Here is a 72,089-nt window from a genome sequence, read left to right as displayed (position 1 = left end):
TGGGACCACTCAAGTCCTACCCACCCCCAGAATTGGGGGCCCCAGCTCGGTGCTGGTATCTGCGGCGGTGTATGCTTCCTCCACTAAACCACCCTCCTCCTACGCAACCTCTGTCTCGCAATCAAGATGTGTCAGCAGCAGCACGTCGCCACCAGTCGGTGTCGCGCGGGGTGGCAGCATATCGGTGGGCAAGCGCCAGCAGGCCATGCTGAAACTACTTAGCTTAGGAGAGAAGAGGCACACGGCCCACAAACTGCTGCAGGGTCTGACAGAGCAGACCCACCGCTGGCTTTCGCCGCTCAGCCTCCAACCGGGCATGGTCGTGTGTGACAACGGCCGTAACCTGGTGGCGGTTCTGCAGCTCGGCAGCCTCACGCACGTGCCATACCTGGCCCACATCTTTAATTTGGTGGTTCAGCGCTTTCTGAAAAGCTACCCACGCTTGTCAGACCTGCTCGGAAAGGTGCGCCGGCTCTGCGCACATTTCCGCAAGTCCAAGACGGATGCTACCACCCTGCGCACCCTGCAACATCGGTTTAATCTGCCAGTGCAACGACTGCTGTGCGACGTGCCCACACGGTGGAACTCTACGCTCCACATGTTGGCCAGGCTCTATGAGCAGCATAGAGCTATAGTGGAATACCAACTCCAACATGGGCGGCGTAGTGGGGAGTCAGCCTCCTCAATTCTTTACAGAAGAGTGGGCCTGGTTGGCAGACATCTGCCAGGTCCTTGGAAACTTTGAGGAGTCTACCCAGATGGTGAGCGGCGATGCTGCAATCATTAGCGTCACCATTCCTCTGCTATGCCTCTTGAGAAGTTCCCTGCAAAGCATAAAGGCAGACGCTTTGCGCTCGGAAATGGAGGCGGGGGAAGACAGTATGTCGCTGGATAGTCAGAGCACCCTCATGTCTATATCTCAGCGCGTTGAGGAGGAGGGGGAGGAGCATGAGGAGGAGAGGGAAGAGACAGCTTGGCCCACTGCTGAGGGTACCCATGCTGCTTGCCTGTCATCCTTTCAACGTGTATGGCCTGAGGAGGAGGAGGAGGAGGAGGAGGAGGAGGATCCTGAAAGTGATCTTCCTAGTGAGGACAGCCATGTGTTGTGTACAGGTACCCTGGCACACATGGCGCACTTCATGTTAGGATGCCTTTCTCGTGACACTCGCGTTACACGCATTCTGGCCACTACGGATTACTGGGTGTACACACTGCTCAACCCACGGTATAAGGAGAACCTTTCCACTCTCATACCCGAAGAGGAAAGGGGTTCGAGAGTGATGCTATACCACAGGACCCTGGCGGACAAACTGATGGTAAAATTCCCATCCGACAGCGCTAGTGGCAGAAGGCGCAGTTCCAAGGGCCAGGTAGCAGGGGAGGCGCGGAGATCAGGCAGCATGTACAGCACAGGCAGGGGAACACTCTCCAAGGCCTTTGACAGCTTTATGGCTCCCCAGCAAGACTGTGTCACCGCTCCCCAGTCAAGGCTGAGTCGGCGGGAGCACTGTAAAAGGATGGTGAGGGAGTACGTAGCCGATCGCACGACCGTCCTCCGTGACGCCTCTGCCCCCTACAACTACTGGGTGTCAAAGCTGAACACGTGGCCTGAACTCGCGCTGTATGCCCTGGAGGTGCTTGCTTGTCCTGCGGCTAGCGTCTTGTCAGAGAGGGTGTTTAGTGCGGCTGGGGGAATCATCACGGACAAGCGTACCCACCTGTCAACTGACAGTGCCGACAGGCGCACACTCATAAAGATGAACAAAGCCTGGATTTCCCCAGACTTCTCTTCTCCACCAGCGGACAGCAGCGGTACCTAAACAATACGTAGGCTGCACCCGCGGATGGAAGCATCGTTCTCTATCACCATCAAAAACGGGGACCTTTTAGCTTCATCAATCTGTGTATTATATTCATCCTCCTCCTCCTGCTCCTCCTCCTGAAACCTCACGTAATCACGCCGAACGGGCAATTTTTCTTAGGCCCACAAGGCTCAGTCATATTACTTTAGTAAACAATGTTTATACGTTTCAATTCTCATTAAAGCGTTGAAACTTGCACCTGAACCAATTTTTATTTTAACTGGGCTGCCTACAGGCCTAGTTACAAATTAAGCCACATTAACCAAAGCGATTAATGGGTTTCACCTGCCCTCTTGGTTGGGCATGGGCAATTTTTCTGAGCTACATTAGTACTGTTGGTACACCAATTTTTTGGGCCCTCGCCTACAGTGTAATCCTAGTAATTTTTATGGGCTTCGCCTGCACTCATGGTACAGCAAGGTGTGTGGGGTTGGCCTACACTTTTGCTACATAAACATAAATGTAACTGGGGTCTTGTCTATACTGCAACTACTGAAATGTGAAAGAGACTGTTATCTCCCTAAACTGCTGCAACGGGAATGTTACAGTGGCCTGTCTTGAATGCTACTACTACTGAAATGGAACTAATACTGTGCTCCCCCTATACTGCTGCTTCGGAATAGTTATTGGGGCCTGCATGGACTGCTACTACTACTGAAATGGAACTAATACTGTGCTCCCCCTATAATGCTGCTAATGATATGTTACTGGGGCCTGTCCCTAATGCTACCGCTGAAATGTTACTAATTCTGGACTCTACCTATACCGCTGCTAATGCTATGTCACTGGGGTGTGGAAACGGAGGCTTCCCAACAACATGATGGTGGCGAGGCCATTTCCCACCAACGCGGTTACTGTTAAGGTGCATATAACCACGGACACGTGGAGAGGACACGTAGTGCCTCAAAAACATCCCCCTCCTCCTCCAACAATGAAAACATTCTTGGAAAATACCTTTGCATTGGTCCGTCTGGTGGCAGTCCAAGAATTTCACCTTTACCGACACAACAAGAGAGCCCCCCCACCATCCCCCCGCCTCGGCCCACTTAATCCTGGCCACATTCCGAAAACCAACTAAATAAAACCGCGCTACTAGGTCCGCAGTCGCCACCACATTCCCACCAACGCGGTTACTGTTAAGGTACATATTACCAGTCTGACTGGGGCATGCACTGTGGGCCGAAGCACACCTATATTGTATGTGGCGTTAGCTCTGCTGAGCAGGGCACTGCAATGGGATACATTTATGTACCGCCGATGGGTTCCAGGGAGCCACCCATGCTGTGGGTCCACAGGGACTTCACATTAGGGAGTTGTACCTGCCAGTGTCTATGTATTAAAAACCCCGGTCAGACTGGGGCATGCAGTGTGGGCCGAAGACCACCTGCATTTAATCGGACGTTACCTCAGCTGTGATGGGCAATGCAATGGGATATATTTATGTACCGCCGGTGGCTTCCTGGGACCCACCCATGCTGTCGGTCCACACGGAGTTGTAACTGCATGTGTCCACTTCTAAAGAACCCCAGTCTGACTGGGGCATACAGTGTGGGCCGAAGCCCACCTGCATTAAACCTGACGTTACCTCAGCTGTGATGGGCAATGCAATGGGATATATTTGTGTACCGCTGGTGGGTTCCAGTGAGCCACCCATGCTGTGGGTGCACACGGAATTCCCATTGCGGAGTTGTACCTGCCTGTGACTATTTATAAAAAACCCCGGTCTGACTGGGGCATGCTGACACCTTGACAGAATGAATAGTGTGTGGCACATGGGTTCCCCATTGCTATGCCCACGTGTGCAGCTCCTGATGGCGGTGGCACAGGATTGGATTTCTCATTGCTTCTGTATAGCATTGTGGACTATCGCCCCGCCCCTTTTAAAGAGGGTCGCTGCCTGGCCGTGCCAACCCTCTGCAGTGTGTGCCTGCGGTTCCTCCTCATGGCAGACGCACTTATAAATAGACATGAGGGTGGTGTGGCTATGAGGCCAGCGTGTGGCATGAGTGCAGCTGAAGGCTGCGCAGGGACACTTTGGTGTGCGCTGTGGACACTGGGTCGTGCAGGGGGGTTGGGCAGCATGTAACCCAGGAGAAGTGGCAGCGGAGTGTCATGCAGGCAGTGATTGTGCTTTGCTGGAGGTAGTGTGGTGCTTAGCTAAGGTATGCATTGCTAATGAGGGCTTTTCAGATGTAAAAATTGTTGGGAGGGGGGGGGGCCCACTCTTGCCGCTATTGTGGCTTAATAGTGGGACCTGGGAACTTGAGATGCGGCCCAACATGTAGCCCCTCGCCTGCCCTATCAGTTTCTGTGTCGTTCCCTTCACTTTCTTGAATTGCCCAGATTATCACAAATGAAAACCTTAGCGAGCATCAGCGATATACAAAAATGCTCGGGTCGCCCATTGACTTCAATGGGGTTCATTACTCGAAACGAACCCTCGAGCATCGCAAAAAGTTCGTCTCGAGTAACAAGCACCCGAGCATTTTGGTGCTCGCTCATCTCTAGATATAATTTAATATTCAGGGGTGTCGAAAATGTTGACCACAACTGTCTATTTTTTTTCTTTCTTGTATTATATCCATGTAGTAAACTTGGTTCTCTTACCTAATCGATACAGTAAGCTTAGTTATTTTACCGTATCTATACTGTAGGCTCGGTTCTAGTATTACTTAATGTAAACTCACTTCTGTTATTGTTGAAATACAATTGTGGTTCAAACTATTGGCATCCTTGAATATTAACTAAACCCCTTAGTGCCGGCCAATATGCATTTTTATTGACCTCACTAATGGACTTTTAACCCACACATACATCTTTATAGGACAGTGACTTGGCTGACTATTGACAGCCAGGCTCCTGCTGTAGCTGCTAGCAGCAGAAAAACCTCAGATTCTTGTAGTTTAATCCCTTACATGCCCCAATTAATAGCAACTGTAGCATGTAAGCAGATGAAAAGGAGTGGGAGGGCCTTCTGTCATGCATTGGCATCCCACAGTGTGATCGCAAGTTACCAATGGGTTCCCATGACAGCCATGTTTACCATGTAACTCAGCCTAAGAGGCGCTGCCTCCAGCAGAATCTAATAGGCTGCTGTCATATACTTAGTTGAATGCACTACATAAGTAATGCAGTGCACTATCCTAACGACTGAACTATTGCTTATTCATTACTTATTAACAAAATAGTGTCAAAAAAAGTTCAATACGTTTTAATTTAAAAAAAGAAATCCAGTTTAAGAAAAACAACATTTCCCCATAAAAAAACTTTTTTTCGAAAAATCAAAACAAAATAGGAGTTATTACTGCATTTGTAACAATCCAGCAATGAAAATATATTGTTATTCATCATGCATGGCGAACAATGTAGAAATAATTTTAAAAACTAAAAGGTCCATTTAAGACTAGAGATGAGCGAACGTGCTCGGCCACGCCCCTTTTTCGCCCGAATACCGCGATTTCCGAGTACTTCCGTACTCGGGCGAAAAAATTTGGGGGGCGCCGTGGCGGCACGGGGGGTAGCAGTGGGGAGTGGGGGGGAGAGGGAGAGAGAGAGGGCTCCCCCCTGTTCCCCGCTGCTACCCCCCGCACCGCCACGCCTCTCCCCGCCCCCCGAATCTTTTCACCCGAGTACTGAAGTACTCGAAAATGGCGGTACTCGGGTGCGTAAGTACTCGAAACGAGTACGTTCGCTCATCTCTAATTAAGACGTGACGAATGTCGGGCAAACGATGCCCGACACTTGTATCTGTGTATCCTCGCTCCTGTGCTGTTGCGGGGAGCTAGTAGCACTGGCTCTCTCACAGAGCGGCCAGCAGGGGGGCGGGGAGGCTGGAGGAGATTTCTCTCCTCGCGCTCCCCCGGCCCTCTCCATTGACTTGACATAGCGGCCGTTCATTACTGAACGGCTGCTATTTACACTGAACAATGATCGTTCAGCACATTGTCCATCGCTTATCCAGCATAAACGATGTACAATGCACTAATCATTTAGTGTAAACTGCACGGGAGCAGGAAGCATGGGGACAAGTGACGGGCATCGTTTGCCCGACATTCCACCAGTCTAAATGGGCCCTAAAGCTAGAAATGCTATTTTTCCCCCCAAAAAACACAATAAAAAACAATTGAAAAGTTAGATGTACCTCAAAATGAAATAAAAACTACATCTCTTTCCACAAAAAACAAGCTCTCACAGTGCTCCATTGCCGAAAAATAAAAATGCTTTAAATCTTAGAATGAGGCGATGCAGATTCAATTTTTTTCTTGAAAAAAATGTGATTTTATTGTGCCAAAGTAGTCAAAAAGAAAAATAATAGCAAAAACATGATATATATATATATATTCATACAGTTATCAGGTCGCGCCCTCAGCCATCTTTTTTCTAAACTAAATAACGGCAATTTGGGTAACCTCTCTGGGTATTGTAGTGCACGCAATACATTTAGGACTTTTCTTCGCTCAAGCTCTAATAGGTCCTTTTTGAGTACCGGTGCCCAAAACTGTCCACAATATTCCATGTGTGACCTGACCAGTGATTTGTAAAGAGGAAGAACAGAAGAAAGAGGAATGTTCTCATTATATGCCCCATGACCTCTTCTGATGCACCCCATGATCCTTTTTTGCCTTGGCAGCAGCTGCCTGACACTGGTTGCTCCAGTTTAGCTTGCAGTTAACTAAAACCCCCAAGTCCTTTTCTATGTCAGTTTTACCCAGTGGTTTCCAATTTTGTGTGTAATGGTGACATGTATTTCCCTGCCCATGTGCAGAACTTTACATTTATCACTCTTAACCCCTTGAGTGGCGTGTTTCCTACCACCCTGTCGTGCCCACCAGGGCAGGTTTTTTAAAATGGTCTAATCATTGAATTTCAACTAGTTTTGCAGTTGCGTCTCAAGAGCCATAACTTTTTCATTTTTCCATTGACATGGCCATATAAGGGCTTGTTTTTTGCGGGACAAGTTGTGATTTTTTAAACAGGGGGGAGGAAAAAAAGAAATGGGGAAAAAAGAAAAAAGGGGCCACGTCATTAAGGGGTTAAATAATGTATTAACTTCCTTCTCTGGGTCATTACGACGCACATGGATACCACATGTGTGATTGTATTTTTGATTTTTTACAAAGTAAAGGGAGACAAGTGTTTTTTTTATTTTTTTAATAATTTTTTTACTTTTTTTTTTTTTAATTTTTTAAAATTTTTTTATTTTTTTTTGTCCCTTTAGGGGACTTCCACAGGGACCCATCAGGACCCCTGATCACATTCCAGGGGTCCGATGGTGACAGCCCTTTACATGCTGCAGTGACAGCCCTTTACATGCTGCAGTCACATAGACTGCAGCATGTAAAGGGTTAACACAGCAGAGATCGGAGGTTTTCTCTGATCTCTGCTGTAAGAGCTGGTACCTAGCTGTCCTCTGACAGCTAACAACCAGCTCTCCCTGCCACAGAGACCATCGGCTTGCTTCTGACAAGCCGATGGTCTCTATGGCAACCTGTAAACAAAGCAGGACATTGCCGACATGTCGGCAATATCTTCTGCTGGTTTTTCAAAGCCCTTGCTTTGTTCTCTGTGGATCTGTGCAGGCAGAGCACACTGTCACAGCTTGTGGCATTGTGCTCTGCAGCTCCCATAGTGATACATAGCCCGGAAATCTTCCGGGCTATGTCACTATGAGCAGTGGAGCTCGTCCCGGAAAATTTCCGGGCGTGCCACTCAAGGGGTTAAATCACATTTGCCATTACATACTGTCCTCTCTTGTGTTAATTAATTTAGAACCTAGCTTACTTTATTAATATGGTAAAAGAACAAAGTTTACTAAATAGAAATGGCACCCAAACGCACAATGACTATGTGCAGTAAGCATCATATCATAATTAAACCTTGTGGGGACTTACAATCTACATACAGCCCAAAGTCCATGGTACTCTTAATCCACCCCAGCGGATAAGTCATCAGTAAAAAAAAAGTCAGACAACCCCTTTAAGTCTGAGTGCAAGGGGGAAGGTTTTGGCTTTCAAGAGCACCTGTTGGACTTTTCATTGTAGTAAAAAACTGTACTCTGCTGGTGATGATTTGTACCTGGATGGAGGAGTCTGCTCTGCTTGGGGACAGAATCCTAGCAGGGGTAGTAGAGTATTCATACTAGGGTAGAGGGGGAACAACAAGGCAGAAAATAAAGGGATACAGTAGATCTAGATTAGAAAAGGGTCACAGCATATTGGAGGGTGGAGAAGTAGACTGTGCGGCAAGGATTAGGGCAGTGGATAAGTATATCCAACTGCTACAAACCAACACTTAAGACAAATGTGCCAACAAAATATCAGAAAATCACTTTCTTGAAACAGAATGTGAAAAATTGGCCAGTATGTGTTCACAAATGTCAGAAGTTTAGCAAGTAAAAGCTTTGGGGGCTGGTTCTGCAGAAACTAATTGATGTACATATTTTTTAACGGTGCAGAGCTTGTAGCAAATGTCAGTGTCCACAAAAGCCTTGGAAACAGTGACCACAATATAATTTCATTTTGCCTAAGGTCGCCTGCAGTCGGCCAGGTCGGATCCGGCTGCGAGAATTCTCGCAGCCAGACCCGACCCGAGCGTCTGCAGAGAGCAGCGGGTCACTCACCTGCTCCCACGGCCCCAGCTCTTTCATGTGTCGGCTGCCGGGCCGCCGGCACATGCGCAGAACGGAGCCGGCGGACGGTGAGTGACGTTTCTGTGCTGGGCTCTGCACAGAAATAGAGCATGCCGCGATTTGTTTGCCGTACAACATTTTGCGCGGCCAAATCGTGGCCGTCTGCATAGGATTGCGTTTGTTAACGCAATCCTATGGCAGCTTCCAGGAGTGGAAATTCCCGCTGCGGAATTTCCACCCGTCTGCAGGCGGCCTAAATTGTAAAAAGCAAATACAGGCTCGGAGATCAAATACATGTAAAGTGTACCTTGCGCTTTCAGATCACTTTTCAGAATAAGCTGTCGTGTGTGAACATCAGGAATAACGCTATTTCTGGCCATTATAGGACTTCTATCCTGCATTTATCTTCTATGTTCCCCTCTGTAGGCTCCATTTCCAACCTTCAGTTAGACTCTATTCACATTTTCTTTGGGGACTTCATTCAGAGCCTCTAGGGCAGTGATGGCGAACCTATGGCACGTGTGCCAGAGGCGGGACTCAGAGCCCTCCCTGCTGGCACGTGTCACCATCAGCCGCTCACCACTTTGCAGAATACCGGCATGGGCCGGGGCCACCCCGCGGGCACTCGGCTGTGCTGCTAGCTGCACTGATCCCGGCGCAGCGGTCCCTCCAACGAGTGAGTGCTACACATTTCCTAGGCGTCTGAGGCTATCTGAGTGCGCGGGGCTGCTGACTGTATTCACCGGAGGAGTTGAGTGATTGATCGGCAAGGGCGGCTGCTGTACATGGCGATAACCTCACAGCTGACGAGCTCCGCGGACTTGACATTTCCTGCAGGGCTGGCCAGGCAGGTGAGCAGGGCTGCTGTAGCACCAAGGGAGCGGAGACTACAATCAGGGGACTGACTGGCTACAGCACCAGCAGAGCCACGATGCGGCCGCTTACCGCTACTCCGGTCCCCTGCCTCCTCTCCCTTCAGCAGATGCCATGGCCTTCGCTGCTCACAGGCAGATGGGGAGCGGAGCACTCCTTCGCAGATGCTTTTCAGCAGTACAGCATGGGGGACGACCCAAGTATCTTGGAAGCCAATCCACAGCTAGAGGTGTGACAGGGCCAGTACCTCTGACGTCTCCTACTTGGTTCCACACGTCCGGCACAGTGCACCTGCGATTAGAGCCAGCAGCAGCGCAGAGGAGGGGGATAAGAATATGGGTCTCAAGGGGGGCGTTAATACTACTGGGGGCTGCCATGCAGCGTTACTCTTACCGCTGGGGGCCTCCACGCGGCATCATTCTTACCGCTGAGGGCCTCTGTGTGGCATCACTCTTACCGCTGGGGGCTGCCGCGTGGCGTCACTCTTACCGCTGGGGGGCGCTCCTAGTGGGGAGGGGTAGCACTCTTACCGCTGGGGCCGCTCATAGGGGGTAGCTCTCAACACTGGGGCCGCTGATAAGGGGGGAAGGGGGCACTATTACCGCTGGGGCTGCTCGGGGGGGGGGGGTCACTATCACTGCTGGGATATGATTACACTAGGTAAAAAACTTGCAGAATGTCCTCAGCGGAATTTTTTGCTGCAAATTCCACAGCATTTCCGCATCCAAAAGCAGGCACAATCTGTACCCTGTCTATTTTGAAGCGGCCCTGTCTTTTTAAGAACAACGGAGGTAAAAATCATACGTCGTGATAAGCTCTGCCCCCTGACGTGTTGGCACTTTGGGATAAATAAGCGGGTTTTGTTTTGCAGTTTGGGCACTCGGTTTCTAAAAGGTTCGCCATCACTTCTCTAGGGCAAAGATCTGGCATGAAATGCCAGATCAAAAAAGTTGTGCATGCAGGACTTTTTTCGCTTGTAACAATAAAAGGGACAGGTGCAGGAACCAAACAGATCCCACTATAGTCAAAGGGGTCTTTTCGGCACAGTATGGTTCCATTAGGAGACGAATATGTTCATCCAGAGGATTCAATTTTCCTGCACTCATAAAGGAGCAGTAAAACTAAATCACTAGCACAGATGTGAATTTAGCCTTAGCTGCTGCAGCATCTGTATGTGTGTCTCTCTCCTTCTTCTCTTCCAGTCACAAATCCATAGGCTTCTGTGGTCAGCATGAGACATCACCCTCCTCTACTTCCTGTGTTCTGTCTTATATCTATTACTAGAGATGGATTTCACTTGAGAACACGCAGTGGGCAGAATATTAGAAGGAAGGGAGACTCCTGGTGGTCAGCACTTTAGAGGGATTTTTAGAGACAAGAACAATATTTTAAGAAATAAAGTTGCACTTTCACTAGTTTTCAAATTGGCCATCTTATTAACACAAGTTTCAACTAATCTGCAGAAAATGTGCGACAGCAAATTTTTATCCCAGATTTTGGTGCAGAAATGCTTTAGATTTGCTGCCTCTTTTCACCTTTTTCATAGCAACATTTAAGAAGAATGTTTCTACTCCCGGATTTTCCAGAAGTAATGTTAGAATAATGTCAGCTGCTGTTTCTTTTGTGTCCACCGCAATAATTGTTCCACCTGATCAGTCTTACTTTTCTCCTCCACTGTATAGAAAATTGATTGAGGATGTGTGACCATCTTAGACCGTTTACTGGAGTAGACCAGACACAGAAAGGCTTTTTAATTAAAACAGCAGGTGGCGCTATTCTAACATTAGTCCTGGAATATCTGGGGATAGAAACATTCGTTTAGTAAGTGTAAATACAAAAATCTTTATGGACTCGATTAACAAAATATTTTTGTGGGAAAACCCCTTTTACTGATGAAGATGGTCAATCAGCTGCGTTTAAGGCCAGCAGGATACTGTTGTGTATTAAAAGAGATGTGTGGGACAGGGGTGTAATATTACCACTTTACAGAACATTAGTGCTGGTTTATGTGGATTATGCAGTTTAGTTCTGGGCACCGATTGCTAAAAAGAACAAACTGGAGTTGGAAAATGTACAGAGAAGAGCAACTAAAGTGATAGGGGTCATCAGGCATGTAGCTAAGACTCATGGGCTGTGGTGCAAAAGTTCAGCTTGCTTTTTCCCCTTGCACAATTTGACTTTACAGTTCATTTGTATCTTTCAGTTAAATAAGTGAGCCAGAGTCATTGCTAAGGTTGTAAAAGATCAGCGGCACAGGTCCCCAAGACATATGTCTTCCCTCCTCCACCCCCCAAAAAAATTACATTGACAACTATTAAAATAAAACAGGCTAAAAGCCCATTCAGACGGGATGAGTCTCGGACAAATACAGCATAAACGATAGACGATGAGCTCAACGATGAGCGTTCAGTGTAAATAGCAGCCATTCAGTATTGGACATGAGCCCTAATAGTGGTTGCTCTGTCTGTGTGCCCACAAAAAAGTTAAAGTGGTCCCTCTGCGCATTCGCTCAGACCACAGATAACTGAAGATTCTGGAACTCTTTTCTCTGCTGGTGAAAGGTGAACACCTTAGATGTTTAGTGTCTAACTTACAACAGACAAGGAGGAGAGCAGCAAAGATGTGCCAGGATGAGTGAGGGTACAGGAGGGGGGCTTAAACTCCATTATCTGCTCTTCTATATTCCCCTGGTGAAATAGTATGGTGGCTCAGTTGTTAGAACTGTTGCCTTGCAGTCCTGGGGTCCTAAGTTCAAATCTGATTAAGGAGAATATCTGCATGGAGTTTGTATGTTCTCTTTATGTTGCGTGGGTTTCCTCTGGCTACTCTGGTTTCCTCCCACACTTCAAAAATATTTTTAAAAAAATAAAAACTTGTGAGCCCCAATGTGGACGGAACATAATATTAAGAAATATAAAGCGCTGAATAATATGTATGTGCTTTAGAAACTAAGGTGATTATTATACGTGAATAAGACTATGGAGGTATGTGATTAGCTGCTGCAGTCTGTGATGTCCCACTCACAGACTGATTGCAGCGTGTGAACAGACCTGGCGAGGAGAACGGCGGATGCAGCGCTGGGTCAGTGTATCTTCTTTTATTTTTTTTTAACATGGCCAGTCGATTTTAAAAAAATAAAAATAAAAATAAATCTTGAAAAAGCCCTTTAATATACAGTAATAAAGTGGAAAATGCAAAATAGGGGCACTGTGTATACAAACTGTCTTAAAGACCAAGGGTGCAAGAAGCTTTCATTAATTGTCTGAATATGGCAAAGTGTTTCGATACTAGATTTGTATCTTCACCTGGCCAGGTATGTACACAGTAAACAGGTAGGTACAATAAATAGGTAAAAATGGTGCCAGCACAGTGCCCCCTGACTGCATTAACATATATGTGATCACAAGCAGTACAAACAGAAAAAATGAAGAACGTTTCAAAGTAGCATGTAATATTTAGACTAATGCTACTGAAGAGCTAATGAACAGAGAATGTAAAGAATTAAATAATAATACCTCTCCGGAGGGGCAACGCTACTGCAAAAGACTCCACTGGACAATATGGCTGTCAGATAGGATATACCGCAGAGCAATCTTGAAATGTGCATGTGAAGGCAAAAGCTAAGTACGAGTGATCAGCTAAGTTTAAGCCGCATTGTGTATTGTAGTAGATGCCTGGGAGATAAGATGCTACCAAAACTACAATAGCTGGTAAGGTTCAAAAAGGCCACTGAAGCAAATAAGTCACTGAATAATTGGTGGAAAGGAAAGGACTGTTGTCAAGGAAATAGAAAGCAGTTGTTACATCCACTGGGTGCACTAAAGCACCGCGCCTCGGCTTAGACGCAAGATAGTGTCCTGATAATCCTGAAACAACTCTCATAGTGTGGCAAAAACAAATTACACCACTCCAAGCAAAGATAGGAGGAACCCTGTCCCTTAGTAATCAGGGAAAGTGAGGCATCCCTGCCTAAAAGCGGGTAAGGCACCCTAATAAGGACGGCCCCACTGTCTTTATCTGGGATCTGGCTATACCTGATTAGAAAGCTGAAGAGATGCACAAAACACAGGTCACGACGCTGTTCACACACACAGAACATGACTGTTCATACACCACATGTCTGGTCACCAGCACAGACCCAATGAACATGTCCTGTTCACTCCAACACACCAGTAATGCATACCACACAGAGTAGGACTGAGCATACATCACGTCTGGCCAGCTGCACAGACATACAAAACATGTCACTGTTCACACCTACACACAAGGTAATGCATACAACATAGAACAGTAACCCCACTCAGAACTCACATGCAAACAGCCAGTAAATAAGTGTCCTCACACCAAGGGGAAAGAGTGTCAGCCACCGTGCTGACATAAAAGGAACAGTGTCAGGAATCACCTATCTGACTACACCTGACATCAGATGTCTGGAGGCCACACCTGTCAAAGGGGAAGGGAGAGGTGGTCCGCATAAGATGCAGATGGAGACTACAGGTGTCCAGACCATCCTCAGGGAAGGAGAGAGAAACACTTCAAACGCGCATGCCTAACATCAAGCTCTGAGTAAATACAACAGACTGGTTAAAATGACCAGCATCGTCTATTCAGAGGAGCTGGTATTTATATGCAGCAGACCAGGGGGATTGGTTGGCTGGAGAAACTCCACACCCAGCCAGCTCAATTATCCCACAACTATGAAGGTGTGGTCCTGAAAACCCATAGTACTACAGATCCCAGTAGCATAAACCTCAGAAAAAACAATGGCCAACTACATGTATGGAGATGGGACACTCTTAAGGGCCATTTACACGGGATGATTATCGCTCAAAATTAGTTCAAACAAACAAAACTGAGCAAAAATTGTCCCATGTAAATGCAAAAAAATCATTTCCCATTCGTTCACTTTTTGTTATTGTTGACTTTCAATCAATGTAAAAAAACATCACTGGATCACGGGATTCTCACTCAGTGTAAACACTCCCCGCTCAATACTTAGAAGGCGAAATGCTGAGAGAGAAGTCCGTGATCCAGCGGTGAAATCTGCATGTCTAAACGCCCTGTATAAGCGCTAACGACCTTGGCAGTGACATCAGCGCTCGTGAAGTCATTGAGACAATTGTCACCTTGTGTAAATGGGACATAAGTGAGAGTAATGGCAAAACAGATATACAGAAACTCTGAGGACAATTTGCACCCTAAAATATGCTTGCAAATTATGATGCCATTTATGCTAAAATAGTTTAGAACAGCTAAAATAATTACAATAATTAGGTGCAGCATGACAGATATATTCCGCAGAAACTTTCTTTGGGGAACAATAGTAGTATAATTATGTAAATAAATTAAGCTAGAAACTAAACAAAATGCACAAAATATAAAATGCCCATGTGCTGAAAATGCAAAAATGTATAAAATAGATAATAAACCCACCTTTAATTAATAGTGTAAAGATATGTAGAAAAAAACTTTTTTTTAAAAAAAGGTGAGCTTGATAAAGACGTCAGGAGACGTTGAAACGCGTTGCTTTTTATATCCATGTATTATATCTTAGGGGAATAAAAGTTTAGCTTGTTGTTTGCTGTGGCTCTGAGAAGCTTATTCCCCAGTTGGACTATAGGTCTGATGGTGTAGCGCAGCTTTTAAAAAAAGTTTTTTTCTACATATCTTTACTTTGTTTTCCCCATTTATTCTGTTGAATTTTGGGGTACTTTTTTGGCTGCTGCTCTTCAGTATAGCTTAGCGGAATCAAATAGATTCTCGATCACTAGCTGTTCTGGATTAAACTGCTGACCCTTCAGTAAAGAAACCTTTGAAAGGTAAACGTGGATCTCCGGTGCAGGCGGGACACAAAAGGTTTTTTGTTGCTCCGCCTGGCACCTGGTAAGTAGAATCCTGCACAGTGTTATATTTTTTCTCCTTGGGCAATGGCGCTCTCCCTAATTCTTGTTTTAATTAATAGTGTACTATACAATAAAACACCAAAGTGGTTGCAGTGCTACTCGCAAGTTGTTGCAACCACAACCTGTAGATCACAATAAGAATCAAATATCAGTGGATTTTTTGTGGCACGGGACATGGTTGAGGCAACTTGCGAGTCACACTGTGACCTTCCTGACTTCATTGAGATTGCGAGGACACAGGGCTATACAGTGATATTTTTTTGTGAGACCTGTGTTGTGGCAAATGTCACCGTGTATCCTTAGTCTTAAAAACACAGCCAATTTTGACCTTGTGAGCATAGTCAAATTGTTCTACTCTGACAAATGTGACTTTATGTGGTGATAATTTTGGAATGATTTTACTTATCCAAATTATTCTAAGATTGTGTTTTCATGACAAATTATACTTTGTTAGTGGCAAATTTTGGCAATACATTACATTTATGAAAAATACAGAATATTGCATGCAAGATAGATACAGCAGTTATACCACACAACATACTGTATATACTCAATTATAAGGGTGCGTTCACACAAGCGTGTTTTTGTGCGTACATATGCACGCACAAAAATACGCTTCTATTTGCAACAATGCATTCCCTATGGTGTGCACACATGTCCGTACTTTGCAGGTGCGTGCCTGCAAAGATAGGACATGCGTACACCATAGGGAATGCACGCATTGCTCTCAATGGAGCCGCGGCTGCTGCCGGTGGCTCCATTGAAAACAATGGTCTGCCGGCACCCCTGCATTATTTTTCAGGGAAGAGCTTTACATATAAGCTCTTCCCTGAAAAAGAAAAAGTTTAGTGTAAAAAAAAAAAAAAAAAATGCAGGCATTCTCTTCAATGGAGCTGCTGCTGCTGCTGGCAGCTCCATTGAAGGCAATGGTCTGCTAGCACACCTGAATTGTTTTTCAGGAAAGAGCTTTACATATAAGATGTGGCAGATGTAGCAGCTGGGAATTCTTTTAACTAGCGGGGTGAAGGAAACATCTGCCGCATGCAGCAGATGTGTTCTTCATGCCCGCGGGGGTCACGGCATCGGCGGAGAGGTAAGTTTTTGGGGTTTTTTTGCACTAAAATGTTTCTTTTTCAGGGAAGGGCTTATATGTAAAGCCCTTCCCTGAAAAGAATGCAGGGGGCCGGCAGAGCATTGTTTTCAAGAGAGCCGCCGGCAGCAGCCGCGGCTCCATTGACAACAAGCACGCAGCTGTGTTCACACATGTTTTTGGTCGTACCTAGGTGCAGACTTATATGTGCACACCTAAGTACGCACAAAAACACGCTCGTGTGAACGCACCCTCAGTCGAGTTTTTCAGCACATTTTTTATGTTGAAAAAGCCCCCCTCGGCTTATACTCGAGTGAGGGTCCCATGCACCATTGTTTTCAATGGGGCCACGGCTGCTGCCAGCAGCACCATTGAAAGCTATGGTCTGCTGACATCCCCTGCAGTGATTTTCGAGGAAGGGCTTTAAATATTAGTCCTTCCCTGAAAATCATCCCTAATTAAAAAATCTATACTTAACTCTCTGCCACTGCTGGGGCTCAGGTGTGTCTAGCCACTTGAGTTCTGTCACTGTAATGAAATTCCCGCCTGCTGAAAGGGCTGCGTCTGACTGGCTGAGCGCTCAGCCAATCACAGGCAGTGCTCAGCCATTCATTGAATGACAGGTGCCTCGGCTTATAATCGGGTCGGCTTATACTCGAGTATATACAGTAGTTAATAAGTAACATGCTCTATCTCTGCTTTATCTTATCATTTTTAAACATTCTATATTTTTTAAGATGCTGGAAGGCTCACAAGTTTAGCAGCATTTTTTTAAATTTCCCAAAGCATATTTTTTTTAGGGACCAACTTTAAAATCCACCCCTCAAATTATTCAAAATGGAATTAAAGAAGTTCGTTAACTGCTTAGGTGTTTCAAAAAATTATGTTTGACAGATGTTCAATTTCAAACCATTTTATTCTATAGCACAGATGTTGTTAAAAGGTAGAAACAGAAAAACACAACTCATCATTTATTACCCTGATTATACAGTTATAAGAAATATCCTATATGAGGTCCTACTGTAGTGTGCAACACGAGCTCCGGAAACGAAGGAGCACTTTGTGAATCTTGGGACCTGCATTATATTTGGGCTTTTTCAGCCACCTTTTCAAGTTTACAGAAGAGGCAATGAGGAATTAATTTAGGGGAGTTGTGGCCATTTTGACCCCACATTTAATTTTTTTACCATTGGGCCAGAGAAATGAAAAATACAGTTTTTGCCCCCAATTTTTAATTTTCACAAGAGGTAAAAGGAGAAAATGTTTATATCCAGTGTAAAAGACTAAAATGAGCAAAAACTATGTGAGACGGACCAAAGAGGACTCACATATTTACCCCTGCGGTGCTGTCTAGGTTCCATCCTGGTTTCATACCTGTTGAGTTTTCTGAATGGAGAAAGAAAGCCAAGACAGAACCAATGCTGGATTCACAAAATGTGATGTGAAAACAGCCTTGCTGTCATTTTTTACAGTGACAGCTTGTTAGATCCGGCCTCTGGCAAAGCCTATTAGGCCACAGTCCATGGCAGACCCCGACGCCATTGTTGAGCCTCCGACTGTCATATCAATCATCAGCGGTTCATGATCTCATTGATGGGTTAGTGATCGATGAGGTGAGAGAGGAAGGCGCTCTTTTCATCATGAAAACAGATTTATGCATAAATCTGTTGGTCTGTGGCGGCCATGGCCCCTTCTGGCAAGCCTGCCCACTTTTTATAAAAGAGTCAAGACTGGCACAGAAAAAAGAAAAGTAGCAGATTTTTCCACAAATACCTGATTGTGCAAATATTTGCCACTTTTTCATGCCAGAAACTGAAACCAAATGGTTTTTGAATGTTCCCCATTAAAAGTGAACATGCACATGTTCTATATTAATGAAGGCACAGTCCAATATTGGATGGATGTCAGAATCTGATGACTGGACTTAACGAAAAAGTTGTTGTTGCCAGAAGAAAATTGAAAGGAAACTGTGGCACCTGTCCGAACTACTGTATATATTGAGCCTGGTGACTCAGTGGTTAGCACTGTTGCCTTGCAGCGCTGGGGGTCCTGGGTATGAATCTACCAAGAGAAACATGTGCATGGAGTTTGCATATTCTCCTTCTGTTTGTGTAGGCTTTTTCTAGTTTCCTCCCTCACTCTAAAAATATATTGGTGGGTTAACTGATCTCTCATGAAACTGAGATTAGCGTTTTTTTGAAATGGGAAAATTAGACTGCGAGCCCCGTTGGAGATAGGACTCCTGAAAGTGTTGGCACTGTAGAGCAAAAAAATTACATTTTATTAAGAGATTTACAGATTTAATGAGAAAAAAGCCATTACTGATGTCATGTTGAAGAGAATTTCTTCCAGTGAAGAGACATTGTGTTATACAACATGATATCGTGGTATTACAGCCTAGCTGGGAGTGCAGAGTATTTGTCGTCTAGTTAGTAATTCAACTTTTTCATGCGACTGTACATTTTTAAACTGATGTAAGATGACGGCAGGCAATGGCCAATTTTTACTCCTCCACCCAAGTGGTTCACTGTAGATAAAAATGTGCTACTATGTAAGTATGATTGGGCACAGGGGATGATGGAGTTAATTCTCTCCCTATGATGATCAGCATGACGAAGACCCAACTGAGTACCTATAAAAGAACCCAAGTCAGCGATCGGATGTTGCTAGGAGACTTTCCAAAAATAGTTTAGGTAAATGGCTCAGGCTCCTGTTTGCTTTTCCAGCAGAGAGAACGACACATTAAAATTGCTTTATTCTAGTTCTCTGATGTACAGGTCATTTTTGGAAATATAAGGAGGAAGCCATTAGAAAACTTTACATTAGATGCAGGAAAAGTCTCAGGATCTCATACTGTGCCTAATGACAATTGTTGTAGCACAAGGGTATAGGACAGCCGTGGAAAGGAAGTTACCCAGTAAGCAGCTGAACAAGATACATTTGTAAAGTCATCATGATAAGACAACTTTACTAGCTCAAGGAAGAGGACACAGGTATATTTTATTAAGGTCTTCAACCTCTTAACGCCACAGGATGTACGTTTACGCCCTGGCTGTGTGGTACATAACTCAACAGGACGTAAACTTACATCATGTGGATAGCGCAGGATCAGACGCACAGCCCGATATTCTGTTGGGAACAGCTGGCCTCAGGCTACAACAACAAGGGTACATATGGACAGCGATCCCCGCTGTTAACCCCTTACATGCCACGATCTACGTAGATCGCAGCATGTGAAGGGTTCACAGATGGAGAGCGCTCCCTCTGTGACGTCATCGGAAATAGTCGCGGAGGGCCTATGGGTTGCCATGGCAACAGGACCCCAGATACTGGCGGCCCAGCTTGCCATTGCCTATGATCTCTATTGTAAGCGATAAGGCATTGTAGAACAGAAGATCATAGCTGTTATAGTTCAAGTCCCATACAGAATTATAGAAAAGTGTAAAAAAAAGGGTGTTCAAAAAACATGGAAACAGAAATAACAGAAAAAGCTTTTTTTCTGCATTTTTCCCTATTTGTTTAAAAAAATGGAAAAAAAACCCAAAAACCCACATATTTGGTATCATCATGTCCATCATGACTCGTACAATCAATTGAACACACTATTTATCCTGCATGGCAAAAAAATGTAAAAATAACCTCTAAAAAACAGGTAAAATACTTAGTTTGTTTTGCCTCTGAAAAATTGCAAGAAGGGCTTTTCACACCCGGCCTATATACGCTGTCTCTCTCTGCAGGGGGAGGAGGCGGGCCAGGCCAGGTTGGAAGCAGTGCACTGAGCTCCTGCCCCCTCTCCACCCCTCGCCACTGATTGCAATCGGAGGGGTGGGACAGTATGGAGCTAGGTTCCGCCCCCTCCCATTGCAACTAGTGGCGAGGGGCGGAGAGGGGGCGGGAGCTCAGTGTACTGCTCCCGGCCTGTCCCGCCTCCTCCGCCTTGCAATTTTTGGAGGCAAAACAAACGTTGGAATAAGCCCTAAGGGCTCCTGCACTTTTTTTTTTTTTTTTTTTAAACGCTGCAATATTGCTGCGTTTTTTTTTAACACACTTGTCAATGGGACTTTCTAGTGTTAAAAACACATCACAAGTTGGTGCTTTGCAATTTTTGTGCGATGCGTTTTTAACATTAGAAAGTCCCATTGACAATCGCATTTAAAAAACGCAGTGATATCGCAGCATTAAAAAAACGCAAGTGTGCAGGATCCCTAAAAGTGATTTAAAAAAAACACATATGTACCCCAAAAAGGTAAAACTAAAAAAGGTTAGCTTCTCACGCAAAACTTAAGCCCTTATAGAGCTTTGAATGCAAATAAAGTTTTACAATACTGTTACGGCACTCTGCCCCCAAGTGCCAGGTGGGGTGCCCTGAACTTCCGCACCCCACTGTCCCTGCCTACTTGCCTCGGCCCTGGCTAACCCCAGGCGGACAACTGGGCAGCGGTCCCTGCTCTGGCTAGGGACCTGGTGACTACCTAGATGGAACTTAACTAATGGGGGACAGAGTGCCAACAGAAGAGGCAGGTGGAACAGACCAACAGAACTTACAAGGCAGAGCAAGGCTGGAGATGGAGCTCACAGGCAAACTGGAAGGACACTGACTAGCAACTAGAGCAGACTGAGACAGACCTGACTAGAGGCTAACAGAACCAATAACTGGCAGTGAGCTCAGGTCACTGCCAGCCTTTTAACTTAAAGCCTCCGCCCAGGGGTGGAGAGTGGGAGGAGCTGACTCTCCCACTGTTGCATATGGAAGGTGGAGGAGAGCGGGCGGCACCCTACAGGCGGGCACGCCCACACCGCTGCACGCTGGCTGCTCCACGCCGCCAGGAGAGCCCCGACAGCAGAGCTCCGGGACGCCGGAGCCGACATCGGAGCGGCGCGCGTCGGCCGCGGGACCCAGCGCCTCCCTGCATGGTAACATTACTCCCCCCTCTGACGGGGGACCTCCGGGCCCCCGGAAACTCGACCAGGTTTATCCGGAAAACAACGGTGGAACCGCTGTACCAACACGGGAGCGTGAACATCACGTGCGGCCACCCAGGAATGTTCTTCTGGTCGAAAACCCTTCCAGGCCACCAAATATTGTAGGGTTCCTCGACACCGACGAGAATCCAGTATCTCCTGGACCTCGTATTCAACTTCATCCCGAACCACGGTGGGCAGAGGGGGACCGGAGGTGGGCATCACCGAAGGGACAAAAGGTTTCAATAGCGACTTATGGAATACCCTGTGAACCCTCCATGTGGCTGGCAACCCCAGCTCGTAGGCGAGTGGGTTCACCACACGTGTGATGGCAAACGGCCCCACGTAACGTGGCGCCAGCTTCAAGGACGGGACCCGCAATTTGAGATTTTTAGAAGACAGGTATACCTTCTGTCCCACCCTGTAAGGTTCAGACACAGACAGACTCTTCCCACTACGCAACTGCATACGGGCCCCCGCTGCCTCCAAGTTTCTCTGTACCTCTTTCCATACACCCCGAAGCGTATCTGTGGCGACATCAGCTGCAGGACAGACCGACGAAGTAGGGATTGCTGTAAGGAAGCGAGGATGCTGACCGTATACACAAAAAAATGGAGACACCCCAGTGGAAGAACAAAGGCGGTTGTTTAGTGCAAACTCTGCCAACGGCAGGAACTCTGCCCACTGATGAGCCTTTTCGCTAGCAAACAACCGTAAATATTGCACTAAATCTTGGTTCTTCCTCTCAGTCTGACCATTAGTCTGCGGGTGGAACGCTGAAGAGAAGGAAAGCAACGTTCCCAGGTTTCTGCAGAAGGCACGCCAAAACTGCAACACAAACTGAACCCCGCGATCAGATACAATATTTTGGGGAACCCCATGTAGGCGAATTATTTCCTTTACAAAAATCGTGGCGAATTCTTTTGCCGAGGATAGCTTTTTTAACGCCACAAAATGTGCCATCTTTGAGAAGCGGTCGACCACCACTAAGATAGTGGTGCACTTCTGGGATTCTGGTAGGTCAGTGATGAAATCTACTGATAAGTGCAACCATGGACTGGAAGGAACCGGTAGCGGTCTCTGAGGACCCTCCAGAGGACGCCGCCGACTCTTATTGCAAGCACAGACCGAGCAACCCCTCACAAAGTTGCGGATCTCCTGAGACATGCCTGGCCACCAGAAGTGTCTGGAACAAAGCTCCAGGGTCCCCTGGAACCCTGGATGCCCGGCGAGAACCGACGAGTGAGACTCATCCATGACTCTAGGGCGTAGGGTCTCTGACACAAACCATCTGCCCTCCGGCACCCCCGAAGGAGCATCCTGCTGAGCATCCTGTAGTTGAGGGACGAAGTTAGACTCTACAGCTGCCACCACCACGCCGGGGGCTAAGATATTCTCGGGAGTCATTGTCTCACTATCCGGTACCCCGAAACTCCGTGACAGGGCATCCGCCTTCACATTCTTCTCCCTGGGATATATGTCACGACGAAATTAAACCTGGCAAAGAACAATGCCCACCTGGCTTGACGAGCTGTGAGTCTTTTTGCATTGGCGAGATATACCAGATTCTTGTGATCAGTATATACGGTAATTGGGTGTCTAGCACCCTCAAGATGGTGTCGCCACTCTTCCAGAGCCCATTTGATAGCCAATAATTCACGGTTACCCACGTCGTAGTTGCGCTCTGCTGAATTGAACTTCCGCGAAAAGAACGCACATGGGCTATACCCAGAGCTCCCACTGACAATACTGCTCCTGTCCCCACTTCCGACGCATCTACCTCAATAAAAAAGGGTAGTCGTGCGTCCGGCTGTATTAGCACCGGGGCAGTCGTGAATGCCCTTTTTAGACGGCTAAAGGCCTCAAGGGCTGCAGGCGACCACTTACCCAAGTCAGCCCCCTTCTTAGTCAGGTCGGTCAGAGGTTGAGCAATAACTGAGCAATTCCTAATGTAATTGCGGTAAAAATTTGCAAAACCTAAGAACCACTGGAGAGCTTTGAGGTTGTCTGGTCTGACCCATAGGGAGATTGCTGCTACTTTATCAGGCTCCATCTGAATCTCCGTGGGTGAGATTACATAACCAAGGAAGGATACTTGTTTAGAACCAAATGTACATTTCTCTAACTTGACAAAAAGTTGATACTCGCGCAAACGGGTCAGGACCAACCTCAGGTGCCGCACATGTGAGTCCCAGTCAGGCGAGTACACCAGAATGTCGTCAAGATAGATGACCAGAAATACCACCAGGAAGTCGTGAAAGACCGCGTTCATAAAACCCTGAAACACAGCGGGGGCGTTACAAAGTCCAAAAGGCATGACCAGACATTCAAAATGTCCTAACGGGGTGTTGAACGCCGTCTTCCATTCATCTCCCTCTCTAATGCGAATTAAATTGTAAGCCCCCCGCAAGTCCAGTTTGGAGAACCAGTGGGCCCCTACCACCTGATTTAACAAGTCAGGAATTAGGGGCAAGGAGCACTGGTTCTTCACAGTGATTTTATTCAAGGCCCGATAATCCACACAAGGCCTTAGTGTCCCGTCCTTCTTCTCTACAAAGAAGAGACCTGCCCCGGCAGGGGACCTGGACGGCAGGATATGTCGGTTGGCCAGAGCCTCCGAGACATAGGACTTGAGGGCTTCATGCTCACGGCCTGACAAATTGAAAATGGCTCCCTTAGGGATGGGACTGTCGGGAATCAGATCAATACCACAGTCCCACTCCCTATGAGGAGGCAGAGCCTTAGACAGTTTTTTGGAAAATACATCCTGAAAGTCTGACAAATACTCCGGAATGAGCACCGTATCTGCGGAGCACACAGCTATGGTAGACAGGTGATTATGACAGGATGATCCCCAATGAGTCAATTCCCGGGTGGACCAATCAAATTGGGGATTGTGCAGTGCCAACCAGGGCATACCAAGCACCACATCAACCGACATTTTTTCCATAACCAGGAAAGACAGTTCTTCTGAGTGGAGGATCCCCACCGTGAACTGTAATCTTGGGGTCCTCCATCGTACCAGGCCTGTAGAGAGAGGGGTAGCATCAATACTGGTAAAATGAATTGGCGTCTTCAGTGCCACAAATTCCGCCATCAGAGAACGGACAAAACACAGACTTATCAAGTTAGCGGCTGCTCCGGAATCAATAAACGCCCGCCCTGATCGGGAAAAATCCCGGAATCTAACATGACACGGTACCAAAAGTTTAGGAAGTACCTGACGTCCTAGGCGATCCTCCCTACAATCGCCTAGGACTCGGAGTTTTCCGCCGGTTCCGGCTGCGAGCGTTGAGACCTCAGTGGGCAGGTTATCACCCGATGTCCAGCTTTCCCGCAGTAGAGGCAGAGATGATGCAACAAACGGATCCGGCGTCGCTCTTTGGGTCCAGCGGATCCACCTCCATCGGCTCGGGCACAGAGACTGGTAAGGAGGAAAAGGGACCAGGGCAACCGACCTCCCTGACTCTACGGGTCTGCCTGTCCTGCTTCCTAGACCTGAGCCTCCTATCTGCCTTCACCGCTAGCTCCATAGCCTCCCTTAAGGACCCGGGAACGGGATGGGAAATTAACAGGTCTTTAACTGCGTCCGAGAGGCCCTGCAGAAAAAAGTCTTTCAGAGCGCTATCGTTCCATGTCGTATCCCCCGCATAGCGTCTGAAGTTGGAGCAATAATCCTCCACACAAGACGACCCCTGCCGCAGCGCCAACAACCGCGAAACCGCCAACCCCGCTCGGTCCGGTTCGTCGAAGATACCCCCGAGTTCCTGAAAAAAGGAGTCCACGGACTGCAGGCAGGAGGAACCCTCGGGGATAGAAAAAGCCCCGCAGCAGGGACATTACCAGCCCGACCCTCTGAGCCTCCGACCCGCCTGTCGGAAAACAAAAAACTTGTTCCTCTCCCCAGAAAACACCTCGGGAAGAGGGCACTTGGGTTCTGGGCTGGTTGAGGCATCCAGCCCCTGCGACACCCCCCGCTGCTCCTGGGTCACCATGCGGGCGGATAAATCCTGTATCACAGGCACCAGGGCCTGCAGCTGGTTCGTGAGGGAACTGATCGCCTCCATGACAAAACAGTTTTTAAGGGCCAGTTATTATGTTACGGCACTCTGCCCCCCAAGCACCAGGTGGGGTGCCCTGAACTTCCTGCACCCCACTGTCCCTGCCTACTTGCCTCGGCCCTGGCTAACCCCAGGCGGACAACTGGGCGGCGGTCCCTGCTCTGGCTAGGGACCTGGCGACTACCTAGATGGAACTTAACTAATGGGGGACAGAGTGCCGACAGAAGAGGCAGGTGGAACAGACCAACAGAACTTACAAGGCAGAGCAAGGCTGGAGATGGAGCTCACAGGCAAACTGGAAGGACACTGACTAGCAACTAGAGCAGACTGAGACAGACCTGACTAGAGGCTAACAGAACCAATAACTGGCAGTGAGCTCAGGTCACTGCCAGCCTTTTAACTTAAAGCCTCTGCCCAGGGGCGGAGAGTGGGAGGAGCCGACTCTCCTACTGTTGCATATGGAAGGTGGAGGAGAGCGGGCGGCACCCTACGGGCGGACACGCCCACGCTGCTGCACGCTGGCTGCTCCACACCGCCAGGAGAGCCCCGACAGCAGAGCTCCGGGACGCCGGAGCCGACATTGGAGCGGCGCGCGCCGGCCACGGGACCCAGCGCCGCCCTGCATGGTAACAAATACATTACAAGCAACCAAACATGGTACCAATAAAAACAGTTTTCCACGCAAAAAAACCAACCCCCGTGTGGCCATGTAGACAGAAAAATAAGAAAAGTTCTGGCTTTTGAAAAATGGAGACAAAAATCCCCCCAAAAATGTTTCCCCTCATAGCCAAAATAGTCCGCGTCCTTAAGGGGTTAATTCAAGGAAGTGATTCCATTGCCTTGTGGTCTGAAAGTTTGCAGACATAATAACAATAAACTTTATTTGTATAGCGCCAACATAAAGTATGTTTTATATTTTCTCTTGTCTAGATTTTTGCCGCTAGTCTTCACTTCATAAGAATACTATAGTAACAAAGTGAGGAAACAATTGCAATATTCAGTAGAGCCTGACAACAAGATGGATCTGCTGACTTTGTACCAGTCTACACAGCAAAGCTGAACAATAAGCTACTAAAAAAGCAAATCAGCCTATTGTTTGTGCCCCGCATGCTCATGTAAGAACTGGAAAATTTCATATACTGTATATGGAAAGTCACATAAATAAAATAAAACAAAATATACTGTACATATTTATCATTAAAAGCTGATGATACAGTCGTTCCCTGTACACAATAGGAAATGTTAGATTGCTTTATAAAAAAAAAACATATGTATAAATATAAACAATAACACCAAACCGACTGATGGGTGATAGGGTTGACATCCGGCCGGTAATTCACCGGCCTGGCCGGTATTTTTCGGACCAGGGCGGCGCCGGTATTTTTTTTTTACCGGCCCTATTACAGGCTGGTATTTTGGTCAGGCTGCCATGTCCCCCACAGGGATAAAGAACACATCTGCCACATGCAGCAGATGTTTTCTTCATTCCCACGGGGAATGAAGAATTCCCCACAGATGACAGCTGCGGTAGAGGATCCAGCTGTTGGCACCCCTTAATTGTTTTTCAGGGAAGGGCTTTAAATATAAGCCTTTTCCTGAAAAATAACCCAAACTGGTGTAAAAAAATTATACTTGCCTTTCTTCAGCTGCCAGGGCTCAGCCGTGTCCTGTCTGCGCTGTCCCCAGCTCTGCAGTGAAGTTCTTTCAGCAGCCAGGGAACTAAAATCCCTGCCTGCTGAAAGAGCTGCTTCTGATTGGCTGAGGCGCTCAGCCAATCACAGGCAGCTCTCGGCCATTCAATGAAAGGGCTCAGCTCTGTTGTTGGCTGCAGCGTCCGTGACGTCCAATAAATGTATAGCAGCAACATGATTAATGAAGACGCAAGGGACTGGGGAGCACGGTGTAGAGAGGAAAGGGGTTGGGTGACCGAGAGTACGAGGTATTGAGGGGTTGAGTTTAAGTTAGGAAAAGGAATAGGAAGAGGAGGAGCAGTACATTCGGGAGCCAGGAGAAGAAAAAAGAGGACAGAAGACAACAGCGTGGAAGAACCAGGGAGAAGACAAGGAGAACCTGTTGGTCCAGATCCGGGAAGCGGTGTCTAGCGCAAGCCATCAATGGTTGCAGTGGGTCCTGCAGGAGTTCCGGTCACCAGTGTGGGCTGAGGCGGAAGGAGAACATCCAGCGGTGGATGGCGGCGCGGTGCAGGATAGATCCCAGAGGTGTCGCAACCCCCCTGCTCGCCTGTGTTCCAGCCGGGTGGCAAAGAGAGGAGGCAGAAGATGCAGTCAGGGGGCTGCTACAGGAACAGACAGCGAAAGACAAGAGGTATCTAGGAGGTCGGTGGGTGAGCAGAGGTGCCGGCATAGGGTGTGCTGCAGGAAGGCTGGCAGTGCTGAGGGCAGAGCACAGCCAGGAGGAGGCAGGGCAGTACCAGTGGATTGTCTGACTAGCGAGGGGGGGAGCCCCCACATGGCCGACAATCATGGTATGCTGATTCAATGTTTTGTTGTGTAGCCCCCCTTGGTGTTGGGGTGGCTGAGCAGACCATGGAAAAAATAAAAAATGGTGTGTATGTGGATATTTGGTCATTGTTGACGGTCGATTACGTTGCAATTGATGAAGAGCGCTTTTCGGAACAGGAAACAGCTAAAAAAACGCGGGTAGCTAAAACATTTGGGTATTGGCTGCAGGCCTTTTTGGTGCTGGCCCATATAACGTGCCACCATCAACCGCAGAAAGGCCCTGAGCTTATGGTAGACATTAATACCATCTATAACGCATACAAGCTGCATGGCAGTGCGGCATGGTGGCGATACGATGAGGATTTTAGGTGTCAGGTGCGAGGTCAATCAACTGGGCGTCAAATGCGACGGACGTCTGGATTCAGTTGATATTGGTGCAGTGGCCGCAGAAGGTGCCCTTTTCCAGGCAGAGCCACAGTTGCTGGGAAACAGTCAGTGGCTGCGGCCCCAAGGTCCAATGGCTCTTGTTGTCTGTTCAACAAGGGTCATTGTCGGCTTTACGCCACATGTAAATTCCGTCACGAGTGCTGAATGTGTGGAGGCTCACATGCAGCGGTTCAAGCACCCGATGCACAGTAGGCACACCCGGTGCAGTAGTGAACTTTGGTGAGAAGCAGCTACCTGTGTCTGTGGTTTGATAGGTACCACAGGAAACAGGAGACAAGCCTGCTCCGGCAGGGCTTCTCTAAGGGTTTCTTTATCCCGCATGTCCCGCAGACGTCATTGTTAGTAAGCATTAATTTAAAGTCTGCATTGGATAATATTCAGCTGGTTTGAGAAAAGTTGTTAAAGGAAGTAGAGCTAGGTCGTATGGCGGGCCCTTTTCAGGAGCCGCCATATACTAATTTGTGCATCTCCCCTTTGGGCCTGGTCCCAAAGAAGGAGACAGGGAAATTTCAGTTAATCCATCATTTATTATTTCCGGCGGGTGAATCGGTAAACAACAGCATTTCAAAAGAGCAGGCAGTCGTTATTATACCTCTTTTGCTCACACAGTATTTTTGGTATGGCAGGCGGGCGTGGGAGCCTGCTTGGCGAAGGCAGATATCGAGTCAGCTTTTCGTTTGCTGCCCGTGCACCCTGACTGTTTCCATTTTTTGGGGTGCAGGTTGAAAGGCCAGTTTTTCGTGCACATGTGTTTGTCGATGGGATACTCCATTTTTTAATGTTATTATTTTGGACTTTGAAGTTCGTTTTTGGAATGGATGCTTACATACGAGACGGGCACCACATCGGTCATTCACTATTTGGTGTACCTTTGTCCGAAGAGAAAACGGTCGGTCCACTTTCACGTTTGGTCTTTTTGGGTATAAAAATCTATTTGGAAGAGATGGTTTTTCGGTTGCAGGTCCAAAAGGTGACACGGTTATGACAAATGGTCGAGGCGGTTGGCGGTTGCCGTAGGGGTACACTGCATCAAGTTCAGGTTCTCCTAGGACTGCTAAATTTCACGTGTAAGGTTATCCCCATCGGTCCGGCCTTCTTGAGACTTTTTCATTGGTGACGAAGAGAGCAAGAAAGACGCATTATTTTGTGCGGATAACGTGGGCAATACGGGCAGATTTGCATGTATGGAAGGTTTTTCTTCAGACGTTCAACAGGCAGGTTATATGCCAAAAAGGGAAGATTTCGAATGACAAACTCTGTTGGCTTTTGGATGCGGTGGGAGCTGTCGGTTTTGGAGTCATTTTTGGAAATCATTGGTGCAGGATGGAAAAGCAATGGGTCAGAAACATTGCGCTGTTGGAGATTTTTCCCATCGTGGTGGCATTGGAGTTATGGGGTCTCAGGATTGTGGCCAGGAGTATGTTTTTGGTCAGACAACGAAACGGTGGTGCGAGCAATTAACAAGCAGTTGGCCTTTTTGCCCCCGATCCTGGCAATGTTGCAGTACCTGGTTTTGCGGTGCCTGCAATACAATGTGAAGTTTCAGTCTAATCATGTTCCAGATTGTCAAAATGGAGCGGCTGATGCTCTTTCTCGTTTTCAGATTAGGACATTCAGGGACCTACACCCGACAGTGGATGTCGTGGGGTATGTTGCCTTTCTTCCTTATGGGAAATAGTAGAAGAGAGCTGCTGAGTTTGGTCAGTCGCCAGTGTCTAGATGGAGGAGTTACCATGCCATTTGGTCGACTTGGCTGTCTTCCGCTGAGGGCTATTTGCCGGAGGTGGAACATGCACAGTCAGTAACGCTAGACTTATTGTTGGGATTGCGTAGAAGAGGGGCATCAGTGGGTGTGGCTAAGAAGCATCTCTCAGGCGTTGCCTTCTTATTGCGCTTGCACGATAGGCTGGAAGTGATGAAGGATTTCTTTTTTAGGCAGATTTTAAAGGGTTGGAGGAAGGATCGGAGACAGGTGGACGGTTGCTGGCTGATCACTTTTGCTTTGCTATGTCTCATTTTAAAATTTTTGGAGCAGGTGTGTGGGAATGAGCAAGAGACATTGTTGTTTCAGATCGGTTTTTCGTTGGCATTTTTTGCGGCCCTCGGAGTGGGGGAACTGGTCTCGGCTAGTAATTCTAAGCTGGGGGGTTTAAGTTATAGGGATGTGCTGGTTGCGAATGGTGTGGCAAAGGTATGTGTGAGAAAGTCCAAAACGGATTTATACAGCATGGTACCTGGTTAGGCTGTTACACACATATTTAGCCCAGCATTCTGGGGAGGGCCAATTATTGGTGCATGGATTGGGGTTGCCAGTGACGACCTATCAATTTTCGTGAAAACAAACAGTCCGTGGCAGCATCAGGTACAAAATTAAAACATTTTATATTTCCTCCATAGTAGTGCAATGTTTCGGCCACAAACTGGCCTTTGCTTGACCGAGGCCAGTTTGTGGCCGAAACGTCGCACTACTATGGAGGAATAAAAAATGTTTTAATTTTGTACCTGATGCTGCCACAGACTATTTGTTTTTACACTAATTGTTCCTTTGAGGAAACGGTGATTTAGATTCCTCTATACATGGATGCTGCATTGTTACAGAGTCCCACCCTTATTGGGTATAAGAGAGTGCTGCTGATTACCTTCGTTTGTGTAAGACCTATCAATTTTTGTCAGTCATGCAGTCTTGCCTGAAGAAGTTAGGTTTGGATCCATTAGTTTAGGATCGGAGCGGCGATGACAGTGGATGCTTGCAGTATGAAAGCTGAGGGAGTAAAACCTTAGGTAGTATACCGAAGTATACCGGTCATATGTGCGCCCGGATTTGAGTGCCGTTTGACATTTTGTTGGTTAAAGCAGGGCGGTGGTGCTTATTCAGTTTTGGGGGGGGGGGGTTTGGGGGGGGGGCGGGGGTGGATATGTTTTTTTCCCTTGGTTATCTTGTTGCAGCCAGTGAGAGATGGAGCATTTGGATCGTCGGGCACTCGTTCATATACTGGGCGGAGAGAAGAGCAGGAATGTGGCCAATTGGCAGAAATTTGGGCCTAAAGAATGCAGTGATCCAATGGCACGGCATCAGAGGGCTTCAGAGGTCCAGGCTGCTTCAAGAGGTGTTAAGGTTTAGCAGCTGGACTCCCTGGAATGTCCTCCTTTTGCATGCCAGAGGAAATGATTTAAGGAAGGCTAAGGTGGGGGAACTAGTGGCCCTGATGAAACAGGATAAAGCGTGTTTTAAGGACTTTTTCAGTAGAGTGATTCTGGTTTGGTTGGACATAGTGGTAAGGAGGGTGTGGAGAGGGGCGAGAAATCTGGAAGCAATAGACAGAGCTAGAAGGGTAGTAAATGTTAAAATGTCAGGGTTTATACGGTCGTTAGGGGGGGTCACACTGAGGCACTGGGAGTTGGAAAGCAGGAATTGGAGTGTCCTTAGAGGAGATGGGGTTCATTTAAACGAGATTGGTTTGGACAATTTCTTGTCTGGGTTGCACGATGGGCTGGAGGCAGCATTGGTGCTGGCAGGTGGGGCAGAGTGGATGTAGGCGTTATGCCGCATCCTTCGTGATGGAAAGTTGCTTTCCATGCCAGCAATAGTTAGGAGAAGGCGGTTATTCAAACCTGGTTTATCGCTAAAGGGCTTTCTGACGCCTTTTTTGGATTCATAAAAGTTTGTGTTTTTTGGACCGCAAATCCATAGGTTTCAATGGGTACACTGACATTGAAACTCACAGAGATAACAAAAGACGGCTTTTGAGCGAATTTTGAGCGATAATCGTTGTGTCTAAATGGGCCTTAAGGCCGGAATGGAGGCCTGCAGGGCGCTGGGTGGAGGCTGCCCATGACAGGGTAAACAGGGAGTGGTAAGGAAGGGGGAGGGGTGGAGTGAAGGGGGGGAAGGAAGGAGGAGGGGGAGGAGTGTTCGCTGTTGGAATGATAATTAAACCACTCCACTCACACACCTTTAAAATACTATTTGTTGTTTTGAAGTTGGCATGCTAATAAAACCACTCTGCATTCCTCTCCTATTTTTCTTTCCTGGTTGGGACAGTAACAAAACCACTCCGCCCACACATCTCCACAATACTATCTTTCCCACTATTGTTTCTTTGGAACACTCCACATGATCGATACTGGGCCTAATTAAATATCTCTGAACGCCTTCTCAATTCTTGCTTCTTTTTGCCCCCTGATCGATCCTGATCCGTGCCTGTCACTAACTCCCAAGTTCCATTCTCAATCGCCTCATCGATAATCGCCAACCTTTCATAGTGCTTGACCCAAAGGAATCTCACTATTTTAAGTTTTCTAACCCCGTCTAGTACCCATCACTATACGGCATTTCAGACCCCCTAAATTCCTAATCAAACCTAACTTCACCCATTTTCCTGGCCAACCCCCATGCAAAGTATGCACATGCGATAGCTTGGAACTGTGTGCAAAAGTATCTCCCAGTAGGCTAGCCAGCTGCACCCAATGCAAAGTATTAGCATACGATAGACAACCTCCTTCCTTATCATGGTGCCCCCATAATGCTCTTTGCTTTGAACTGTGCGCCCTAGGGTCACCCAATAGGCTAGCCGGCTGCACCAACGCAAAGTATGCGCATGCGATAGCCACCTTACCCCCATTTTTTGATTAATGGAGACGGTGGAGTCTGCCGCCTCTTGGCTCTGGCAGGGCGGAGTCCTTGCAAAGATGGTGGAGTCTAGCTTGGTAATGGCTAGTGGGTCTCCCGAGTCAGTTGGCTTGCAGCAGGAGGCAATTAGAAAATTTGGGGTCTCCTGAGTCAGTTGGTTGTGGCTGGATTATTATTTTTTTTCCCCAAAAAAATGGTGAGGCGACAGACCGTGGGCTTCAGGACCTCCCCTATTTCAGTTATGGTTAAAAAGATATGTGCTTAAAATATAAGCCCTACCCCAAAAATTCGATGAATGGCTGTAATTGGTTCATCAAGCTCTGGCTGTGAATTGCTAAGCGTCAGCCAATCAGAGGCAGTATTTCCAAGAGGCGGGGATTTTTTTTCAATCACCGGCCAGAAGACATGAAGAAGACCAGTGCCAGGGACTGGAAGGAAGCTATGGCGCAGCCAGAGAGGGCTTCTAAGGTGATGTATCCTTTTTTTCCCCCTGCAGTTAGAACTTAAGTTATGGCTTCGACAGTAGGATTTCCTACTGTCAAAGTTGCATCGCACCGCACGAAAATCGCATTTTCATGTGATGCAACAGAGAGGAAGACTTTATAGGGAAACATGGGCTTTAAAACCTCACTAGTTGTGTGGATATTGCGGGACCCACAAGGTTTTTGTGTCAGAATGTCGCACACTCCAAAACAACGCATGTGTGAATTAACCCATTGGAAAGCATGGGCTGAATGAACACACGATTTGTTGCATTGTCGCAACGCGACAAAATCGTGCGACTTTTTCACCCATGTGAACGAGGGCTAATACACAGACACAGCACTGCTGCACACACAATTACAACATACATGCATACAGCTCTTTTACATCTACATATCTTAAAGTAATTACTTAATTTAGGTGATACTCGGGGGGGGGGGGGGGTTCGTACACATGAGAAAACTGTAAAATATTATTCACTACTTTCACACACATATACAGCTTTGGTTTAAGTACACACACACACACACATATAGGTCTGCTAAATGGAAACACACACACACAGCACTGCTACATGCACACAGACATACCTGCAGCTGGCATGCTAAACTCTGATATTCTTAAAGGAGATGTCTCGAGGAAGCAGTTAAATTTTTTTTTTGCCCAGTCCCCCCCATTAAGTACACATTACTAAGCCCCCCTGTAAATGACATTTCTAGCTGGTTCGTACTTACCGTTCCAGCGTTTCAGCAACTTATAAAAGTTTCCTCAAGATGGCCGCCGGCTCTTTCCCCGTCGCTCGCTGCAGCCCGACGTGCGCGCTCCCGAGACGCCGCCAGCTGTGTCTCCATGGCAACCGGACGCATCGCAGCCGCCGACCAGACGCCCCGCAGCCGCCGACCAGACGCCCACCGCCAGGCAGCAGGTAAGGCGCTAGCCCCCGGCTCCCCAGCGCTAGACCCTCAGCCCAGGTGAAGGCCCCGGAGCCCAGCGCTAGGTTCCGGAGCCCAGCGCTAGTTCCCCCGGCCTAGCGGCAGCCCCCCCCCGGCCTAGCGGCAGCCCCCCCCGGCCTAGCGACAGCCCCCCCATCGCAGCGACAGCCCCCCCCGGCCTAGCGACAGCCCCCCCATCGCAGCGGCAGCCCCCCCCCCGGCCTAGCGACAGCCCCCCCATCGCAGCGACAGCCCCCCCATCGCAGCGGCAGCCCCCCCCCCCGGCCTAGCGACAGCCCCCCCATCGCAGCGACAGCCCCCCCGGCCTAGCGCTAGTTCCCCCATCACAGCGGCAGCCCCCCCCGGCGCAGCGACAGCCCCCCCCGGCGCAGCGGCAGCCCGGCGCAGCGGCAGCCCCCCCCGGCGCAGCGACAGCCCCCCCCCCGGCGCAGCCCGGCGCAGCGGCAGCCCCCCCCCCCCACAAATCACTTACCTGGGAGGCTTCTCGGGGCTGCTGGGCTGGGCTTCTCCACTGGGCAGCTCCAGTTTCTGCACCTTCCTCTAACAGAGGAAGGTACAGAATGGCCGCTGCAGCGCGCTCCCGAGCAGTGACAGCTCGTCTGCGCATGCGCAGAAGAGCTGTAGCGGGGAGCACACTGAAGCGGCTCGTGCTGAATGGAGAAGACCGGACTGCGCAAGCGCGTCTAAAAAAGCAAGCTGCCAGCGAATTTAGACGGAACCATGGAGACGGGGACGCTAGCAACGGAGCAGGTAAGTGGAATAACTTCTGTATGGCTCATATTTAATGCACGATGTATATTACAAAGTGCATTAATATGGCCATACGGAAGTGTATAACCCCACTTGGTTTAGCGAGACCACCCCTTTAACATTAAATCCCTACATACAAGTGTAGTAATACATGACCCCCTCTAGCTGCTTCCTGCTCACATGGTTATGACATTATCAGCCGTGCTACTGCATGACCTTCGATCTTTGCTATTGTCTTTCCCTTTCTGTAAAGAGAACCTGCACCCTGGGGGACATATGTGAGTGATCCCCAGTGTAATCTTCTGGAGGTGACTGATCAGGCAGAAAGAGGGAGGGCTGTGCAGCCTTGGTGTGTATGGCTGCATTAGCTCACTGCCAGATCATTAGGGCAGCAGTCAGGAGTCTCTGCATTTACCAGACCCCCCTGCTCTGGACGATAAGGCGCAGACACTTCTTGCTAAAAACTGTATTTTAGTCAGGAAAATACGGTATCACCTTATTCTATCACCTCCCTAATGCTGCATTATTTACTGTGACAGATTTTACTGTGACCAGTTATTTAACACACTACTAAGTCTTTACCCTTTAGGAAACAACCTGTAAACAAACTTCCAGCAGACGTAGTTGGAAAATTAACAATAAATAAATTCAAGCTGTCTGGGATAAGCGTAGATCTATCTTAAGGCCGGGCTCACACGGACGGGTCGGATTCCACATGCGGGAGGCCCGCAGCGGATTCCTCACTTAACTGTACGGAGGCTCGCAGGCAAATGAATGCGGAGGCTTGCAGGCAGTCATTCGCAGTACATTTTTTTCGTTTGCTTGTATTTCCTGTGCGGTCACTTAGAAAGGACGCGGATAACTGCAGCCCATACACAAAGTTAATGTCTTTCAATGCCCTTTTTTTTTTACTGTGCATCGTCCACACGGACGTCGATGGCGGATCCGCAATTCAAATCCACACGTGCAAACCCGCCCTAAGGGAGAAATAAAATTAAAATAGTATAAAGGCAGACTAGATGGACCATAGGGTCTTTTTCTGCAGTTATTTTTTAATGTTTTTAGACACTTGCACTTGGGGACACCCAACTTGCATAGAAGGAACACAAATATGAAAGGACCACTCAATACAAAAGCAAAAACTAGCTTGTTTTTTGAGGGTATTCAGTTTGTCGTGGTGAAAGATTTCCTGCTTTAGCTATAAAAGACTAGCATGTTTCTACTTTATTGCATCAAGAACAGCATTTATTACATACAGGTCATAATAAGAATTCTTTTTTTTTTCCTGTGCCTGTGTGTAGGGAAGAGGACCTGCACCCCAGGGATGATGTGAGTGATAGTAGTATCTGCTGGGGGGGAGGGGGGGGGAGGATTGCTCCTGTCCTGCACTGATGGGGCAGGAGGTGGAGGACTGCGCGGTATGGCTGCAGAGTTCTCATGATGATCAATCAGCACACTGCCAGATGTTTAAGGCAGCGGTCAGCAGTCTCTGGATCTACCAGACCCCCCTGCCTCTGGACCATAAGGTGCAGACATTTCTTGCTGAAAACTGCGTCTTATAGTCAGAAAAATATGGTATCACCTTGTTCCATCACCTCCGTAACGCTGCATTATTTACTGTGGCGGATTCTACAGTGACCAGTTACATAAAACAGCAGTAAACTGATGAAGCCCTTACTCTCCAGGGGTTAAATATGACCAATGCTATTTTGTAATGTGACTGTAAGAAATAAAAATAATTTATTTTTCTTTTACCTACCATCTCAATTAGTTCTATCACTATATTTAGCATTCTAGAGAAAAATAAAATAGAGAAAAAACACTCAATCTTTTGCCAAATTTGGTCACTGTGGAAATAATTCTAAAGCAGGGCCCAGTTACCATGGAAACAGAGGCGCTGCGTGGTGGGGAGAAAAGACCAATATAGATTGGGAAAAAATGTTGTCAAGTCCCCCCCTGTCACTTTTCTAAGTCTGAAATGTATAAATGACCCTTATAATAGAAAAAAGACTAAATATATGGCAAAATCTACTAACAGCTTTGTTACAGGTAATGAATCTCTTCTAGCAGCAAAACTTTGGTGTCGATACTTGATGCTAACGTGTTATTAAATTCAAGGGTTCACTTAAAGGCTCATTTACACGCAGCGATGATCGCTTAAAAATCGCTCAAAATCGATCATTTGAGCAATAATCGTTGCATATAAACACGCACTTTTCATGCACTGCTAGCTGAACATTAAATTCAAGCCAGCCTAAAAATCATCATTCAGTCTGATCAGGACCGCCCGCTGAGCTCTCCGTGGGTAGTGCTGATAGCATTGTTTCCGTCGGAGAACAAAGGAACTGGAAGCAGATAAGAGCCCTCAGGCTATTAACTGCTTTCAGCTAAGGCTTCATTTGCACACTAAATAGCTATTAAGTAGCTGAGTAGCTACTTAATACCATGTTTCCCCCAAAATAAGACACTGTCTTATATTTTTTTGGCCCCCAAAAAGGGCACAGTGTCTTATTTTCGGGGGGGGTGGCCTTTTACTTACCTTGTCCGCGGTGCCCCGATGCCTCCCGATGGTGTCCGGGGGCGGCGCGACGTCCTCCTCGTCTCACAGATGCCTTCTGCTGGCGACAATGTTTCGAATACCCTGCCTCCAGCAAAGAGAGCGCTGTGATTGGCTAATTGAGCACCGGCAGCCAATCACAGCCGGCGCTCGATGAGGCAATCATAGCCATTCAGTGATGCCATTCAGGACACTGCCGGGACGCCGCCGCAGACATCCTCGGGATGCCGCAGACACCATTGGGACGCCGTGGACCATATGAGTATTGATTGGGGGGGGCACTCAAGATAGGTCCTATTTTTGCGGTAGGCCTTATATTTCAAACCTCACCCAAAAATCCAATAGGTCTTACTATCAGGGTAGGACCTATTTTTTGGGAAACACGGTAGTGATCGCTCAAAGCTGTCACTTAAAATGTCGTTTGAGCTTTTTTTTGAGCGATCATCGCTCCGTGTAAATGGGCCTTTGCTTTTCTCCTTGCATGGTGAATGTTTACTCAAAGCGCTCAATAATAGACCTGGACGGTACAACTGTTTGCCTGTTACCAGTTTAGACTATATTTGCCTTTAATTGTGGCCAGATACACAAGGGCGTATTTGCATGTCCAAACGAAGTGAATAGATGAGTTGCATTTCAATGGGTTAGTTCACATGCACATATTTCACATGCTCTATTTTCCTATGCACCAAAAGTTCCCATATGAGTCAAAGGGGATGCGCAAATGCGTGCAAAATACTCTAGGAGATGCGTAGAACACTGCGTAATTGCACAGGAAGAAGAACACACATGGAACTCATTAGATTAACCATTTCAATCAGTTCATATTTTTTGCTGCTCGCAAATTGCACCTGCCCTGCGCATGGAATAAATACAGTAAAATACCCCAATGCTTCCCCAAAAAAGCATTGTTCGTTCCACAAAAGTGGTAGGCTCATGCACACAAATACACATATGGTTATGTCAGTCTGGCCTTAAGCCGGCTTCACACAGGTGTAAGCACATTAATGCGCGCATTTGGGCTGCGTATTTTCACAATGGGCGTTGCGTTCTTGCACACACCTGTGCATGTTTTACTGCACACGCAAAAAAACACACAAACATGCTTCCATTGATTTCAGTGCGCAATTCATTTAAATTAGTTTAATATGTGCTATGTTCGTGCGCAATACACATGAAAATAGAATATGTTGGCTTTTTTTTGTGCAAACGAAATGCACGCGCAAAATACGGTCATGTGGATGAACTCAATGGGTCCCTGCCACTGCATTTTGCGCGGGCACTGTGCAAACGCGTTCATGTGAATAAGCCCCTAGGGTCGCTTTGGGCCAGGCTCACATGAGTGCGTTTTAGGCCTCATGTCCACGGCATAATTAACATTTAAAATCCGCAGCGTTTTTCCCGCACGCGGATCCACGCCCCAAAGGGATGCATTGGACACCCGCAGGTAGTTAAATACCTGCGGATGTCATTTTTCCCTTCAGGCGCGGATCCGCGTGCAGGAAAAAAAACGCGGCATGCTCCATTTTCATGCGGGTCCCCGAGCACATCCGCCGGGCCAAAGAAAGAAGATCCGGCCGCAACGGAGGGGAGACTCACAGCGTCCAGGACAGGTGAGTTTATTCTTATTTTCAGCCTCATGTCCGCGGGGCAGGAAGGACCCGCTGCGGATTCTGCATGGAGAATCTGCGGCGGGCCTGATTTTCCCCGTGGACATGAGGCCTGAATTGTGAGAGATGATCGCGCAGTGAATGGAAGTATAGTGGCCGGAGATTTCTTTTACCCGTCTGCCATCTTTCACAGTTAACAGGCAGCCGTTCATAGATGCCCGCGTACACGGGCCGATCGTCGTCTGATTATTATGTCTGCAGAAACTGAAGGCGAACAATAAGGGCTTAAACACCTGGACGTGTTTTTGTCCCGTTATGTAGCTATTTTCACAGCCACATGACAGGACAAAACGAAACTAGCGATTTCATTGGTTTCGTTTTTACTAGCGCTATTCTTGCGCGTTATTAGTACATATGAGAAAAGATAGGACTTGCCCTATCTGTCTCGCATGTACTTTTTCTAGGGCAGGACCTATCTTTCCGCTTTTTTTTTTCAAACTTGTACGCAATAGCGCAGAGTTTGAATAGTGCAAAAAATAAAAGACCGGGTTCATGCGCTAATACGCTCTGTAGCGGCGAGCATATTCGCGCATGTGCACTTATTTTTGTCCTTAAGGGCTTAAACACATGGCTATGATTTTGCCCCATTATGTGGCCGCATAACATGACGAAACAAAACCACTGATTTCAATGGTTTCGTTTTCACTGGCGGGATCATCTCCTGTTAATACTACGAGCGGGAACGATAGGGCTGGACCCACCTACCTGCTTTTTTTTCAAACTGCCGCACAATAGAGTGGAGTTTGAATGGTCCGCAAAAAAATTAAAAACCTGTTGATGCGCAACTATGGTCTGTAGTGGCGAGCATAGTTGCATATACGCCCATCTGGAGAAACCCTAAGGCTGGGTTCACACGGGGCGGATTTGCCGTGGAAATTCTGTCTGGAATTTCGCCACGGCAAATCCGCCTGCAGCCGCTAATCCTGGGGTTAGCCAGCCATGTAGACGAGATTTCTCAGAAATCTCGTCCACTGGGGACGGCATATCCGCCGCGGCAAAGCCGGAAGAAGTCAGTACTGTGGCCCGGATTCGCCGGCCGCAGCATGTTGAATTTTTTTCTTCTTCCACTGCGGCCCCACTCTGCTCTATGGGAGCGCCGGCCGCAGCGGAAGAGCAAGCGGCCAGGCCGCTTCAAAACCCTAAGTGCCGTGGGTTTTGAAGCAGCGCTTCTCCCGGCGGAAATCTCGCGGTTTTTCGCTGCAGCCAAACCGCGAGATTTCCAGCGGGAATCCGCCCCGTGTGAACCCAGCCTAAGGCCTCATGTCCACAGGCAAATCGGATTCTGTGGACGGGAGCCCGCAGCAGAATTCCACCCTGCCTGCGACAAGAGGACATTACTTAACCGCCCGGATCTGCGTGGCTGTGCGGGTCTTCCGTCTTCTCCTCTGTGGATGTGGGTGGGTTTGCTGACCGTAGGATCCATGGCACGTCTGCAGTGACAGCTGCAAGTGTGTCGTGGATCTGACGGCTTCCATTGACCTCAATGGAAGCCGTCCCTGAGGGATTCGCAGCAAAGTGGAGCATGCTGAGATTTGTTTTCCGGACCAAAAGGTCTGTAAAACAAATCCGCATGCTTTAATTATGCTGTGGACAGCCATGTTTCCCCATGGGCGGCTTGAACTGCGGAACGCCGTGCGGATTCCACAATTCAAACCCGTCCGTGGACATGAAGCCTAAGGCCGCTTTCACACAGTTTTGTGTGTTGCGAGATACACAAACCTTGCATATGAATCCCATTCTCTTGAACGGGGTCATATACATGAGCGATTATTTCTTGCATTGCGGTTCGGGAAGAAATCGCGGCGTGGCTTATCTTTAGGCGTTCTCTTGGAACACATCGCTCATTATTTTCAATGGGGCCGGAAAACACATGGCACCTGCCCGCAACAGCTCTGATAAGCCGCGCAGCTTAACTGAGCCGTTAACCCTTTAAATGCTGCTGCCAATTCTGTCATAGCAGTACATCATACTGCAGGAGCGATCAAAGTTCTTGTCTCCTATGGGTACTAAAAAAAAAAAAAAAAAAAGTTTAAAAAAGTTTTACTAATTTTATTAAAAAATAAGTAATAAAAGTTTTTTTAAAAAACCTTTTGCCCTACTTATAATAATATAAAATTCTAAATATAAAGATAAATCTAGAATATAAATAGTCAAATAAAAATACAAATTTGGTATAGCTGTGTCCGTAAAAGTCCGATCTAGCAAAGTAATGCATTATTTACCCCGCACGGTGAATGCGGTCAGAAAAAAACCTAAAGAAGTCAGAAGTGCACTTTTTTTGGAAACCTTGCCTCCAAGAAAAAATGAAATAAAAAGTGATCAAAAAGTCATTTGTATTCCAAAATGGTACCAGTAGAAACTGCAGGCCCTCCCTTAAAAAAATGAGCCCTCGCACAACTATGTTAATGGAGAAATAAAAAAGTTATAGCTGTCAGAATACGGGGACAGAACATAATTTTAAATAATTGAATATCTTTGAAAAAAAGTAAAGTAGTACAGCAAAAAAAAAAAACAACTGTAAGTTTGGTATGGTAGTAATCGTACTGACCCACAGAATAAAGCTATCATGTCATTTTTCTTGAAGTTTGTGCGCCAAAGAAACAAGACGCACAGAAAGATGGCGGAATTCCGTTTTCTTCCATTTCATGCCACTTAAGTTTATAAAAGTTTTTCAGTACATTATTTGGTACATTAAATAGTATCACTGAGAAATAGAACTCATCCCGCAAAAAACAAGCCCTCATACAGCAACGTCAATGGAGAAATAAAGGAGTTAGGATTTTTTTTTTTTTAAAAAGAGGGAGATAAAATTAGAAATGGGGGGAAAAAGGAGGGGGGCGGCGTCCTTAAGGGGTTAATATAGCAATGCGAATCTATCAGATCAGAAAGAGGAATGGGGGGACTGGGGTGAGAAGTCTGGGCTGTCCGGATAAGGGGCTGTGGGGGCCGGTGCGGCTCTACACACATCTGCTGCAGGCAGGTCAGCCCGATAAGCAGCCCCCGCCCGCAGCCCTGTACCCCTGCAGCCTCCTGTCCGGCGACCCACTACGTGGCAGTGCGAGGGCAGCGGAGGGACGGCAGTTTCTGTCGGCCAACTCTCTCCTCAGCCCCTTTAACGTGCCCGAGCTGAGTGTGGTGCAGCCTCCTCCGCCCCGGTGTCCGTGCACACTGCCGCCACGTCACCGCCAGCTGCAGGCACACAGCGCCGCGCACGGGGCAGCACGGACGGAGGATGAACGTCTTCAGGATCCTGGGAGACGTGTCGCATCTCCTGGCCATCATTATCCTCCTGATGAAGATGTGGAGGAGCAAGTCCTGCGCCGGTATGCGGGGCGCTGGGGGTGCGGGCAGGCGTGGGGGCTCCATGGGGATCCGCGAGCATTGCCCTCTAGTAGGGGATGTGCTGTGTGACCGCCGGCAGGCTGGGTCCCGGCAGCGTCACGTCTCCATCCATAACCCTGTCACTGGCCATCCTGCCATCGCCTTTTAGGTGCCCTGGGTGACCGCACCGTACGCACTACCGCTGACCGCACCGTACGCACTACCGCTGACCCCACCGTATGCGCGGCCACTGACCGTACCAGCTACGGCTGACCGCACCGTACGAGCTACGGCTGACCGCAACGTACGAGCTACTGCTGACCGAACCGTACGCGCTACCGCTGACCACACTGTACGCGCTACCGCTGACTGAACCGTACATGCGGCCGCTGACCGCACTGTACGCGCTACCGCTGACTGAACCGTACGTGCGGCCGCTGACCGCACCGTACGAGCTACTGCTGACCGCACCGTACGCGCTACCGCTGACCACACTGTACGCGCTACCGCTGACTGAACCGTACGTGCAGCCGCTGACCGCACCGTACAAGCTACTGCTGACTGCACCGTATGCGCTGCCACTGACCGTACCGTACGCACAACCGCTGACTGCACCGTATGAGCTACTGCTGACTGCACCGTATGCGCTGCCCCTGACCACACCGTACGAGCTACCGCCGACCGAACTGTACGAGCTACCGCTGACCACACCGTACGAGCTAGCAATGACCGCACCGTAAGAGCTACCGCTGACCGCACCGTACGAGCTACCCCTGACCGCACCATACGAGCTACCCCTCACCGCACCGTACGAGCTACCCCTGACCACACCGTACGCGGTACCGCTGACCGCACCGTACGCGCTACTGCTGACTGCACCATATGCGCTGCCATTGACCGCACCGTACGCACAACCGCTGACCACACCGTATGAGCTACTGCTGACTGCACCGTATGCGCTGCCACTGACCAAACCGTACAAGCTACGGCTGACCGCACCGTACGAGCTACTGCTGACTGAACCGTACGTGCGGCCGCTAACCGCACCGTACGAGCTACTGCTGACCGAACCGTACGTGCTACTGCTGACCACACTGTACGCGCTACCGCTGACTAAACTGTACATGCAGCCGCTGACCGCACCGTACGAGCTACTGCTGACTGCACCGTATGCGCTGCCACTGACCGCACCGTACGAGCTACCGCCGACCGAACTGTACGAGCTACCGCTGACCGCACCGCACGAGCTACCGCTGACCGCACCGTACGAGCTACCCCTGACCGCACCATACGAGCTACCCCTGACCGCACCGTACGAGCTACCCCTGACCGCACAGTACGCGCTACTGCTGACTTCACCGTACACTACCACCGGCTGCACCGTACGCGGTACCGCTGACCTCACAGTACGCGCTACTGCTGACTGCACCGTACACTACCACCAGCTGCACCGTACGCGGTACCGCTGACCTCACAGTACGCGCTACTGCTGACTGCACCGTACACTACCACCGGCTGCAACGTATGCGGTACCGCTGACCTCACAGTACGCGCTACTGCTGACTGCACCGTACACTACCACCTGCTGCACCGTACGCACTACCACGGACCGCACCGTACACTATCACCGACCACACCGTGCACTACCACCGGCCGCACCGTATGCACTACAGTCAGAGGACATTTTTACCATACTCTGTGGTCACCCGCTGTTCCTCTGAAGGAGGCGCAGTAGAAATCTCGGTGATACGCCTGTGCTACTTACAATCATTTCTGAAGAAGGGGTTTATCCCCAAAACACGTTATATTAGCTATTTTTAAATTAACTAATAGAAACGAGAATAATGCTCACTGGAATATTTTTGTAAGAGTTGCGCCAATTAAGTCCACAGTTTTTTCTTCTATTATTTTTAAGCTTGGTCATCAATGGGTAGGGGTGAGGGCCGATGGGTTGCCATGGCAACGGGACGCCAGATACTTGTGTCCCGGCTTGCCCTTGCCTATTGTAAGTGACAAGGCATTGCAGTACAGAAGTCCCATTGCAGTGCATTATCACGGCTGTTATGGTTCAAGTCTCCTACAGGGATATAAAAGGTGTAAAAAAGAAATAAAAATAGTGTAATCATATTTGTATAAAAAATACTTGCTATCATCGTGTCGATAACGACCTGTACAATAAGGGCTCATTTCCGCAGACGGCGTTATCCCACAGCTATTAGGTTCTGTTGAACCTAATAGCTTTCTGCCTTTCAGTGTTCAGTGGAATTCTACCGCGGAATTCCTCAGCGTGAAAGAAATCACACATGTTCTAATTGCCGCTGAAAAACGTGTGGCCAGCTTCCATTGTAGTCAATGGAAGCCATCCGTCACGCGGTACTTCCGCTGTGCTCACAGAGGAAGTATCGCGTGATTATGCTTTACTGACGGCCACGTCATCATCCACCGCCGGCGTGTCATGCGCTGCACTGCGAATGCGCGCCAGCTCGCCCGACAGGACTTGCGCGGTGGATCCGGAGAGGTGAGTATGGGGTCTTTGGGGTGGAGCCGTGTCAGATTCTGCTGCGATATTCCGCTGGCAGAGTCCGACACGGCTGTCGGCATGTGGCCTTAATTGAACACACTATTTATCCTGCACGTCAAAAACTGTAAAAAAAAAAAAACAATGTAAAAAACAGGCAAATTGCTTATTTTGTTCGCTTTGCCTCCCAAAAAACTCAATAAAACTGATCAAAAAAGCCACATGCACACAAAAATTGTACATAAGTAGAAAAGCCTAAAAAATTTACAATATTTTTGGTATTGTTGTAATCATACCAACCCGCAGAAAAAATGTATCATCATTTATGCTGCATGATTAACACTAAGGCCTCATGTCCACAGGCAAGAGAAGAATTAAAATCCGCAGCGGATTTTAACTCTTCTCCCGCCCGCGGATCCGCACCCCATAGGGATGCATTGACCACCTGCGGGTAGATAAATACCCGCGGATGGTCAATAAAAGGGAATTTTAAAAAAATGGAGCATGTAAAAAAACACGACATGCTCCATTTTCGTGCAGGTCTCCCGCGGGGACGGCTCCCGCAGGCTTCTATTGAAGCCTATGGAAGCCATCCGGATCCGCGGGAGACCTAAAATAAGAATAACTTACCCGCAGCGGGCCGGGCATGTCTTCTCTTCCTCATGGCCGGATCTTCTTGCTTCGATCGGCGGATGTGCCCGGCGCATGCGCGCGGCACGCTGCCGACGTGCTGCCGGCATGCTGAGTACATCCGCTGGTCGAAGAAAGAAGATCCGGCCGTGAGGAAGAGAAGGCATGCCCGGCCCGCTGCGGGTAAGTTAATTCTTATTAATTCTTATTTTAAGCGCTCATGTCCGCGGGGCAGGAGGGACCCGCTATGGATTCTCCATGGAGAATCCGTAGCGGGCCTGATTTTCCCCGTGGACATGAGGCCTAAGATAAAAAAAACTGTGACAGAACTGATGTTTTCTCTCCTTGCTCTCGAAAAAAAAGAGTTTTACAATACATTACATTTACCCAATGGTACCAATAAAACTACAGTTGCCATGCAGATAACAAGCCCTTATACGGCCGTGTCGACGGAAAAATAAATAAGTTAGAGCTCTGAAAGTGGAGATGAAAATCCCCCAAAAATCGTTGCATCCTTATGGCCAAAATAGGCTGCGTCACTAAGGGGTTAAGGAGTATTCCAATTTCAAACTTTTATTGCATATCTACAGAATTCTCCATAGCAGTTACATAGGTGCAGATTGGGCTTGCATTTATCTCTAGTTGCACCCCCTGCTGGCCCGGTTGTACACGGAGGCTGGCATATGGAAACAGTCAAACGAGCTTCACTGTCCTCTTCCCATAGCTTCTACAGGAATCAGTGGGGGTTACACAAACAGCGTAGACCAGCGGCACTCCACTGTGTCCCTCCATGTTCAACAGAGAGATGTTCCCATGGCCATTTTTAGCCGAGATGGGAACACCCTTTAATGTATACAATGAATGGGTCAGAGAAGTCTGCTCTGATACTGCACTGAGCCAGAACTGCGCGGTGCGAATGTTGCCTAACTCGAATTTTCCCCAAATAGTTTCTATAAACATAATGATGTGTGATGCCGTCATCCTCTGGTGACTATTACGGCGTGACGGCTGCACTCCGGTCTGACATCTCACAAAACCTGCGCTTATCAGAAACCTTTCTTGGTACAGTCTTATGGAGCATTTCTCTGTGATCTGGAGCGCCTTCAGGCCGATGTCTTCACTTTGACTAGGCTGTAGTCTTCAATTAGTTCTGTAAATTAACCAGATTTGCATTTCTACAGTAATCCCTAGAGGGCAGACAAGTTAAAGCAAGGCATCAAATTTAGATCTTAAATAGCTCTGTCTTCCAGCACATCCCACTCACAGAGGGGCAGGAGTTGGGGGAAGGGGGACTTAAAGGGATGTTCCTACAACTATCACCTATCCATATGCAAACAAAGGATATCCAAATTCCATATAGCCCCTAAAAGATGTCAGTGTTAACCACCAGGCCATCATAATTATTGCTATCCAGTTAACCTATCCAAGGAGGTTCATGCCGTGAGGCAATTATTTCCCGAATAGTTGCTGGAAACAGTGATTTTCGGTGATAGTTGTCCTGTGTGCACGCGGACACCGTTAGGACATGCAGCAAGAAATCGCTCACTTGGCAGAGTTACTTGGTTTTTACCTCACCTAAAGACCAAGCAACTATCGGCCCGTGTAGACAGGCTGTCGTTCCTCTATAAAGGACTATGTGTTTGCAGTGAATGGAGGCGGGCGGGTTGGAAGCAATCTCCAGTGCGCTCTGCCTGTATTCACTAAACAACTATCACTCCTGTGAGCAATGGTCATTGGGAGTTTGATGGTCATTGGGAGATGGTTGTTAGGACATGGTCGTTGGGAGATGGATGGTCTATGGGAAATAATCGTTAGGAGATCGTCTTTGGAAATGGTCGTTAAGGCATGATCGTTGGGAGATGGATGGTCATTGGCAGATGGTCTTTGGGAGATGGTCAGAGATGGATGGTCATTGGGAGATGGATGGTCTTTGGGAAATGGTCAGTGGGAGATCATCTTTGGAAATGGTCGTTAGGGCATGGTCATTGGCAGATGGTCTTTGGGAGATGGTCAGAGATGGATGGTCGTTGGGAGATGGATGGTCTTTGGGAAATGGTTGTTGGGAGATGGTCGGAGATAGATGGTCGTTGGGAGATGGATGGTCTTTGGGAAATGGTCGTTGGGAGATTAATAGTTGTTGGGAGTTGGTTGTGGGGAGATGGATGGTTGTTGGTAGATGGATGGTCATTGGGACGGCTGTGGGATGCTTTCCATGTGTAAAGGCCCATTTAGACACAACGATTATCGCTCAAAATTCGCTCAAAAGCTATCTTTTGACCGATAATCGTTCTGTCTAACCATGTTGCCATTGTGCACTGTTCATACACTTTTCGTTCATGGGTGATTTCTAGCAAGCTAGAAATCACTGATGACTTATCAGCGTTGCACGCTGATTTTCTCAGTGGGCGGTGCTGATAGCATTCTTTCAGCTGGTATCCAATTGGCATTCCTCAGCAGGACACCAGCTGAAAGCTCCAAGAACAATGCAGCTGTTTGCATATACAAAACAGCTGCTTTATTCTCGGAGCTGTCGCAACGGTGTCCCGCTCCGCCAGCATTAACTCTTAAGTAGCTAATTAGAATTATGCAAATATGATCACTCAAATTGTCGTTTGAGCGATTTTTGAGTGATTATCTTTCAGTGTGAATGGGCCTTAAGTTGATGCCTTCTTAAAGACCTAACATGCAGCCTATGTGTCTACTGTGTACATAGTGGGGCGTGCAATCAGGAAGACCTCGGCAGTTTGCTCATGTTATCAGATTGTCTGATCTCATCAGTAGTTCAGTCTAACAATACAAGTTATTGCAGCATAACAGTATTTCATCTAGATGCCTGTAGAAGATGAAACACATGACTAACAGCATATAATTCACAGAGGCAGAGGGATATAGGAGAAAGGCTTTTTAACAAATATTCACTGGGTATATCCCTTAAAATATAACTTTTATTGACAAATATATATAAAATATTTGGGCCTCACAAAAAACAGACAAAACAAAACAAACAAACACAGAGCAAGAGGTTCAACCCTGGAAAGGAACCGAAGGAAGATATATGAAGTTAGCACCTCTATTGTAGCACAAGAGTGTGCTAAAAGATGAGACACTGCTGTATACCCTATATAAACCACTAGTGAAGATGAATACAACTCAATTCAAATGTGATTAGAGGACCATATTCAGGTATATCCTTTTAGGAAAGGTGGAAGGATGATGATAGTTCCACCAAGGTATGTGGTTTACAGTTAGCTTCTAATAGTGGCAAGCACTTGGGTTCCTATTGTGTCTAATCAAAAGGACCAGGAGCATTAAAGGTAAGTGACTAAATAGAAGCCACAGAACCCTGGTCTTCTTAATGTAAAGACGTCTCGGTAGGAGACAGGTACGGTTCTATCCAGAGGAATGCCCTGTTTAGGTAATAGTGCCGGGCAAGAGATAATCAAAAAACAAGAAACCAGTAGAAGTCTATGATTGGTTCTTATCCATGATAGAGAACAGAACTGGATATAACTTAGTTCTGAATAAAAGGACACCAATCAAAGCTTCTGCTGAGATCTTCCGAGAAATATATATAAGTGGCTGATGGATTAAAGGCCACAGGTTACTAATCCAGAAACAAAATAGATTCTGATAGAACAACAGGAGGACCACAATCAAGAATATGATGGGTTCTCATGCAAAATGTGGTTTCAAAAACCAATTCAGGACTGATTCAAAATGCCAGTAGATAATCAGACTGGGTTCAATTATCAAGAAGAAAAGAAAAAAATGTTGAAAAATTGTTTCAAAGATGGTTCAGACTGGTTCAACGCGTTTCTGTCTCATACAGACTCATCAGGAACCTTGATGCATGATAGTGTCAACCGACACGGAAAAAATAGTTGTCCTTGATAGTTATAATATCTATCTAATGTATGATTAGATTAACCTATAAAGATGCCCTAAGCTGTAGGTAATGCTGTTACATATTATAATAAGGGGTACCTGTCCGTATGGGCAAATAGATAAAAAATGAATTGCCCATAGCAAAAAAAGACGTACCAGCCTAAACTTCCCTAAATAATGGAACACTCCTAGATGAACAAGGAATCTGCTCATATGAATGGAACTAACCAGGATAGATGAGACACCTAAAGAGAATAAAGCGTTCCCAATGGCGCAAAAATTTACCACTAAGAGGTGCTAAGATAAAGTTAGATGCTGGAAACAATGTCCAGAATAGAACAGGGTCCCCACAATATGTGGAGAAAGCTCCTAACTAAAAAAGGAGTAAACCCTAATCCGGTTAGAGAAAGAGCCAAAGTGGGAAGAAGAGAATAAGAACAGCAACTCCTGTCTTGATGGTAGACAGGAGGGAATGACTAACAGCAGATTTCACCAGATATACAAGACATTAGGCACTGATACTGTTTTGTATTTTATTTCAGGTATATCAGGCAAAAGTCAGCTCTTGTTTGCTGTTGTATTTACCACCCGGTACTTAGATTTGCTGACATTTATCTCTGTCTATAACACCGTGATGAAGGTAAGCGAGTCGGGTGGGGATCTTAAAGTGACCCTCCAGACCTGGAGAAAGAAAGATGGCCGAACCGCTTCTCCGACTCCCTGGTGCTCACTGTGCATAGTATACAACATTAGTATAAGACATTGATTGACCAGTTGTGACCACATGAGCCGCACTGACTATTCAGATCAGCATGTAATGTCTTAGACTACCGATGTTTACTATACTATGTTGTACAGTGTGCATCAGGTAGTCAGAGAAACCGTGCGGCCATCTTTGTTTGTCCAGGACCGGTGGGTCTCTATAATAAAAAAAATGATGAGAATACTTTTGCAGACATACAGGTAGCTCATAATGATGCCAGTCAGGAATGATGGATTGTTTAATGATAAAGAGTGAGGATTGGCAGCTTGGAGGGCGGCCTCATACCGGGCATTGGCGGGTGCAAAATCTGCGCACTGAATGCGCAGCAAATAGAACCCATTAATTTCAATGGGTTCCTTCAAGTGTGTTTTTTTTCCACGTGCATTTTAAGCATGGAGATAAAAAAGCGTGACATGCTCTATTTTGGTGCGCAATTGTGCACCGAAGGTTTCCGTCTGCACTAAATTACGAAGTAAGCTGCACGATTTCGCAGGCTTAAAAGGTGAACACTTGGGCTTACCGAGTCAGGTGACCCACCTACTAAGTAGGCTACCCCGCCTACTCAAACATGGGGCGGCAAAAAAGTACAGTAGAAAGCGTCAATACGGGTGCTATAGCCCACAATCGTGCGCCCTGCATAGCGCATATATGTCTTGCAACAGCAACGTGTATATGCGCTTACACCTGTGTGCGGCCTCTCTGAGAGAGGTTAAAACTTTGCAGAATTGCATGTTTGCCTGATTATTTTTAGGACCCTTTAAAGAGCACCTGTTATCTCGCCTGACATTTTAGTAAATCCTTGTATTCTGCATTAAATAACAACCCTGCAGCCTCTATTGTAGAACTGTACATTGTGCTGTCCCTCTATTCATACATTTCCATGAGGAATAACAAATTGACCGCAGGGTGCTACTACCACGTTTCCCCGAAAATAAGACCTACCCTGATTTTCATGAGGGTGGGGGCTTGAAATATAAGCCCTCTCCTAAAAATAAGCCCTAGCTACACTACATGAAAAAAAAACCAATTCTCACCTAGCAGGCGGCGTTTGGGTTCCTCACACTGGTCTCCGGCAGTCTTTCATGTAGTCCTCAGCGCTGAGAGAGCATTCTCTTCCTGGTAATGGGGCTTGAGTACCCCACCTCCAGCAAGAGATTGCTGTGATTGGATCACGAGCACCGTGGCTCAGCCATTCAAAGCCGGCGCTTGATGAACCAATCACAGCCATTCATTGAATGGCTGTGATTGGCTCATCAAGCACCGGCTCTCATTGGCTGAGCTGTGGTGCTCGTGATCCAATCACAGCAATCTCTTGCTGGAGGCGGGGGATTCAAGTCCCGTTACCAGGAAGAGAATGCTCGCTCAGCGCTGAGGACTACACAGAAGACTGCCGGAATGCCGCAGCCCACCCAAAGGGACCCGCAGCCCACCCAGAGGGATACATGATGGGGCATTATGTATACATTTCCAGGATGAATGAGAGTTGAATGGCACAACACAGATTTATAAGAAAAGCAGCTGCAGAATTGTTACTTCATAGGAAACACAAGCATTAAGCGCATGAACGTCTTTTTTCCCGTTATGTGGCTGTGATAATCACGGCCGCATAGTGGGACAAAATGAAAACATTGATTTCAGTGATTTTGTTTTCACTATCGGGATTCTCGCCCGTCAATTGTACGGTGCAGATTCGCAGCATTTTTCATCCCTTCAAAACAAGGAGATAAAATCTGCACCTTTTGCATTTGGTAAGGATTTTCTGCAGAACCCTATACTGCTGTGAATTGTACCAAGCGCCAAAAACGGTGAAATGAAAACGATCTGCTAGTAAATCCTCGAACTCCACGGCCGTTGTTACTACTTATCTGCCATCTTTCCACAGGTCATATTCCTGCTTTGTGCATATGTCACAATTTATCTGATTTACATAAGATTTCGAAAGACATACGACAGTGAGAACGATACATTTCGGATGGAATTTCTATTGGTTCCTGTTATTGGGCTCTCCTTTTTAGAAAACTATGAATTTACACCTTTGGAGGTAAGAGACCAAATTCTAAAAACCAAGACCGCTGCAGTCACACATGATCATGTCTTCTCATTGACTGAATGCAATGACTTTTTTATGCAGATGACAATGAGCTGAACAACCTGCTTGTGTAATTGTAAAACAAGTAGTAAATTACTGTGTAGCCGGTTGGCCTGCAGACAAGAAAGCCATAAAAAGTCTACGGCAGAAAACATAGGCAAACATTGTATAATATCTGCATACCTTTACATGGGCCAACTAGTGAAAATAAAGCTCTGCCAGCAGCATCTGGGGTGTAATCCCAGATGGATTTACACGGGCCAACAGTTTCCTAGAGAATTGCTGACTGAATTAGGGATTGTGGGCAACTGTTGGCCCGTGTACACACGACCCCGACGGGGCAACAATTTGCTCAGCAGTTGCAAATTGGTCCGTCTCACTGAAACAGAATGACTACTGAGCAGCGTCTCCCTCGGTGTAAACAGGAGTTACTCAATCTTTGAGCAACTGCCCGTTCGCAGCAAATGGAGACAGAAGAGATCTCCGGCCACTTGGCTTCCATACTCCGACTGACTATCGCCCCCCGTGTGAAAGCACAAGAGTAATAGTCGCTGAGACATCTGTCACCTGACAAGCAATGAGTGGGCCTGTAGAACGAGGCTCTTATGTGTGATCAGACTCATCTAGAAGCTCCTAATATCAGATACTATACCCAATTAGTGTCACAGCTCTACAGATTGCTTCTGGAGACGGGGGTATCCACTACTCCCATACTGTACATCTCTGCTGGGGAGGATGCACTGCAACAGTCCCTCTCCAGATGCCTTAACCCACATATCTTCCATCTCTGGTAAAGTGCTAGAGAAAAACTCTGGGGGTGTATCCGAACGAGCGAGCGTGATATCAGTCCGAGAAACTTGGACCCATTGTCCGGCCGCAAGACCAAAATCCGGTGTTGTGTCACTAGTCTTTTTATGTGCAGCCTTTTTTTTTTGTCATTTTCCGTTCTTCCTCCCAACTTTCAAAAAAATCAGAACAAAACTTGTTTTTCGCGGGCCGAGTTGTATTTTTTAATGGTACTATATAGTGTATCAGAAAACGTTAAAAAAAATTCTAAGTGGAGTGAAATAGGGAAAAAAACGCAATTCCCTCATTTTTGGGGGGATGTAGGGGTTTTGTTTTTACGGCGTACAGACTTCGGAAAAAATGCAATGATAACTTTATTCAATGGGTCATTATGATGGTGATGATACAAAATTTATATTAGTTTTTGTTTTTTGAGTACTAAAACATAAAATATATTTGGAATAACATATATTTTCTGCCGCCATCTTCTGACAGCCATAACCCATCAGGGACTTGAACTTGTGATTGTTTGATCATTCCTGCAGTATAATGTAATGCCATAGTATTATATTGTATCGCGAAATGACGGGCAGTCTATTAATCCCATTTAAAGGATTAAAAGCTGTGATCAGCTGACATCCACATTGTATGGAGCAGGATCAACCCCGAATCCTGTTTCATGCAAACAACATACAAATCCAAAACTCCATGATATAATAGTACATCATCGAGGGGTCAGACCGCCTTCCCTCTGCTGAAAAGGGGCTTTGGGCAGTAATGCACATAGTTTATTAGGGCTGGATTGTATAGAGCTGAAGTATAACGTTCCCATTTTAGTGCTTGGGGCCTTTACCGTACCCACATATGCCTCTTTTTCATACGGACGTTTTTTCTGCTGGATTGCAGACACTAAAAACTATTGTGAGATGCTCTATATGATACTGTATGTTCAGCGGTGTCCTGAGTACATTTACTTTGAACAGTATATGTAAACTCTTCACAGTCCGAATGGACGTGTAATAGCAGGTATCACTCTCACTGATTTCAATGGGTGCGAAACTTTCTATTCCACTTCCGGTTCTGACCACCAATGTGGATGTCCGACCCCGCTACACTAACATGATAGATCATCAGTAGTAAATGCCAGGAATACCCTTGGAAATATAACAAACTATATATTATATTCCAAGCTAGAACAAGTGATTTCCAGCAGCTACTGTAATAGACACCTCTATAAATATTGACTCAGGTGTTACTGATGTTTGCTAGTTTAAAGGTAGAATTCTTGCAGAACAAAAACTCAAGAGTGGAATTACATAATATATTCCTGCTGCCTCTTGTACATTTCATAGTAACAGTATGTTATGATGAAAAAAGACACATGTCCATCCAGTTCAGCCTATTACCCCCCCCAATGTTGATCCAGAGGAAGGCAAAAAAGGTGGAGGTAGAAACCAATTTTCCCCATTTAAGGGGAAAAATTCCTTCCTGACTACAATCTGGCAATCAGAAAAATCCCCAGATCACTGACCCTTCTGATGTAATCAGTGATATAACATGTAATATTGTATCGCCCAAGAAAGGTGTCCAGAACCTTCTTATTATCTTTTAATGAGTTTGCCATCACCACGTCCTCAGACAGAGTTCCATAGTCTCACTGCTCTTACAGTAAAGAACCGCCTTCTATGTTGTGTAGAAACTGTCTTTCCTCTAGATGTAGAGGGTGCTCCCTTGTTACAGTCCTAGGTATAGATAGATGATGGAAGAGATCTCTGTACTGACCCATGATATATTTATACATAGTTATTAGAGCGCCCCCTTGTTACAGTCCTGGGTATAAATAGATGATGGGAGAGATCTCTGTATTGTCCCCTGATATATCTATACATATTTATTAGAGCGCCCCCTTGTTACAGTCCTGAGTATAATAGATGAAGGGAGAGATCTCTGTATTGTCCCTGATATATTTATACATAGTTATTAGAGCGCCCCCTTGTTACAGTCCTGAGTATAATAGATGAAGGGAGAGATCTCTGTATTGTCCCTGATATATTTATACATAATTATTAGGTCGCCTCTCAGCCCTCTTTTTTCTAAAAGAAATACCCCAATTTTGATAAACCCCTTTGGGTATTGTAGTCCGCCCATTCCGTTTATCACTTTAGTTGCCGCCTTTGTACCCAATCAAGCTCTGATATACCCTTCTTGAGTACCGGTGCCCAAAACTGTCCACAATATTTCATGTGTGGTTTGACTGTGACCGGTAAAGAGGAAGAGCAATGTTCTTGTCATGCACCCCTAGACCTCTTTTGATGCACCCCATGATCCTACATGCCTTTGCAGCAGCTGCATGGCACTGGTTGCTTCATTATTGTATTGTGTAAGCCATGAAGTCCACAGATGTATACCAGACATACTGAGATCATACTAACTGTCCTCCAATGTGCTAAATAAAATTAAGGGCTCCTGCACACAAGTGTGTTATACTGCATACACATGAACACTTTGGGACTTATTACTCTATGCCACGCATCCTGAGGCACTGGATTAACCCTTTTAGGGGAGAAAACGTCTCCAGTGCAGCCGATGATGGAGCATGCTGGGTTTTTTTCCCCTCAGAAATTCATACACAGTACTTGAGAACAGTAAATCTGTACGCCTCTACATAACAGCAGAGCATAGTATAGGCCATATCAGACTTTCTTATAGCCCTCTACTACAAGGACCTTACAGGGGTCATCTTCTTTAGATCATTTCTTATTGCTAAAAGAGATCTCATTAAGGCCTCCTTCACACAGCCGACAAAGTTGCGCAATTTTCACGCGTTGCAGCAATGATACAAATTGTATGTATGTGAAGCCCATGGTTTCCTATGAGTATATTCACACATGCGATATTTTGTAGCATGCGACTTTCCGAGTCAAAAACCTCACGGGTCCTGCTATATGCATGCGACTCGCGAGGTTTTGTAGCCCATGTTTCCCTATGGAGCCTTCCTCTCTTGCATCGCATCGCACGAAAACGCGTTTTTCGTACAATGCGATGCAACTTTGACAGTAGGAAATCCTACTGTCTGAACCCTAGCTGCAGAAAAAAAAAAAAAAAAAAGAGTACATCACAATAGAAGCGCTGTTAGCTCCATCGCATCTTCTTCCCGGTCCGACACTGTTCTACAGCATCTCTTCTGGCCGGGGATGCTTAGCCATTCAGAGCCAGCGCTCGATGAACCATTGAATGTCTGGGATTGGTTCATCGAGCACTGGTTCTGATTGGCTAAGCATCACAGCGCTCAGCCAATCACAGGCATCGCTTCCGAGAGGCGGGGATTTTCCAATCCCCAGCCAAAAGAGATGATGAAGAACAGTGTCGGGGACCGGGGAGAAGATGCAGCAGAGCCGGACAGTGCTTCTAAGGTGATGTATTCTTTTTATTCATTTTCCTGCAACTAGGGCTTATTTTCAGGGTAGGGTTTATATTTTAAGCCCTCTGGAGCCTCCCTTTCTGTGGCATCGCATCGCACTTGCGACTTTATAGCGCTACAAAATCTGGGTATTGCCACCAGAAAGTGCAGTGATATCACACAGACCACCGCTGCGATATTGCTGCAATTTTCTCGCGGTGATATTGTGTCGCCTGAGTGAAGGAGGCCTAAGTTGAATGCAAAGTGTCCCTGTGTTGGAACCCCCCAGCATTCAGCTGTGATCTGTGGGGATATTTGGCGCTACACAGCGCCCATCAATAGGCTGCACATGCACAGATATGCCGAGTCCTTCGGAAGGAGAGATGTGTAAGATACAGCCAAGTGCGTGGCTTTAGGGTCAATTCCCACAGACATATTATCGGGCTGTGTGCAGTCTATGTATCTCACAGACAACACACGGCCCCATTATGGCTCATGAGGCTAAATACCTGCGCAACTCTTCATAAGAAAAAAAAAAGAAAACTGTTGCATGTCCCATTATCATCTGTTTTCATATTCTTCGTCCGTTTTCACAGTTGGCAATATGACATGCAATGGTCAGTGTCCGTGCGGATCAGATCGCGTCTGTGTGCTGTCTAATGTGAGTTGTGCCCTAGTTTCTCATCCGCAATGTGCAATACAGCCTTGTGAATCTAGTTTTATTGTGAATTAAACATTTCATGCACATAACTCACAGTAAAGCCTCCTTCACACGACCACATGCGTTTTTACGGTCGCCTGTACGCCCTGTATAATCGCATGAATAAATGTTTGAAACAATAGAGTCCCGATCTTAGAAATGGCATGAAATCTGCGAACTATCACCAAGGATCGGCAGAAATCCTAGGAATTACCAATAATGCTTAAATATGACCAGCTGTCTTCTGTTCCCATCGTCGTACGCAGGGTAACTCCCTCCCCTTCCCTTTTTTCCAGCTGCCATAGAACTCTATGGGAATTTCCTGCATATTTCAGCAAAAGATAGGGCAAGACCTATCTTTTCACATGGCGTGTAAAATCAGTGACCTAAAATGGTCGTATATGTCCTATTTTTTCCCACGCAATTATTTTACGCTGCACAAATCATTCATCATGGTCTTGTTTTCTGGACGATTTTTTATTTTTTAACGTGCTGAAATCCCGGCGTTAATACAGTCATCTGAATAAGCTCTAACGCCGCTTTCACACGGCTGAGAAAATCGCACAAGATTGTGTGTTGCTAGTCATATACATGAGCGATTTTTTTTCACTTCATTGCTGTGGCATGCACTATCTTTGCACGTTCCTCAGAACATACCACTCATTGTTTTCAATAGGACAGGAAAACACATCGCACAGTGTATGCATGCGAGTGTGATCCGAGGTTTCCCATTGAAAACAAAGGGAGAAACACTTGCCGATCCTCCAACATGGCTGAAAGCCGCGCCGGAGGATCGCTACTTTACCTGAACCTGAAGTGATGGGAGGCGTTTTTGACAGGAAAACACCTCGCATCTGCGAGGGAATAGCACGATCACGATATCATGCTCAGTCGTTGTGTAGGAGCCCTTTCACACCTATCTCATGATGCATTAGTACAGCATAAGCTGAGGCTATACCATTCTGCCTGCTGTGGGGACAGTTTATCATTACCTTCTATGTTCACCTATATAGGCTACAGGCAATAAGTATATAGTCAGGAGGAGCTGAGATCTCCTCTATTACAACTGTGTGACAGGAGTGTCTATGTCCCCCTCTAGGCAGTTTCTGTGTTAGCTGCATGTAACAATATCTCACAGACTAAGAGACTGACTTTGATTACACATAATTTTAAGGAAATCTGAGCTGGGCAGAACCAAGATTACATGACCAACTGAGAAAAGAAAGGCTGAGGGTTTGAGACAGAAAGAAATAGCTAACCGAGGTAGCAGTAGCTCACACATATATACTGGGGGATAGCTACAGAATCAGATTAAATAAAAAAATATCACTGGAGTGGCCCTTTAAATGTGACAAATGGAGGGCACATATGAGAACCCAAACAAAAGTTCCTGTATCACACCCTGGGGTTTCTGCAGAGTGTACGGAGATGACAGTAACAGACTGTGCTCTTTCTTCCTGTCACTAGCAACCCCCTTCCCCCTGCGCCGCCTTTACAGAGACACAAAGAACCAGCAATCACATATTTTTATCATACTCCTCGAACATTGCATATAGCGCTTTGGCATCATTTGGAAGCTAATATTCTGGGTTTTCGTGTGATACCAAGCTGTGCAACCCTGATAGTGTAGTCACAGCAGTTGTTTAAAGTCATGAATGTCTTTGGCATTCAAAGGGTTGGCGGATCCAAAATTCCATGGATACTGCTCTCTCATCAATATATTTGGTATAGGACCTTTAAAGTGTACATCCACTTTCACAATAAAAACAACTATAGGGTAGTACTTTGCAATTGTTTTTTGTAAATCATCTAAGAGTATAAGATATTAGAAAAAAACTTTGACAGTGAGGGTGATCAATGAGTGGAACAGGTTGCCACAGGAGGTGGGAAGTTCTTCAATGGAAGTCTTCAGAGACTGGACAGACATTTGTCTGGGATGATTTCGTGAATCCTGCACTGAGCAGGGGGTTGGACCAGATGACCCTGGAGGTCCCTTCCAACTCAACCATTCTATGAGTATTGTATATTGCATGGACTGGGCTGTCCTTAGACAGCATTGTGTACCAACTGCTTGGATAGTGCAGGAGCCAGTTGTGTACTGTGCATTCTAAGAGCATTATATGGCTGTAATTCTAAGGCACTTTCCTGGAATCCTTTGTGATAAGCAAAACAACTGAATTTTTGTTACCATAAAATCCATTTATCATCACATTCAATGGGGGACACAGAGGACCTTGGGTATAGCTGCTGCTGCTACTAGAAGGTGACACTAAGCAAACAAGGTTAGTCCCTCCTACAGGCACTGAGCTAAATCAGTTTGTACATAAGCAGTAGGAGAGAACAAATTAATGCATGAAGCTGATCAAGATAGACAAAAATTAGAAAACCTAAATATTTCCAGTATAGAACCAGGCCAAATTGAGGATTACTTTTTTCTCAGAAAACACACCACCAATGCTAGCAAAGAACTAACTGGGTGGATTCTGTCCCCAAGATCTTCTGTGTCCACCCCCAGTGAACATGACGAGAAATGGATTTTATAGTAACAAAAATCCTTTTTTCTCATTCATGTCATTGGGGGACACAGAAGTCCTTGGGACGTTCTAGAGCAAGTACCCAACTATCCAAGGTGGGAAAAAGTAAAGGTGACGCAGTCTGCCTGTTGTGCCTAGTGGATGCAATGAAGCGACAGGTCCACCAGCAACTGACAAATAAAGCTCTCTGTAAAACAGTAGAGATGAGGAATACTGGAAACTTCCTATGAGGAGGAGCGCTGAATAAGTTGCAGATTTCCAAGAAGCGCCTGCAAACCTATTAAGGTGGTACTAAGTAGGCAGGGTGGTGCCTTTGTACTTTTATTAGGCACCCTGTGCTGAGAGCAGTTATGGACAGACTAGTCTGCAAGAAGTACAGTCAGAGGTCTGCTTGATGAGGACAGCTGATGTTTGTAGGTGTTGACGGAAGAGGCAGACTCAAAACAGCCGAAAAACGGGTGAGAAAGACCCAATTGGAAAGTACTGTGTATTCTCCAGTTCACTATTAACAAAAAAGGAGAACCCTTATCTTGGTTGAATTAAAGATGAAAAGGAGATTCTAGCTAGACCTTCTGCAGAAAAGCCTGCTCTGTACTCGAGAGTTGATGTCCCTCTGGCTACCTGCTTCTGGATGGTACGGAGTTTGCCACAGCATGCTGGATGACACGGATATGGCTGAAGCCATGTGCTCTTTTTTTTCGGAGCCCAGTTGGCTAGATAGGCCAATGCTGCAGTCTGCTTTTAGTGCCCTAGAACAGAGAATGAACTAAGCAGATCTAGCGCCTGAAGGACAAAGATACGGAAAGGAAAGTAGATGATGATTCCAAGGCAGGATTTTTGTGGTTTCGGTCCCAAAACGATAGAGGGGAATGCCAGAATTCTTGTAGAGGGGCATAGTCCCACTAGAGAGTTAACACCGCTGGAGAAGATTAAGGCATAAGATGCTCTATGTTTCTGTTCTGTTGTTCCATCTAGGTGGGTTGGTTCCCGGAAGGGGAGAGTGAGGTATTGGGAGAAGGACCAGGTTACCCGAGGCTTGGACATTCACAGGTGGATGCCTCATGAAAGTTTTTTTTATTTTTTTTTTTAAAGGCGGATCACAAGGAAAAAGACTATCTAACAAGTGTGCCCCATCCAAATGAAACTAGTGGAAAATGAAAATCATCCTTGATAAGCACTTAACACTTTGAGCCTAGGTCAAAGGCAGTAAATGCTGTAGAAAACATTTGCAGTTAAGCTATTATGTAGAGTCTATCTTCTGCACCCTGGAAGGAAGAGCTGTAGTGAATGAAAACTCACCACACTGCGAAATGTTAATAACTAACATGAGTGATAAATGTGAGCGGATGCTTGTAGAGGACAACGCTAAAGATGAATACAGGTAAATGTAGGCATATTATAACTTGCACGGCGGAAGCAAAGAATGAGCTGTCAAGGACGAGTCATAACATTGTGATTATGATGATATCCGCTGACTCATATTTTAGAAAATGGCATAACCATGGTAGGTATATCTGGACTAACCGCTTTGTTTTAAATTTGCTTAACTAACGAGGGACAGAAGAGAACGACATACTGTACAATGATGCCTTGTTAAGGGAAATTAATGCGGCCAATCTGAAGCTTCTTTGGGCTGTGTTATTTAGTTATATAGAATCTAGTTAAAATGTAACTGTGGTATGGAGGGTAGTACTGCGGTCCACATGAATACTGTGCCACACAATAATATAGATCCTTCTACATGATGGGGAAAAAGTGATCAAGTGACGCTTGTGGGTACTGTACCACTATGTCCCATACAAAAAATAGCACTAAAAAATGATGCGTCGTACAACGGGGTTGACGTGGCAGATTGCAAATGTAATTACTACTTTACAGTGTAGCTGTAATAAAACTGTTCCACCTGCGACGGGTGTAACTGAGCAGGTCTAGACTTACAATCACCACCCAAGCTATCAACACGTTAAGCAGGAATATCAAACTTTCTCCATAGAATAGGTTGCAAGACCGCCTGGCACTCACATTCACTGCATAATTATGGGAGATACAGACTGCGGCAGTAGTTAATTCATTCTGCCCAAGAAGAAGTTAAGGCAGCTTTATGCCTCCATGTATTGCATCTGCCTAACGATGTAGAGTCCAGATGTAAGGCCTTTCTTGAGAAGATGACCGAGTGGTCTGATAGCTGCATTTGCAATTCGAACACGAGTCCCACATTGACTGGTCAATTGGAGGGCATGATGCCCACTATATCTGCATAGCAATGCGTAAAGCAAAGTGTTACCATACCACATTACTCCACTATGGATGCAGCTTAGCAAAAAATCACATAGAATGGATGTAGCCTCACAGTAATAGTTACAGCACCTATAAAAAGGGGCTAATGAGAATGGACACAGCTTGCTATCACTGCATAGTCACGTCTGATACAGAGACGCAACCACATTACTCCCCTATGTGTGAGATGGACATGGCCATGATAATTGTGTTATTAAATCCATAGAGGATCACAGTCCTACTATTAAGCCTCCTAAGAAAGAGGGTAATGAGAATGTACACTGCTGCCATAACTAGTCAGTTCCACTTTAGAAACTCACAGTACTACCAATCGTCCTACAGCAGAGAGTAACAAGGCGGGCGATGGTTGTCTGTGTAGTCATGTCCCAGATGGAGACTTTAGGCCCATTTACACGGGACGAATGTCGGGCAAACGATGCCTGACACTGGTCCCTGTGTGTACTCGCTCCCGTGCTGTTATATAGGAGCGAGTATCGCTGGCTCTCTGACAGAGTGGCCAGACGATATTTCACTTCTCACTCTCCCCCGCCCCTCTCCATTCACATAACAGAGCGGCCATTCAGTTCTGAACGACGATCGTTCAGGATTTTAAGCTGTATAAAATCCTGAACGATGATCGTTCAGTGTAAACAGCAGTCGTTTAGTACTGAACAGCCGCTGTGTTAAGTGAATGGATAGGGGAGGGGGAGAGTGAGGAGAGAAATCTCCTCCAGGCATCCCGGCCCGCTGCTGAGCGAGCCAGCAATACTCACTCCTGTGCAGCAGCACGGGAGCGAGTACCCACAGGGACGAGTGTCGGGCATCGTTTGCCTGACATAAGTCCCATGTAAATGGGCCTTTACAGTACCACGTAAAGACCGGAAGCCCCACCCACAGAGTAGGGTCAGGAAGTTCTGCCCTCTTGGCAGTGTGAGGATCAGAAGTCCTGCCCTGCCACACAGGCCTTTGTAGGCCCAAGAAGCCGAGGCCTAAATTTAGGCCCTAACCCAGAAAAAGAATGTACCACCTGAAAAAAAAAAAAGATAATACTGAGGAAACCGCTGCCCTTGCAGTAGGCTGCTTAAAGTCCGGACCTGGAGTGACCGGCACCCGGATCACGAACAGGCTGCAAAGCAGAAACTCCACTGTGGGTAAGGAGCAATGGCCACCGATGAGACCCTTGTACTAGACTAGGAAAGAGGTAGAGAAAGGAAGTGGACCTGGGGTACCCTAGAAATTTAGGGGGAAGGCAATCCAACCTAGAACAGGGACTGGGAAGATGCCCGAAGTATAAGTAAGGGAGGCCTGGGAGGCAGGAAAGTACTGCACCATACTTACCCAATGCACATATTCTTCATCCTTTATGCTTCAACTCCATCAAGGCACCTCCTCGGTAATGCTCACCTAGTGGCGAGATCCCCGGGTATGGGGGAGTAGGCTGGAATCTTAGGTGACCCTGTGGCTGGTGGGAAGCAGAGCAGTTAGTGTTTTTCTGTTCCACTTTGTCTTCTTGGAGGGAGTAAGAGTATGTCTGATGCAGCTCTGTTTGCCCTTCCCCCATGGGGACAATCGGAGAAGTTAGATCAACCCTGATTCCCAGCTAGAAGTGGAAGAAAAAAACCCAAAAGGATGGACCACCTGAAGAGGTGTTCTGCCTTCTACGGACACTGATTTAGCTCAGTGCCTGCAGGAGGGGTACAGCTGGTAGGAGGGACTAACTTTTCTTTACCTAGTGTCGCCTTCTAGTGGCAGCAGTTACACCCAAGGTTTTGCTGTGTCCCTCAATGACATGGACAAGAAATAAACTTTAATGCAAACCAGACTTTATGCTAGAGGAATTTGACATTAAGTTTTCAAGAAGTGTTTTTTTACAAACTGGGAATGTACATGACACAACATGTGTGTTCTTTTTAGATACTCTGGACTTTTTCGATTTACCTGGAGTCTGTAGCCATTCTGCCTCAGCTGTTTATGATCAGCAAGACCGGAGAAGCTGAATCTATCACCACCCACTACCTCTTCTTCTTGGGCTTATATCGTATGCTCTACTTGGCAAACTGGATCTGGCGCTACCACACAGAGAACTTCTATGACCAGATAGCCGTGGTCTCCGGAGTTGTGCAAACCATCTTCTACTTTGATTTTTTCTACCTCTATGTCACTAAAGGTAGGAATTATAATTGAGCCGGTAACCAAGAGTACATTATATAAAATCAGATCATACTACCTGCTTCCTATTGATTCACGTTGGCCATCTCAAATACACTTATACTATTGCACACAACATTGCATAGATAATTATGTAATAGAGGAATACCGTATATGACACGTTCAGTTATATAAATGATTATTTTTGTGTCTATCCCAACAGTTCTTCGTGGCAAGAAGCTCAGTCTACCTATGCCAGTCTAATACTATGACTCCAGGACCCAAGCCTAATGAGCTATGGACTAAGTAAAGAACAGCGTCACTCCAAATTCACTATGTGCCTCATTAACTCTTTTCATAATTGGGTAATGACCGTATACTTGTTTTTTTTTTAGATTTTTTGTCTCTTTTCTGATAATAAAGTATATTTGGGATACTCACTTTGTAAATCTTTTTGTAGAAATAAATGAAGCAGTGGTGCCCTGTCAACAGCTCTCTTCTTAGTTGATTCTAAACTTTTTGCCTCTGACAAATTTGTCCAAAAATTTTCTGGAGCTCCTGTGCACTTAACCTTTATGGATACGATCAGGCTTTTTAAACGTAGCAGCATAGTGCTGAACAAGGCAGGGCATAAAGTCACTGTATAGGGGCCCTTGTACATGCAAATTTCAGCCAAGCACAATGCGATTTTCTCCCAACCAATCACACTCGCATAAAAGCAAGTGTGATATCAGTCCCCAGTTCTCGGACTGATACGGCACTCGCCGGTGTAAATACCTACTTTGACCAATGATAACAAACCTTTATTATTACAGCGCCAACATCCTCCATGGCAATAAACTAATATAGAGTTTCATGATTAATATCTATAGGACAGTAACATGATTTGTAAAAACCAGCAATCGCTCACTGTTGCTTTGATAGCAGATGGGTAGTTTCATAACTATAGCTCAAACCAGAATTATTCCAGCTAATGTAAAATAAACCACATTTTATTAGCAAGAATATTTCGCTAATTAACCCCTTAGTGAAGGGGCTTTTTTGCTTTTTTCTAAAAAAAAACGTAACTCGTTTATTTATCCATCGACGTCGCTGTATGAGGGCTTGTTTTTTGCGGGACGAGTTATATATTTTTCAGTGGTGCTGTTTATTGTACCATATAATGTACTGAAAAACTTTTAAAAATTCCAAGTGGAGAGAAATAGAAAAAAAACAACATTCCGCCATCCTTCGGTGCGTCCTGTTTCTATGGTGCACAAACAGCAACAAAAATGACATAACTTTATTTTATTGGTCAGTATGATTGCTACAATACCAAACTTAGGGTGACTATCCACTAGCATTTGCGAATTTGCTGCATTTTTTTCCAGGTGTCTATGAGACTTGCTAATGTTAAAAACGCATCATGGCAAAAATCGCAACTTACCGCAAAAATACGATTTTGCGCGATGCAATTTTAACATTAACAAATTCCATAGACCCCTGGAGAAAAAAAAACCTCCGAATTTCACAGTGAAAAAGAACTGTAGTGAGTAGTGACCCTTATATAGTTTTTTTTTTTTGCTGTACTACTTGTATTTTTTTTTGTTTTAAGATATTTATTTTTTTAAATTATTTTCTCTCTCCATTTTCTGCGCACAATAACTTTTAATTTTCCGTCGACATAGGGCTCATTTTGTGCTTTACGTCCTGTCGTTTCCGTTGGTACCGTTTTTGAATACAAACGACTTTTTGATGGCTTTTTATTACATTTTTTTCTTGGAGATTGGATGACCAAAAAAGCGCATTTCTGGCGGTCTTAGTTTTTTTTTCCAGAGGCCTTTCACCGTGCGGGGTAAATAATGCATTACTTTGATAAATCAGACTTTTACGTACACGGAGATACCAAATACGTAGTTTTGCTTTATTATTTAGATTTAATTTTTTTGCAAATATGGGAATTTTTTTTTACTGTATTACTTTTTTTTAATAATTAGTAAAACTTTGTTTTTATTTTTAAACTTTCTTTTAGTCCCCAGGGCGACCGCAACTTGCAATGCTTTGATCACTCCTGCAGTATGATGTAATGCCATAGCATTACATCATACTGCATTCTGACAGGCAGCCTACCAAGCCACCCCACGGGAAGGGCTTGATGGGCAGTCTGCCAAGATAGCCATGGGGCCTTTCAGAAGGCTGCCATGACACCTGCACGGCTCCCCCGAACATCCTTTGGGAGATTTAAATGCCGTGTCAGAATTAGCAGTATTTAAAGGGTTAATAGCCGTGATTGGCCGATTGCAGCTGACGCCCGCTCTGTATGGAGCAAGATAGCGCCGCTATCTCCCTTCATACACGTCCTGCAATAGCAGGACATAAAAACACAATGGGGCCGTCGCTAAAAGGTTAAAGTATTTGCACCTCACCTATAATAATGGCCCATGTATATAGCTGTAGCAATTAGTAATATACAGAACTGTGCCGAAATCTTTTAAGTGATAATCGTTCTGTGCATTTACAGGGCAAGATGATCGCTCAAAATTCGCTCAAACGGCAGTTTGAGTGACAGTTTTGAGTGTTTACTTTGCATAAGTATGTAAATGAAGGCTCATGCTGTATGCAGAAGACAAGCGGGATTGCTATTTTCTGCATACAGCTGTAGTCTTCTCGGAGGGCTCAGCTGGTATACAGCTGAGTGCTCTGAGCGAGGTATGCAGAACACAGCTGGATCGCTGTCTTCTGCATACTTCTGCTGTGTTTTCTGAGCGGAATACCAGCTGAAACAATAGTATCAGCGGTATCCCGCTAAGAACTCAGCGCACGCCACTGATAAGGCTCATCGTTCTCTTTCAGCTTGCTGTATACCAGCTGAGCCGTCCAAGAATACAACAGGTGTATTTAGAAGATAGCCGTCCCGCTTGTCTTCTGCATACAGCGTGACCTTTCATTTACACACTTTTGCAACGTGACGCTCAAAACTGTCACTCAAACTGCCATTTGAGCGATCATCTTGCCGTGTAAATGCACACAACGATTATCGCTCAAAAGATGTCTTTTTTCAGCAAGAATCGTTGTGTCTAAATCAGGCTTAAGAATGCTTCCAAAAATATAGGTCTTAATTAGAGATGAGCGAACGTGTTCTAAACGAACACTTACGCACCCAGACACCGGCTTTACCGAGGACTTCAGTGTCCGCGCGTAAAGATTCGGCCGGCGCCGGGGGGCGGGGAGAGGCGCGGCGGCGCGGGCGGCAGCAGCGGGGAACAGGGGGGAGCCCTCTCTCTCTCCCTCTCCCCCCCACTCCCCGCCGCACCCCCCCGCGCTGCCACGGCGACCCCCGAACTTTTTTCACCCGAGCACGGAATTGCTCGCAAAGTTCGGTGCTCGGGCGAAAAGGGGCGGAGCCGAACACGTTCGCTCATCTCTAGTCTTAATAGTTTTTACTTGTCAAATAACAAAATGCAAAGTGACTGAACAAAAAAAGAAATGTAAATCACATCAATATTTGGTGTCATCATCCTTTGCCTTCAAAACAGCATCAGTTTTTTGGGGTACACTTGCACTAAGTTTTTGAAGGAGCTCGGTAGGGAGGTTGTTACAAACAGCTTGGAGGACTAACAACAGATCTTCTGTGGATGTAGGCTTGCTCAAATCCCTGTCTCTTTATGTAATCCCAGACTAGAGGATGTTGAAATCAGGGCTCTGTGGGGGCCATACCATCAATTCCAGAATTCCAAAGCCCCTTGTTCTTTACGCTGATGATAGTTGTTAATGATATTAGCTGGATGTTTAGGGTTGGTCTGCTGCAGAATACATTTAGAGTCAGACACCTATTCCGGTGAGTCGGCCTATTGCCCTGTATGGCAGTGATTTTGTACTGTGCACACTCTGTCATGCAGTCTTCCTGGTTTTTCATTTTGTTTGAATTTCCTGCTTTGTCGCTTGGCAATGATGCGTATAAACGCTGCCCATACACAATGTAATTGTATGTACAGCATTGATTGTGCACCCATAAAAAACAATAGCGCAATATGCAGCAAAGTCAAGCATGCTGCACACGTATAACGCACAATGAATATTCACAAATGTGAATGAATCAATGTACTTTCATTGATGCCATCCACTGCGTATCGCACACGTAACACGGTGAAATTACACTTGTGTGAGCCCAGCCTAAACCGTTCACACAGTACTGTATATAATATTGCACCATTTGCAATGAGTATTACCTGTTATACAACAAAGGAAACGTAATCCAACTGTGGAAGCTGCGGGCTCTACTCCCATCAAAAGGGATCGCCACATATACAATGCCAAGTTATTTTATTATGTCTATTTCGATAGCCAGTCTGGTGGGAATTACTGGATGTCGATCCCATATCAAGCCAGTGGGCCTTATCTTTAGTGCAGGCTCTCACTGTTTTGTGGGCAGAGCTGGTATCTGTGTTATCATCGCTGCTCGGCTTTAATAACAATCTATGAGTCTATTTACACAGGCGTATTATTAATGGTGATGTTTAACCCCTTAATGACATGGCCTATTTTGGCGTTGAGGACCAAGTGATTTTTTCGTATTTTTCCATCTCCATTTTTCAAAAGCCATAACTTTTTTATTTTTCCGTGCACGCGGCCGTATAAGGGCTTGTTTTTTGCGTGGCGAGCTGTAGTTTTTATCGGTGCCACTTTTGGGTACGTAGACAATATCGTAAAATTTAAAAAAAATAATTTTATGATAACATGGAGATAAACCGCATCAATTCTGCCATAGATTTCTTTTTCTTTTTTTTACAGCGTTAATCATGCAGCATAAATGACACACAAAATTTTTTCTGCGGGTCGGTACGGTTACAACGATACCAAAATTGTTATATTTTTTTAGGTTTTTACACTTTTTTGCAATAAAACCCCCTTTTTTTTGGAAATCTTTTTTTTTCTCTATAGCTGCATTCAAAGTCCTGTAACTTTTTTTTTTTATGTACGGAGCTCTATGAGGGCTTATTTTTTGCGAGGCGAGCTGTAGTTTTTATTGGTACCATTTTGGTGAATGTACGGCTTTTTTGATCACTTTTATTGCACTTTTTGGGAGGCAAAATGCTAAAAATTAGCATTTTGCCTCTGTTTTTTAGCTTTTTTTTTACGCTTTTTGTCGTACAAAATGAAAAGTGTGTTCAACTTTTTGTACACGTCATTACGGACACGTCAATACCAAATATGTGGGGTTTTCATTTTTTTCCCCCTTTTTTATGCTAATATTAGAAAAAGCATGAAAAAAGGGGTTTTTTTACATTTTTTTTTTACATTTTTCTTTTTTTTTTTTTTTTACACTATTTGAGTCCCTCTGAGGGACTTGCAGCAGTATGCCTATGATCGCTGTGATAAGGCATGGCAGAGCTACTGCTCTCCCATGCCTTATCGCCTATACAGCGATTATAGGCACAGGCAATACAGGACGCCAGTGTCTGGCGTCCTGTTGCCATGGCGACAGGCCGGGCTCTCGCGATGACATCGCGAAAGCCGGCCGGAGACACAGAAGGATCGCGATCCCTCTGTGAACTCTTTCCCTGCCGCGATCTACTTGGATCGCGGCAGGGAAGGGGTTAACAGCGGGGCGGCGCATCTCTGATGCCCCCCCACTGTTGCAGCAGGACGCCGGCTGTGAGTGACAGCCGGCTCCCGCTGCGGGATAGCACGGGATCTTATGTGATCCCGCGCTATCCCCAGGACGTACCGGTACGTCCTGGAGCGGGAAGGGGTTAAAAAAAACACATTATGTGCTACTTTTGTTCGTTTGTTATGGAAAATATGCCCATTACAGTAAACACAAAGTAATTAAAGCTGGCTGCACACGGCCGTGATACAGCGGAAGATAGCGTGACTGCAATGGAAGCCGTCCACGCGTACACCCGTGGCAAATCGAGCATGCCACGGGTGAGGTCGGGTGATTTCATGGTGCGGAAGTGAGCATTGAGCTATTAGGTTCAATAGAACCTAATAACTGCGGGCAACGCGGCGGAAATCCGTCCGTGGAAAGGAGCCCTAAAACAGGTGCATCCGTAGGTCCTCAGAATTTGATCTATATTTGTATACATTGGAATTATTTTCTATTGGGCAAGAAACAGATCCATATTTGCCCAGTAAAAAAACAAACAAAAAAGATCAAAGATGGATGTACTGTAAGTTTCGCTCTATAAGATGCACTTTCCCTTCATCCCCCCCCCCCCCTCCCCCCCAAGCAGAAGGAAGGTCAGTGTGTCTTATAAAGTGAACGTGCCAAAATTCGGGCCTGGCTGATGTTCTTATCACACAGCTGCTGCCCAAGTCTGCTCCTCGGCAGGGAAGGAGAGCAGTTCTTTCTCTCCACTGCTGCCCGTACGTCCCACTGATTGGTGGAGGTGGGGAGCAGCAGCAGTTCCCACCAGCAATCACCGCTGCTGCTCCCCCGCCTCCACCAATACCATTAGCACCGCTGTTACAGAGCTCCGCTGCTACTGCTGTGGAAAAGAAAGGAGTACCAGAGGCCCTCTGTAACCTAAAGTCCCTGGGGGAGTTCAAAATATTTTTTTCTATCTTCCTCCTCTAAAACCTAAGTGCATCTTATAGAATGAAAGATACAGCAATTTCATTTGTGCTTCTTCCGTATTTCAGACTTCTACAAATACGGTCATGTGAAACTCTTATTCAGATAGCAGAGACAAGAAATGGCAAGCCTTTTCAAGTGTATGGCAATAATCACTCACCTTTCTGGAAATTGAACTTGAGGACCTAGTTACCCCAACTGTAGCAGCTGAGATAACAGCCAGAACACCCCAATAACTGTAAATATAACTAAGTAATACATATTTAGTAACACTGTTCACAGATATAGAAATTAAAATTTAATAACTTTTATTCGTAAATTCTAAAAACGTGGGCTCACATATAACACTTACAAACGATACACAAAGAGACAAGTAACATATATGTAAAGGATCAACCCTAGTTAGGAATCGTGTAGGGTAGCGCGTCTCCCAGATAGATTAGGGAGATAGGTACCGCTCATATATATGAATGAGAGATAGAGATCCTGTATTTCACAGAATTTTAGTGTTCAAGTCTACAGGATAGAAGTTTTAAATACTAGTGCGGTACGAAAGATTGATACCCATTCATAACACGATATTGTTTTGCATATTGGAAATGCTAAAACAATTTTCTATGAATACCCAGTTATAGCACAGTGTTGTTTCACATATGAGGAAGTGCTAGGTACATGGATGGGCTCATTGCACGTCAATAATGCTGAACAAAAAAGCTCTAAAAAGCTCGACGCGTTTCCCTGTCCTGGTAAAGGGCAGTTCCTCAGGAGCCAGGGTGATTGTCACCCATTAGTCTATGTATCGTACTTGTTAAAGAATAAAATAATAAAGTAACAGGATTTGGTACTTCGTTAGGACGTTATTGATGGTAGAGTCCTATGTAGATAGTACCGCCTGCTTAGTATTTTCCGTAGAATCACGGTTACCACTTATTTCTCTCTGTTTCCGATGTAGTGTCTATATTAGTGCCACTACCGGATTTACTATTTGGAGAATATTTAGTTAATACTGGCATATAGTCTGATATGCATCAGTATTTCTCCGGGTGTGTCGCGTAACACCTCGGGGCAATAGATGACAGCCTATAGCCGGCCGCTCACCATCAGAGCCGCAGGCACCACTTCTTCCTCTTTGTCCCTGCTTTAAACCCCGGTCT

At 46.3% G+C, this 72,089-nt stretch overlaps 1 protein-coding gene across 1 annotated transcript; it reads left to right on the top strand.

The window, feature by feature from the left end:
* Positions 1-42,362: 42,362 nt before the first annotated feature.
* LOC136621148 (ER lumen protein-retaining receptor 3) lies at positions 42,363-64,819 on the top strand. Its single transcript, XM_066596410.1, has 5 exons — positions 42,363-42,651; positions 50,225-50,322; positions 52,328-52,486; positions 64,146-64,398; positions 64,603-64,819. The coding sequence occupies exons 1-5, from the start codon at positions 42,561-42,563 to the stop codon at positions 64,641-64,643; spliced, it is 642 nt and encodes a 213-aa protein (XP_066452507.1). The 5' UTR covers positions 42,363-42,560; the 3' UTR covers positions 64,644-64,819.
* The last annotated feature ends 7,270 nt before the right edge of the window (positions 64,820-72,089 follow it).

Source organism: Eleutherodactylus coqui, chromosome 3 (genome assembly GCF_035609145.1).
Source record: "Eleutherodactylus coqui strain aEleCoq1 chromosome 3, aEleCoq1.hap1, whole genome shotgun sequence".
Taxonomy (NCBI): Eukaryota; Metazoa; Chordata; class Amphibia; order Anura; family Eleutherodactylidae; genus Eleutherodactylus; species Eleutherodactylus coqui.
This window is presented reverse-complemented; position numbering and strand designations above follow the sequence as displayed.

Coding starts and splice junctions, on each gene's coding strand:
- LOC136621148 (XM_066596410.1), top strand. CDS start 42,561: ATGAACGTCTTCAGGATCCTGGGAGACGTGTCGCATCTCCTGGCCATC. Junction 42,652..50,224: donor GAGGAGCAAGTCCTGCGCCG/GTATGCGGGGCG, acceptor ATTTTATTTCAG/GTATATCAGGCAAAAGTCAG. Junction 64,399..64,602: donor CTACCTCTATGTCACTAAAG/GTAGGAATTATA, acceptor CTATCCCAACAG/TTCTTCGTGGCAAGAAGCTC.